Source organism: Salvelinus sp. IW2-2015, linkage group LG11, assembly GCF_002910315.2.
Source record: "Salvelinus sp. IW2-2015 linkage group LG11, ASM291031v2, whole genome shotgun sequence".
Classification (NCBI taxonomy): Eukaryota; Metazoa; Chordata; class Actinopteri; order Salmoniformes; family Salmonidae; genus Salvelinus; species Salvelinus sp. IW2-2015.
Window position 1 is genome coordinate 16,895,238 of NC_036851.1, and position 72,089 is coordinate 16,967,326.

General features: G+C 42.4%; 2 protein-coding genes across 6 annotated transcripts in view; both read left to right on the top strand.

Annotated features, from left to right (window-relative positions):
- Positions 1 to 24,225: 24,225 nt before the first annotated feature.
- On the top strand, positions 24,226 to 45,059 carry LOC111969916 (MAP kinase-activated protein kinase 2-like). 2 transcript variants are annotated; one of them, XR_011480557.1, is made up of 11 exons: positions 24,226 to 24,975; positions 38,127 to 38,266; positions 39,358 to 39,422; positions 39,557 to 39,636; positions 39,761 to 39,887; positions 41,806 to 41,881; positions 42,189 to 42,313; positions 42,991 to 43,076; positions 43,146 to 43,226; positions 43,710 to 43,934; positions 44,846 to 45,059. XR_011480557.1 is itself a non-coding variant. In XM_023996298.2 (10 exons), the coding sequence occupies exons 1-10, from the start codon at positions 24,682 to 24,684 to the stop codon at positions 43,863 to 43,865; spliced, it is 1,230 nt and encodes a 409-aa protein (XP_023852066.1). In that variant the 5' UTR covers positions 24,226 to 24,681; the 3' UTR covers positions 43,866 to 44,764. The 2 variants fall into 2 exon arrangements, 1 of the variants encoding a protein (XP_023852066.1); XM_023996298.2 differs by lacking the exon at positions 44,846 to 45,059 and having other exon boundaries at positions 43,710 to 44,764.
- Positions 45,060 to 54,091: 9,032 nt separating this feature from the next.
- LOC111969917 (6-phosphofructo-2-kinase/fructose-2,6-bisphosphatase 4) overlaps positions 54,092 to 72,089 on the top strand; it is a 42,947-nt gene continuing 24,949 nt past the window's right edge. For 2 of the 4 annotated variants that reach the window (XM_023996300.2, XM_023996299.2), the window contains exons 1-5: positions 61,694 to 61,982; positions 64,462 to 64,578; positions 64,721 to 64,817; positions 65,028 to 65,091; positions 65,294 to 65,368. In XM_023996300.2, coding sequence (XP_023852068.1) covers positions 61,838 to 61,982; positions 64,462 to 64,578; positions 64,721 to 64,817; positions 65,028 to 65,091; positions 65,294 to 65,368 — 498 coding nt within the window. In that variant the 5' untranslated portion in view covers positions 61,694 to 61,837. Of the gene's footprint in view, positions 54,272 to 54,519; positions 54,589 to 61,693; positions 61,983 to 64,461; positions 64,579 to 64,720; positions 64,818 to 65,027; positions 65,092 to 65,293; positions 65,369 to 72,089 lie in introns of those variants that run through there. The other 2 variants (XM_023996301.2, XM_070445568.1) reach the window with 2 other exon arrangements.

The following is a 72,089-nucleotide window of genomic DNA, read 5'->3' on the forward strand; positions in this document are numbered from 1 at the left end:
ACTGCACATTTTAGAGTGGCCTTTTATTGTCCCCAGCACAAGGTGCACCTGTGTAATGATCATGCTGTTGAATCAGCTTCTTGATATGCCACACCTGTCTGGTGGATGGATTATCTTGGCAAAGGAGGAATGCTCACTAACAGGGATCTAAACAAAGTTGTGCACAAAATTTGAGAGAAATAAGCTTTTTGTGCATATGGAATGAAACATGGGACCAATACTTTACATGTTGCGTTCATATTTTTTTTCAGTATATAMCCTAGCCTATGAATGAAAGTTTACAACGAGAGAAAAATTGGTTACAGACAGGGACACATTCAATACCGCCTTGGACACGTACTCTTGCCTGCATCTAGCTGATCTAGGGTGTAATCATTAGTCCAACAGTTGCAAACGAGAGTTTCTATTGGATTAATTCAGCATTGGACTAATTGGACTAATTCATCGTTTTGTTTGTTCTGTTTGCTTCCGTTTAAGAAACGTTTTTCAACAGAATCGGCAGAATGAATACCCCTGATCACACGCAAACACAGTTCACTTTCATAGCAGCCACATAGAAACAGCATGAAAATTCCTTCATGCATCTACGCGCTCTCCTCCTCTTACCTTTTACCTTCGTTTGTGGACTTCAGTGCACAACACATCAGTTGTCTGTGACTAGGCGAAAAAAAAACGTTCCAAGCCAAACCTTCATATCATAACCGCTAACCTCTACACACAGCCTACATCATTGTCACCATATTAGCTAACATCATAGTCAACATAGCTACTAGAACTAACGRGTTAGTAAACCGCTACAATCATGAAGTACAGTGTACAGTCAGCAAGCAGTTTAGCAGTTACCCCGGCGAACCCTAACATTAATTAAAACCTAAAGCTTACCTTGACTTGGAAGAGTTCCAGTGTTGGATAGCCATATCCAGCTAGCTAACGTAGCACCCCTCTCTGTTTTGAGTAGGCTAAACTAGCTAGCTGCATTCGCTAGCTAAGTGAAAGTGCAAAAATGAAATATAGCTAGCTGTCTTTCTCTTTCTTGCTTCTCCAAAATATTTTTTTTCAAAACTGTTCAACTATTTCWKTCTCTCTGAGTCAACTACTCACCACATTGTATGCACTGCAGTGCTAGCTAGCTGTACTTTGTGCCTTCAGTACTAGATTCATTGTCTGATCCTTTGATTGGGTGGACAACATGCCAGTTCATGCTGCAAGAGCTCTGATAGGRTGGAAGACGTCCTCTGTACGTTGTCTTAATTTCTGAGTAAGTCTATGGAACGGGGTGAGAACCATGAGCCTCCTASGTTTTGTATTGAAGTCAATGTACCCAAAGGAGGACGGAAACTAGCTGTCCACCGGCTACAACATGGTGCTACCCTACAGAGTACTGTTGAGGCTACTGTAGACCTTCATTGCAAATCTGTGTTTTAATRAATTATTTGGTGACGTGAATATATTTAGTGTAGTTCTATCTAAAAAAAAAATACTTTTTATTGTTTCACAATTTTTATTTYTATAAAATTCACTGAGGATGGTCACCCCTTCCTCTGAGGAGCCTAAACTGCTGTACATTAGATACATATTGACTTGTAGAAAACCTTTGTACCTGTCTCAGCTAAAGTGGGGAGGGAATACTCAGTAGGGTCTCTACTAACCAGATAGCACTTCTTTCTCCACCCCCTCCAGTGCGTGCTGGAATGCTTAGCTAGCTACCTACTAACTTTGGATGCTTATTTTGTAAGGCAGATATCTACAAATGTGTCTGAAGATGGAAGAAAAGTAAGTGCACCAAAACCATCCCCATGGGTTTGGTGTAGGCTATTTTTGCCACATACCCCAAGCAAACCTGCAGAACACAAGTTACCCCCACTGAGAACAGAGGAGCAACCCCCCCCCCCGATGTCAGAAAGTCCCCGTGGCCTCATTTATAGCCATTTCTAAGTGTAACACTAAACATCTGCATGCACACATTTCTGAAAACACACAAAATAATAGAGATTTATGAACTTGGAGCACGCCATACATACGCTTGTTTCCGGTCATGCTAGAAAGGTTCAACTTTGTCATATTAACGTCAAAGTTAAATGTTTAGCATTTTTAACCCTAACTTTTTTTCCTAACCTTAATAATTCTCTAACCTGCTGCGTAGGGTTTCCTAACCTTATACGAAAGGTCTAATCTGATGTTATTTGACAAAAACTGGATTACCCTCACCTTCTGTCAATAACAATTTTCTTTTATTCTGTATCCTGTCTCAGTAGCAACTTCTGGACTCCGTCTGACCTGCACAACCTGGTTAAGAGGGGACAAGTGTACACATGGATGTGGAAACTTCAGGAGGCCGGTCACGTGTGCTAGCAAGGCAGAGGTCCAAGTTCAAGCTAGATACGGGCCGAATCGGGAGAAAGTGGAACTTGCTAAGGAAAAGCAGCGTGATGTCCTTTACACAAACATGGATCCAGCACCAGCAAAACCTGAGTTGTCTGTCTAGGTGTGTAAATCTGTGAGGGTCACAGCTAAACACACACCAACACACACACGACACACACCACACAGTATGGCGTGTAGTTACATCTGAAATGTGTTGTTTTTTCTCTCAGGTGCAGACAGGAGTGCCTGCATCTGTACATTACCCAGTTCTGACAGAACAAGGCGTTGCTTTAAACAGCTTGGGAAATTCCAGAAAATTATGTCAGGGCTTTAGAAGCTTCTGATAGGCTAATTTGACATCATTTGAGTCAATTGGAGTGTACCTGTGGATGTTTTTTCAAGCCTACCTTCAAAACTCAGTGGCCTCTTTGCTTGACATTCATGGGAAAAATCAAAAAGAAATCAGCCAAGACCTCAGAGAAAAAAATGGAAGACCTCCCAAATGTCTGGTTCATCCTTGGGAGCAATTTCCAAACGCCTGAAGGCACACGTTCATCTGTACAAACAATATATGCAAGTATTAAACACATGGGACCACGCAGCCGTCATAACCGCTTGGAAGAGAGATGTCCACCTAGAGATGAACGTACTTTGGTGCAGAAGTGCAAAATTAAAAACAAAGCAAAGGACTCTGGAGTCTGGGAGAAAAGGTACAAAGTATTATATCCAGTAAACAGTCCTATATTGACATAAACTGAACAGGACGCTTCAGCAAGAAGAACCACTGCTCCAAACACCGCCATATAAAAAAGCCAGACTACGGTTGCAACTGCACATGGGGACAAAGATCATACTTTTTTGGGAAATGTCTTCTGGTCTGATGAAACAAAATATGAACTGTTTGGCATATATGACCATCCGTTATGTTTGGAGGAAAAAGGGGGTGTTGTGTAACGGATGTGAAATGGCTAGCTAGTTAGCGGGTACGCGCTACTAGCATTTCAATTAGTTACGTCATTGCTCTGAGACTTAAGTAGGGTTTCCCCTTGCTCTGCAAGGGCCGTGGCCTTTGTGGAGCGATGGGTAACGATGCTTCGTGGGCGACCGTTGTTGATGTGTTGCGATGGGTCCCTGGTTTGCGCCGCGTGTCGGGGCGAGGGACGCCGTAAAGTTATACTGTTACATATGACTGTTACTGCCGGATCACTGGTTGCTGCGGAAAAGGAGGAGGTTGAAAGGGGGGTGAGTGTAACGGATGGTGAAATGGCTAGCTAGTTAGCGGGTAGGCTACTAGCATTCAATCAGTTACGTCACTTGCTCTGAGACTTAAGTAGGGTTTCCCTTGTCTGCAAGGCCGCGGCTTTTTGTGGAGCGATGGTAACGACGCTTCGTGGTGGTCAGTTGTTGAATGTGTTGCAGAGGGTCCCTGGTTCGCGCCCGTGTCAGGGCGAGGGTACGGTTTTAAAGTTATACTGTTACAACTTGCAAGCCGAAACACCATCCCAACCGTGAAGCACGGGCGTGGCAGCATCATGCTGTGGGGGGTGCTTTGCCTTCAGGAGGGACTGGTGCACTTCACAAAATAGATGGCATCATGAGGCAGGAAAGTTTTGTGGATATATTGAAGAAATTTCAATACATAGTCAGGAAGTTAAAGCTTGGTTGCAAATGGGTTCTTCCCAATGGACAATGACCCCAAGCATACTCCAAAGTTGTGGCAAAATGGCTTAAGGACAACAAAGTCAAGGTATTGGAGTGCCCATCACAAAAGCCTGACTGACCTCATATCCTATAGAAAATTGTAGGCAGAGAACTGAAAAGGCATGTGGCGAGCAAGGAGCCTACAAAACCTGACTCAGTTTACACCTTCTGTCCAGGAGGATGGGCCAAATTCACCAACTTATTGTGGGAAGCCTTGTGAAAGGCTACCGAACGTTTGACCCAAGTTAAACAATTGAAAGGTCAATGCTACACAATATACTAATTGAGTGTATGTAAACTTCTGACCCACTGGGAATGTGATGAAGAAATAACAGCTCAAATAATCTATTCTCTTTACTCTTATTCTTGACATTTTACATTCTTAAATAAAGTGGTGGATGTAATACTGACCTTAAAGACGGGAAATTTTACTAGGATAAATGTCAGGAATTGTGTAAAAACTGAGTTGAAATGTTATTTGGCTAAGGTGTATGTAAACTTCCCGACTTCAACTGTTCATCTTCCTCTAATAAAACACTTACAATGTGGTCCTTTTTTTACTCACTCTTTTTTTCTTGGTTTTTACTCCCAGCTGTTTGACAGTGAGGAGTTTGACTGTCACACTCCTCAAGACTGGCTTGACCTAAGCTAGGAGAATGGATTAACTGATCGCAAATCCACACCTGGCAAAGCTCTGCTGGCCACCACTGACAAGATACCACCAGGTCGGTGCTTTGAGAATAGCTCTTAATTTGAACCGGTTGTTTACAGAGGGATGTCCCAAATATAAATTGTGGTAACCTACAGGTTGTGTTTGTTGTAATGAACAGTGTGCCAGATCATTCTTCAGAAAATAGAAAATAGTTTGAGACAGTTCTCTCATCATCTCTGGTTCTGTAGAGGACCCAAATAGCCCCAACCTGGAATACAGTTGGCAGTTTGTTGGTGTTCTTGACTACAACCAGGAGAAAGGGCTTTATCTGGTCCAGAAGGCTGACAGGAATGCCAGAATAAGGGATGCCAAGGGAAAGCCAGTCCTTAACAGAGGACAGAGAACTAAAGGRAATTCATCATTTATTACCACTTCTAGTGTGTTAATTGACCAGCATACAACATACACAAAGTCTCACTCTTGCCAAGCTCTGCAGAGAGAACACAGAGGCCCTGCTTGTGACATGGTGAGGTTGGACCCAGGTGTAGAGAAGAGACCAGACAAGGAATCAGTGGTTAAGGATAAACATAATACTTTACTTAGAAACGGTAGCCGCAGGATCACAGAAGGGCCTTGGTCAGGGAGGTGACCAAGAACCCGATGGTCACTCTGACAGAGCTCTAGAGTTCCTCTGTGGAGATGGGAGAACCTACCAGAAGGACAACCATCTCTGCAGCATTCCACCAATCAGGCCTTTATGGTGGAGTGGCCAGACGGAAGCCACTCCTCAGTAAAAGGCACATGACAGCCCACTTGGAGTTTGTCAAAAGACACCTAAAGTCTCTCAGACCATGAGAAACAAGATTCTGTGGTCTGATGAAAGCAAGATTGAACTCTTTGGCCTGAATGCCAAGCATCATGACTGGAGGAAACCTGGCACCATCCCTACAGTGAAGCATGGTGGTGGCAGCATCATGCTGTGGGGATGTTCTTCGGCGGCAGGGACTGGGAGACTAGTCAGGATCGATGGAAAGATGAACGGAGCGAAGTATAGAGAGATCCTTGATGAAAACATGCACCAGAGTGCTCAGGACCTAAGACTGGGGAAACGGTTCACCTTCCAATAGGACAGCGACCCTAAGCACACAGCCAAGACAACGCAGGAGTGGCTTCGGGACAAGTCTCTGAATGTCCTTGAGTGGCCCAGCCAGAGCCTTGACTTGAACCCGATCGAACATCTCTGGAGAGACCTGAAAATAGCTGTGCAGCAGCGCTCCGCATCCAACCTGACAGAGCTTGAGAGGATCTGCAAAAAAGAATGGAAGATACTCCCCAAATACAGGTGTGCCAAGCTTGTAGCGTCATACCCAAGAAGACTCAATGCTGTAATCGCTGTCAAAGGTGCTTCAACAAAGTACTGAGTAAAGGGTCTGAATACTTATGTAAATTTGATATTTCAGTTTTTCACATTTGAATAAATTAGCTAACATTTCTAAAAACCTGTTCTTGCTTTGTCATTATAGGGTATTGTGTGTAGATTGATGAGGACTTTTTAAATCCATTTGGAATAAATCTGTAACGTATCAAAAGGTGAAAAAAGTCAAGGGGTCTGAATACTTTGAAGGCACTGTATATCCAACCCCCGGATACACTCTTAATAACCTGCTCCTAATTGCATTGTGTTGGCCCTGTGTGTCCCTCACAGACACGGTGGAGTAGAGGTTCATCAGCAGTGACGTCTTCAACTTAAGCCTGTACAGCAAAGCGTGCCGCTCTCTGTTTGAGAAGCTCATGTTTGTCTTCCTGCTGTGCACTTGATGAACAAGAACAAGAGCGATATGGTCAGAGGAGGAACTGATGGTGTTTGGTCTGTATTGTTGTGTTTACAGTGTATCTGTGCCCATACTCTGTCTGTGTCCCACCCTGCCAGTCTGAGTGGCGATACGTGCTGGCAGGGGAAGGGCCCTAGCAGCAACTGGCCAACCCTGCAGTGAGCAATCATACATTTCTCATAGACACAATTAGGGTTGTCACGATACCAGTATTGCGAAACCCGATTTCCCTTGGCAAAAAGGAAAACACCAAGCAGACTAAACTTTATGGCCCTCTTAGAACTTGCTTTATGGAAAAGAAACAAATATAAATCTTAGTGACAAAATAAGGACTGTTTCCTCTGGAAATTTAGTCTGCTTCATGTTTTGTTTCCTTGTCACGATACTTCTGAGTATCGTGACACTGGTATCGTGACAACCCTAGACAACACATTCTAGTTTGCTGTGTGTCAATAGATGATGCACATAGCTGACGTGTGTGTGTGTGTGCGTCTGTGTGTGTGTAAGGAGCAGGTCCCAGGGGAATGAACACCCAACTGAACTCTTTCCAGAAGCTGTTGATCCTGTGCTGCCTGAGGACTGATCACATGACTCACAACCTGCAGGTCTTTGTGTCTGCTCAGCTGGGTCAGCGCTTCATAAAGCCACAGGTGCTGTACCAGCACTGTTTCACGTTTGCCTTTCCGGACAGTGGAGACATCGAAGTTGCATTTTCCTCATTGCCGCTGTCAATGCCATCCATGGTTTATATTTGGTTTGGCCTGTATCCATCTCAGTGTAAACACTTTGCTATCAGATTTATTCTAAAGCCATTTGGTTTAAATATTTACAATCACTGCAGAGCTCATCAGATTTTTTTCCCAATGTAGCTCACCTCATTGTTAATTTGATGTTTCTCAAACACCCTTCTGTACTGTACCTCTCTCATTCCTCCCTTCCTTCCTCCCTCTCTACCTCCCTCTTTCCTTCCTTCCATCTCTCCCTCAGGCTTCAGATATGTCTGCCTCTCCCCTGGTACTGACCTAGCCTCTGACCTCTTACATTTGCTGACGTCATGAAGTTCTACAAGATGAGTGGCATCTCCCTGGGCCAGGGGCAGGTCAGCAGGGCCTGGGGAATGCCTGGGAAAACTCACTATTCACACCCAAGGGACAGCCCACTATAAATCAGTCCTCCCAATGAGAACTCTCATTTGTCATGCTAAGAATAGCTTAGTCTCCCCACCTCAGTGCTAATTACCAGTCTATTTCTAGCCAGAGGACTACTTTGTTTCCTGTATCCCCTACTAAAGAAATGCTACGTGCACCATCACTAAGAGTGCAAGCCAGTCTGAGAAATAACTGAGAAAGAGCTAGGCCCAGGCTCAAAGTCATGAGGTTTGAACCTAAGCCTGGAGATCTCTATCGTATTTACCTGTCCATGTTGGTATCATCTTGAGACCGCTGTGTAACTGGTTCTGTGTGTTGTGCGTCAGGCTCCCAGGGCTGAGGCCATGATACACAGTGCCATGGAGAGAGGCAAGTGGTTCTTCTTCCAGGATTGCCACCTGGCACCCAGCTGGTTGCCCTTCGTGGAGAAACTGATTGACAACATTGACCCAGATAAGGTGGGCTCACCTAGAAGAACACAAAGCTGAAGATATACAGCACCAGTCAAAAGTTTGGACACACCTACTCATTCAAGTGTTTGTATTTATTTTATTTTTTCAATTTTCTACATTGTAGAATAATAGTGAAGACATCAAAACTATGAAATAACACATATGGAATCATGTAGTAACCAAAAAAGTGTTTAATTTTAATTTTTTTAAATTAAATTTTAGGTTATTTGAAGTAGCCACCCTTTGCCTTGATGACAGCTTTGCACACTCTTGGCATTCTCTCAACCAGCTTCATGAGATAGTAATCTGGAATGCATTTCAATTAACAGGTGTGCCTTGTTGAAAGTTAATTTGTGGAATTTCTTTCCTTCTTAATACATTAGAGCCAATCAATTGTGTTGTGACAAGGTAGCGTTGGCATACAGAAGATAGCCCTATTTGGTAAAAGACCAAGTCCATATTATGGCAAGAACAGCTCAAATAAGCAAAGAGAAACGACAGTCCATCATTACTTTAAGACATGAAGGTCAGTCAATACGGAAAAATTTCAAGAAATTTGAGAGAAAAAAAACAACATCAAGCGTTTTGATGAAACTGGCTCATGAGGACCGCCACAGGAAAGGAAGACCCAGAGTTACCTCTGCCGCAGAGGTGAAGTTCATTAGAGTTACCAGCCTCAGAAATTGTAGCCCAAATAAGTTCAAGTAAAAGACACATCTCAACATCCACTGTTCAGAGGAGACTGCGTGAATCAGGCCTTCATGGTCGAATTGGTGCAAAGAAACCACGGCTAAAGGACTCCAATAAGAAGAGACTTCCTTGGGCCAGGAAACACAAGCAATGGACATTAGACCGGTGGAAAATTGTCCTTTGGTCTAATGAGTCCAAATGTGAGATTTTTGGTTCCAACCGCTGTGTCTTTGTGAGACGCAGAGTAGGCGAACGGATGATCTCTGCATGTGTGGTTCCCACTGTGAAGCATGGAGGAGGTGTGATGGTGTGGGGGTGCTTTGCTGGTGACACTGTCTGTAACAAGGCACACTTAACCAGCAGGGCTACCACAGTATTCTGCAGCGATATGTCATACCATCTGGTTTGTGCTTAGTGGGACTCTCATTTGTTTTTCAACAGGACAATGACCCAAAACACCTCCAGGCTGTGTAAGGGCTATTTGACCAAGAAGGAGAGTGATGGAGTGCTGCATCAGATGACCTGGCCTCCACAATCACCCGACCTCAACCCAATTGAGATTGTTTGGGATGAGTTGGACCGCAGAGTGAAGGAAAAGCAACAAGTGCTCAGCATAAGTGGGAACTCCTTCAAGACAGTTGGAAAAGCATTCCAGGTGAAGCTGGTTGAGAGAATGCCAAGAATAGGCAAAGCTGTCATGAAGGCAAAGTGTTGAAGAATCTCAAATATAAAATATATTTGGATTTGATTACTACATGATTCCATATGTGTTATTTCATGGTTTTGATGTCTCCACTATCATTCTGCAATGTAGAAAATAGTAGAAATAAAGAAAAACCCTTGAATGAGTAGGTGTGTCCAAACTTCTGACTGGTACTGTGCACTGAGTGTAGCAAAACATAAAGAACATCTTCCTAATATTGAGTTGCACCCCCCCACCCCTCTTTTGCCCTCAGAATAGCCTCAAATCGTCGGGGCATGGACTCTACAAGGTGTCGAAAGCTTTCCACAGGGATGCTGGCCCATGTTGACTCCAATGCTTCCAACTATAGTGTCAAGTTGGCTAGATGGGTGGTGGACCATTCTTGATAAGCATAGGAAACTGTTGAGCGGGAAAACCCCATCAGCATTGCAACTCTTGACACAAACCAGTGCGCCTGGTTCTCTCACGTCACCCCGCTCCTCCGCTCTCTCCACTGGCTTCCAGTTGAAGCTCGCATCCGCTACACAAGACCATGGTGCTTGCCTACGAGCTGTGAGGAACGGCACCTCCGTACCTTCAGGCTCTGATCAGGCCCTAACCAAACAAGGGCACTGCGTCATCCACTCTGGCCTGCTCGCCTCCCTACCTCTGAGGAAGTACAGCTCCCGCTCAGCCCAGTCAAAACTGTTCGCTGCTCTGGCACCCCAATGGTGGACAAACTCCCCCACGACGCCAGGTCAGCGGAGTCAATCACCACCTTCCGGAAAAACCTGAAACCCACCTCTTTAAGGAATACCTAGGATAGGATAAAGTAATCCTTCTAACCCCCCCCCCCTCCCTTAAAAGAGTTAGATGCACTATTGTAAAGTGGTTGTTTCCACTGGATATCATAAGTGTAATGCACCAACTTAAGTCGCTTTAGAGGTAAGAGCGTTGCTAAATGACTAATGTATGTACTACCATACCCCCCGCTCAAAGGCACTTAATTTTGTCTTGCCCATTCACCCTGAATGGCACATACACAATCCATGTCTCAATTGTCTCAAGCTTAAAAATCCTTCTTTAAACTGTCTCTCCCCTTCATCTACACTGATTTGAAGTGGATTAACAATGACATCAATAGAGGATCATAGCTTGGCACCTGGAATTGCAAACACTGGTCGCCAGTCGTACCCAGTTGCATACCGTTGGAAACTATTCAGGTAACCCCTTGAAATTTTTCCACATTTTATGTTAACTTTACAGCCTTAATCTAAAATGGATAAAATCTTTTTTTCCCCCTATATCAACGAATTAACAATACCCCATATAATGACAAAGAAAAAAACAGGTTTCAAGGAAAAGTTTTCACATGTTATTAGCATAAAGAAACTGAAAATATCACATATCTAGTATAAGTACTTCAGACATTTTACTCAGTGCTTTCATTGAAAGCACATTATGACAGCGATTACAGCCTCAATCTTCTTGGATAACTTTTACAAGGCCTGCACAACCGTATTGGATTTCTCCAATCCGCTCTTGCAAATCTCTCAAGCTCGTCAGATTTGATGCGGGGCGTAGTGCACAAGCTATTTCAGGCTCTCCAGAGATGCTCGATTGTGGTTGACAAGTCCGGGCTGCTGGCTGGCACTACTAAAGACATTTTCAAACGACTTGCTCCCGAAGCCACTCCGATTCGTCTTGGCTGCTTGGTAAGTATGAGGTCGACAGATTTAATCAGAATGGCCGCATTAATTAGGGACCGATTTCAATTTTCCATAACAATCAGAAATCTGTAATTTCTGACGTCGATATTGGCCGAAGATTTTTTTTCTTTCTACACCATTTAACTAGGCAAGTCAGTTAAGAAACAACACTTTTATTTCAACATAGACGCCCTCAGGAACGTGAGGTTAAGCATGCCTGTTCAGGGGCAGAACGACATTATTTACCTTGTCAGCTCAGGATCAATCTTGCAACTTACGGTTAACTAGTCCAGAACGCTCTACACCTGCCTCCACTAAAGCCCCGCTGTTACGTGGAATGCAGTAAGACCATGAGTTGCTAGCTAGCATTAAACGTATCTTTATAAAAAACAATCAATCAATTCATAATCACTAGTTAACTACACATGGTGATGATATTACTAGTTATCTTAGCGTGTCTGCGTTGCATTATAACATGCAGTGCGCATTCGCGACTAAAAAAGGACTGTCGTGCTCCGTGTACCTAACCATTAAAACATTACAAATGCCTTTCTTTAAAATCAAATACACAGAAGATACTACTTTTTTAAACCTGCATATTTTAGCTCAAATAAATCCGAGTTAGCAGGGCACTATAAACCATGATTAACGAATGTCGTCTGGAGAAGGAAGAAGAGGACCAAAATGCAGCGTGGGTGTTCTGATAATACTTTAAATCAAACTGAAACACTACACAAATAGACAACGCAGGAGAAAAAAAACAGTTCTGCAAAGCGGTGACATACACTAAACAGAAAAACAACCACCACAAACAACAAGTGGGAAAACAAAGCTACCTAAAGTATGGTCTCAATGAGACAACGATAGACAGCTGCCCCTCTGATTGAGAACCCATCAACGAGGCACAAACACATAGAAACAGAAAACCTAGACCTACAACATAGAATACCAACCCACATCACACCCTGACCAAACTAAAAATAGAAACATACAAAGCAATCTACGGTCAGGGCGTGACAAACCAGGTGAAATTGTGTCACTTCTCTTGCGTTCATTGCACGCAGAGTCAGAGTATATGCAACAGTTTGGGCCGCCTGGCTCATTGCGAACTAATTTGCCAGAATTTTACGTAATTATGACTTAACATTGAAGGTTGTGCAATGTAACAGGAATATTTAGACTATGGATGCCACCCGTTAGATAAAATACGGAACGGTTCCGTATTTCACTGAAAGAATAAACGTTTTGTTTTCGAGATGATAGTTTCCGAATTCGACCATATTAACCTAAGGCTTGTATTTCTGTGTGTTATTATGTTATAATTAAGTCTATGATTTGATAGAGCAGTCTGACTGAGCGATGGTAGGCACCAGCAGACTCGTAAGCATTCATTCAAACAGCACTTTCGTGCGTTTTGCCAGCAGCTCTTCGCAATGCTTCAAACATTGCGCTGTTTATGACTTCAAACCTATCAACTCCCAAGATTAGGCTGGTGTAACCGATGTGAAATGGCTAGTAAGTTAGCGGGGTGCGCGCTAATAGCGTTTCAAACGTCACTCGCTCTGAGACTTGGAGTAGTTGTTCCCCTTGCTCTGCATGGGTAACGCTGCTTCAAGGGTGGCTGTTGTCGATGTGTTCCTGGTTCGAGCCCAGGTAGGAGCGAGGAGAGGGATGGAAGCTATACTGTTACACTGGCAATACTAAAGTGCCTATAAGAACATCCAATAGTCAAAGGTATATGAAATACAAATCGTATAGAGAGAAATAGTCCTATAATTCCTATAATAACTACAACCTAAAACTTCTTACCTGGGAATATTGAAGACTCATGTTAAAAGGAACCACCAGCTTTCATATGCTCTCATGTTCTGAGCAAGGAATTTAAACGTTAGCTTTCTTACATGGCACATATTGCACTTTTACTTTCTTCTCCAACACTTTGTTTTTGCATTATTTAAACCAAATTGAACATGTTTCATTATTTATTTGAGGCTAAATAGATTTTATTAATGTATTATATTAAGTTAAAATAAGTGTTCATTCAGTATTGTTGTAATTGTCATTATTACAAATAAATAAAAAAAATCGGCCAATTAATCGGTATCGGCTTTTTTTGGCCCTCCAATATCGGTATCTGCGTTGAAAAATCATAATCGGTTGACCTCTAGTGGTAAGGGTCGTTGTCCTGTTGGAAGGTGAACGTTCGCCCCAGTCTGAAGTCCTGAGCACTCTGGAGAAAGTTTTCATCAAGGATCTCTCTGTACATTACTCCGTTCATCTTTGCCTCGATCCTGACTAGTCTCCCATTCCCTGCTGCTGAAAAACATCCCCACAGCATGATGCTGCCACCACCATGCTTCACCATGGGCATGGTGCCAGGTTTAGTCTAGTTGTGACGCTTGGCATTCAGGCCAAAGAGTTCATCAGACCACAGAATCTTGTTTCTCATGGTCTTAGGGTATTTAGGTGCCTTTTGGAAAACTCCATGCGGGCTGTCGTGTATTTTATTGAGGAGTGGCTTCCATCTGGCCACTCTACCATAAAGGCCTGATTGGTGGAGTGCTGCAGAGATGGTTGTCCTCCTGGAAGGTTCTCCCATCCCCATAGAGGAACTGTAGAGCTCTGTCAGAGTTACCATTTGCGTTCTTGGTCACCTCCCTGACCAAGGCACTTCTCCTCCGATTGCTCAGTTTGGCCAGGTGGCCAGCTCTAGGAAGTCTTGATGGTTCCAAACTTCTTCTATTTAAGAATGATGGAGCCCACTGTGGTCTCTGGGACCTTCAATGCTGCAGAAATGTTTTGGTTCCCTTCCCCAAATTGGTGCCTCGACACAATCCTGTCTCGGAGCTCTACAGACAATTCCTTTGACCTCATGGCTTGGTTTTTGCTCTGAAATGCACTGTCAACTGTTGGACCTTACATAGACAAGTGTGTGCCTTTCCAAATCATGTCCAATCAGTTTAATTTACCACAGATGGACCTTAATCAAGTTGTAGAAACATCTCAATGATGATCAATGGAAACAGGATGCACCTAAGCTCAATTCCAAGTCTCATAGCAAAGAGTCTGAATACTTATGTAAATAAGGTATTTCTGTTTTTTCTAAATAAAAAATAAAAAATGTTTTTGCTTTGTCATTATGGGGTATTGTGTGTAGATTGCTGAGAATATTTATTTATTTAATCAATTTTATAATAAGGCTGTAACGTAACAACATGTGGAAAAAGTCAAGGGGTCTGAATACTTTCCGAAGGTACTACACTACCGGTCAAAAGTTTTAAAACACCACTCATTCAATTCTTCATTGTAGAATAATAGTGAAGACATCAAAACTATGTAATAACACATATGGAATCATGTACTAACCAAAAAAGTGTTAAACAAATCAAAATACATTGTATATTTGAGATTCTTCAAATAGCCACCCTTTGCCTTGATGACAGCTTTGCACACTCTTGGCATTCTCTCAACCAGCTTCATGAAGTAGTCACCTGAAATATATTTCAATTAACAGGTGTGTCTTCTTAAAAGTTCATTCCTTCTTACTGCTTTTGAGCCTCAGTTGTGTTGTGACAAGGGAGAGGGGGTATACAGAAAATAGCCCTATTTGGTAAAAGACCAAGTCCATATTATGTCAAGAAAAGCTCAAATAAGCAAAGAGAAACAACAGTCTATCATTACTTTAAGACATGAAGGTCAGTCAATACGGAAACTTTGAAAGTTTCTTCAAGTGCAGTCGCAAAACCATCCAGCGCTGTGATGAAAATGTCTCTCATGAGGACCGCCACAGGAATGGAAAACCCAGAGTTGCCTCTGCTGCAGAGGATAAGTTCATTATAGTTACCAGCCTCCGAAATTACAGGCCAAATAAATGCTTCACAGAGTTCAAATAAAAGACACATCTCAACATCATCTGTTCAGAGGAGACTTTGTGAATCAGGCCTTCATGGTCAAATTGCTGCAAAGAAACCACTACTAGAGGACATCAAAAAGAAGAAGAGACTTGCTTGTGCCAAGAAACATGAGCAATGGACATTAGACTGGTGAAAATTTGTCCTTTGGTCTGGAGTCCAAATTTGAGATTTTTGGTTCCAACCGCTGTCTCTTTGTGAGATGCGGTGTGGATGAACAGATGCATGGAGGAAAAGGTGTTATGGTGTGGGGGTGCTTTGCTGATGACACTGTCTGTGATTTATTTAGAATTCAAGACACACTTAACCAGCATGTGTACCACAGCATTCTGCAGCGATACGCCATCCCATCTGGTTTGGGCTTAGTGGGACTATCATTTGTTTTTCAACAGGACAATGACCCAACACACCTCCAGGCTGTGTAAGGGCTATTTTACCAAGAAGGGGAGTGAGGGAGTGCTGCATCAGATGACCTGGCCTCCACAATCACCTGACCTCAACCCAATTGAGATGGTTTTGGATGAGTCGGACCGCGGGGCAAAGGAAAAGCCTCCAACAAGTGCTCAGCATATGTGGGAACTCCTTCAAGACTGTTGGAAAAGCATTTCAGGTGAAGTTGGTTGAGAGAATGCCAAGAGTGTGCAAAGCTGTCATGAAGGCAAAGGGTGGCTATTTGAAGAATTGTAAATATAAAATATATTTTGATTTGTTTGACACTTTTTTGGTTACTACATGATTCCATATGTGTTATTTCATAGTTTTGATGTATTCACTATTATTCTATAATGTAGAAAATAGTAAAAAATAAAGAAAAACCATTGAATGAGTTGGTGTTCTAAAACTTTGTGTATTTGATGGAAAGAACATGTCCTCATAATGTTTTGTACACTCAGTAAAGCAAGATGTAAAAACCTTTTGTCACTCTTAAACCTGCCAACACCTCTTCAGGTACACCAGGATTTTCGTGTGTGGCTCACCAGCCTGCCCAGCAGCAAGTTCCCAGTGTCTATCCTCCAGAATGGCTATAAGATGACCATAGAGCCTCCCAGAGGCATCAAGGCTAACCTGTTGAAGACCTCCCTGAGCCTGAATTATGACTTCATCACTACCTGCACCAAGGTCTGGCTCCTCCCATTTCCATACTATACTGTGCACTGTATTGTGTAATTCAAGTGGAAAACATAATATCCAGACACCTCACCTAACACTGTCCCCTGCTCCTCCTCTTCTCTCCTATCTAGGCTGCAGAGCTTAAGTCCCTGCTCCTGTCTGCCTGTTCCACAGGAATGCCATTGAGCTCAGGAAGTTCGGCCCACTGGGGCCATCCCAGATGAGTTCATTGACGGTGACCTGTGCATCTGTATCAGCCAGCTCAAGATGTTCCTGGAGGAGTACCAGGACAAGGTGTTGAAGACACTCTCTCTCTCTTTTCTTCCCACTTTTCCTTTGGTATTTCTCTTTTCATCTCACCTCTCCTTCTTTCTCTTTTGTCTACTCTCATGTCCTACCCTTTTATCTCTGGTCCTTTTGTGCTAGCTATTCTCCACTGTCCACTATTCATACACTTCTCTCCTGTCTAGAGTTCTGTAACTTATCTCTCTTCTTTCCCTGTAACGCTTTACACATCCTTGTTCTCTGTCTGACACACATTGCACATATTCCAAATTGGTTCCTATTGTCATTGAAATGTCATTCTTATTACATACATTTGAACTATCAGCTGAAACAAATACCTCTAGCAAGAGTATGCATTTTTCTATGGTTCAGAGAGTCCTTATTTATGTTGTGTGTGTGTGTGTGTCCTCTCTCACTGAAACTCTACCCCAGCAAGAAACCGGTTTTGAACTTGTCTTACTTATATTTGATGCTTATATAGCTCTTACTGTAGTCTGTTTTAGATGTTATACTTTGCAAAGACCAACAGATTTGAGTTGAAGCTTAACAGAGAACATTTGTTACATTCTTCTTGTTAACAAAAGCTCATAGGAAATGCTCAGGATACCATTCTGTTGACATGCTAACATACCTCAACTCAGTTCGGTACATAACCCAAAACAAGGTCACGGCCCCACCAGCCCGCCACGGGGGGGGGGATGGGGGTGTTGAGTTATTGTGTGTTGTAAGTTTGAATGAATTAAAGCTGGGCTGGTAATGCATCTTGTTTGTCCCCTATCAGTTTTCAGGATGTGATGACTAAGTACCCAGTCCTGTATGAGGAGTCCATGAACACAGTCCTAATCCAGGAGGTCATCAGGTAACCTAGCCCTGTCATTAATCACTGCTGAAGTCCCTAACATCTTGTCAGTGCCACATCTTCTTCTCCCACCATTAACCTCAAGCCAGTTCCAGTTACCATCCTAATCCTCCGTATCAGAGAGCTCTTCTATAGTTATATTATATTTTTTCTCATGATAGCTGTAGTGAAATGTGTTGTTTTACGGGGTTAGACATAGTAGTACGGCACCCCTGGAACAAATTGGGGTTAAGTGTCTTGCTCAAGGGCACATTGACACATTTTTGCTTTTTGGCCGTTATCAAACGATAGCGACCTTTCAGTTACTGGCCCATATTCACCATTCCCTAGTATCTCTCTCTAATTCTCATCCATCCACCTTATCTCTCTCAGGTATAACCGGTTGTTAGTGGGTTGTTCCCAGAGCCTCAGTGATATAGTGAAGGCTCTAAAGTGCTTAGTGGCAAGGTCATCAGAACTGGTGCTTATGGCCAACAGCTTGTTCATCAAAAAAGTTACCTGACATGTGGCAGGCCAAGGACTCACAGGAACACATACACTACAGTGACCAGAATATGTGGACACGTGCTTGTCGAAACATCTCGTTACAAAATCATGGCATTAATATAGAGTGGTCCCCCTTTGCTGCATAACATCCTCCCACTCTTCTGGCAACTCTTCACTAGATGTTGGAACATTGCTGCGGGACTATCTTCCATTCAGCCACAAAGCAATTAGTGAGTCGGGCACTGATGTTGGCGATTAGCCTGGCTCGCAGTCGCATTCCAATTCATCCCAAGGGTGTTCGAGGGGTTTGAGTCAGTCTCTGTGCAGGCCAGTCAAGTTCTCCACACCGATCTCAACAACTATTTCTGCATGGATCTCACTTTGCACAGGGGCATTTCATGCTGAAACAGAAAGGCCTTCCCCAAAACTGTTGCCACAAATTGGAAGCACAGATAATCTAGAACAGGGGCACTCAAGTACTATTTGAGAAGTCCGGTCACACAAATTCTGACGATGGCAAAGTCCAGAGATAATATAATTATCGACGTAGTAACAAACCCCCAGCTTGCAACCCATGCGACCCCAAACTGTTCACACCCCTCTTGTTGGCATATTTTTTGCTGTTTTAAAGCTCATTTCCTTAAACTCTATGCATTCTTCCAGTCTTGTGTGTGTATATGATAGCAAGGGTCGAAGCCCGAAACATGTCAAATTGCAGGTCATAGGTGTCATCAACTTCTGCCGAAGTCGATTGCCTCTCCATTGTTTGGGCGGTGTTCGGCGGTCGACGTCCGGTCTTTCTAGCCATCGCCGATCCATTTTCATTTTCCATTTGTTTTGTCTCATTTCCACACACCTTTCTCATTTTTCCTCCATTATGTGTTGTGTATTTAACCCTCAGTTTCCCCCATGTCTTTGTGTGGTATTGTTTATCTGTTTTCATGTATGCGCACGTTAGGCTGGTTGCACTGGGTAATGTTCAACCCGTATTTGTATTTCGTGTTCATTTGTGCCATGTGCTTTTGGTTCGCCAAATAAAAGGCTCCGTTTTGCTACCAAATATCTGGTCTCCTGCGCCTGACTTCCTACAGCACTTCACGCATACCTTGACAGAATACCACACCCATTATGGAGTCAGCAGGAGCAGGTACCTATGGTAGCGGAATCGAGGAGCGCGTCCAGGAGCACACGGCGTTGATTCACTATCTCGGCACCGCCATGGACCGTGTCGTCCAGACGATGGATCGCTGGGAGAGACAGGGAGGTCCTCCATTACCTCCCCCAGCACAACAGGAGTTCTCACTACCCGTCCCTCCTGTACCCGGTTCCAGTGGGATGCGTCTCGCCCTTCCCAGGGAGTATGATGGGACGGCGGCATGGTGCCAGGGCTTCCTGCTACAGCTGGACCTCTACGTGGGCACCGTTTATCCAGCTCCCTCTGGAAGGGAGAGGGTGTCCGCCCTCGTCTCGTGCCTCTCAGGGAGAGCTCTGGAGTGAGCCAACGCCGTGTGGAGAGAAGGAGATGTGGCGTTGGAGGACTTCACGGAGTTCACGTCTGTTCCACCTGGAACGTCTGTTCCACCTGAGGTAGGGGACGAGGAGCACCCAGGAGTTCGCACTGGAATTTCAGACCTTGGCCGCCGGAGCGGGATGGAACGACAGGGCCCTCATCAACCACTACCGTTGCAGTCTGCGCGAGGATGTCCGTCGGGAGTTGGCCTGCAGGGATACCACTCTTACCTTTGACCAGCTGGTGGACATGTCCATTCGGTTGGATAACCTGCTGGTCACCCGCGGACGTCCAGAGAGGGCTCTTGTCGATTCCCGTTCCCAGCACCACCGCTCCGGTGCCTATGGAGCTGGGAGGTGCTGCGCACAGGGAGACCGGAGGGGGGGCTTTCACGTGTACCATCTGTGGCCGCAGAGGTCACACTGCTGGTCGGTGCCATGTTGGTTCCTCTAGGGTTTGAGGCAGCAGGCAGGGCACTCAGGCGTCACCCCAGGTGAGAAGGCACCATTCTCACCCAGAGCCCTCTGTTGCACACATGTTTTTGTTTGTTACTTTTCCTGAGTTTTCCCCACATTCCCAGAATAAGGCGCTCGTCGATTTAGGCGCAGCTGGGAATTTTTTTGACAGATCATTTGCCCATAATTTAGGGATCCCCATCGTTCCCGTGGATGTGCCCTTCCCCGTTCACGCCTTAGATAGTCGACCATTAGGGTCAGGGTTGATTAGGGAGGTTACCGCTCCTTTGGGCATGGTGACGCAGGGGGGTCATACGGAGAGAATTAGTCTCTTCCTTATTGACTCTCCTGAGTTTCCCGTGGTGCTGGGCCTATCCTGGTTAGCTTGTCATAACCCCACTGTTTCTTGGCCACAGAGGGCTCTCACGGGGTGGTCGTGAGAGTGCTCAGGTAGGTGTTTAGGGGTTTCCGTTGGTGCTACTACCGTGGAGAGTCCAGACCAGGTCTCCACTGTGCGCATTCCCCCTGAATATCCCGATTTGGCTCTCACCTTCTCCAAAAAGAAGGCGACTCAATTACCACCTCATCGACGGGGCGATTGTGCGATAGATCTCCTGGTAGACGCTGCACTTCCCAGGAGTCACGTGTATCCCCTCTCACAGGCGGAGACGGAGGCTATGGAAACATATGTCTACGAATCCCTGCGTCAGGGATACATTCGGTCCTACACTTCACCCGCCTCCTCGAGTTTATTTTTGCGAAGGAGGGAGGTCTGCGCCCATGTATTGACTATCGGGGTCTGAATCAGATCACTGTGAGGTATAGTTACCCGCTACCGCTCATAGCCACAGCGATAGAGTCAATGCACGGGGCGCGCTTCTTCACTAAACTAGATCTCAGGAGCGCTTATAACCTGGTGCGTATCCGGGAGGGAGATGAGTGGAAGACGGCTTTCAGTACCACCTCTGGGCACTATGAGTACCTCGTCATGCCGTACGGGTTGATGAATGCTCCATCAGTCTTCCAAGCCTTTGTAGATGAGATTTTCAGGGACCTGCACGGGCGAAACTATGACGTGGGGGACCGGGAGTTGTTGGCTGTCGTCAAGACTTTGAAGGCGTGGAGACATTGGCTTGAGGGGGCTAAACACCCTTTTCTCATCTGGACTGACCGCCGCAATCTGGAGTACATCCGGGCGGCGAGGAGACTGAACCCTCGCCAGGCAAGGTGGGCCATGTTTTTCACCTGTTTTGTTTTCACTCTTTCTTACAGACCAGGTTCCCAGAACGTGAAGGCAGACGCACTCTCCCGGCTGTATGACACAGAGGAGCGGCCCATGGATCCCACTCCCATACTCCCGGCCTCCTGCCTGGTGGCGCCGGTAGTGTGGGAGCTGGACGCGGACATTGGGCGGGCGTTGCGTGCAGAGCCCGCTCCCCTCCAGTGTCCCGCTGGGCGTCTGTACGTTCCGTCTGCTGTCCGTGAGCGGCTGATCTATTGGGCCCACACGTCACCCTCCTCTGGTCATCCAGGCATCGGTTGGACAGTGCGCTGTCTGAGCGAGAAGTACTGGTGGCCCACTTTGACTAAGGACGTGAGGGTTTATGTTTCCTCCTGCTCGGTGAACGCCCAGTGTGAGGCACCTAGGCACCTACCCAGAGGTAAGTTACACCCCTTACCCGTTCCACAGCGGCCATGGTCACACCTGTCATTCGATTTCCTGACCGATCTTCCCCCATCACAGGGAAACACCACGATCCTGGTCATTGTAGATCGTTTCTCTAAGTCCTGCCGTCTCCTCCCTCTGCCCGGTCTCCCTACAGCCCTACAGACTGCGGAGGCATTGTTTACGCACGTCTTCCAGCACTATGGGGTACCTGAGGATATAGTGTCTGATCGAGGTCCCCAGTTCACTTCGAGGGTCTGGAAGGCGTTCATGGAACGTCTGAGGGTCTCGATCAGCCTTACCTCAGGGTTTCATCCTGAGAGTAACAGGCAGGTGGAGAGAGTTAACCAGGATGTGGGTAGGTTTCTGAGGTCCTATTGCTAGGACCGGCCAGGGGAGTGGGTAGCGTTCGTGCCCTGGGCAAAGATGGCCCAGAACTCGCTCCGCCACTCCTCCAATAACCTCTCCCCCTTCCAGTGTGTATTGGGGTATCAGCCAGTTCTGGCTCCTTGGCATCAGAGTCAGACCGAGGCTCCTGCGGTGGACGACTGGTTCCGGCGCGTGGTGGAAACATGGGACGCCGCCCATGTTCACCTTCAGCACGCCGTGCTGCGCCAGAAAGTTGGCGCCACCATAGTGAGACCGGGTCTGGCTCTCGACCCGAAACCTGCCCCTCCGCCTGCCCTGCCGGATGCTGGGTCCGCGGTTTGTGGGTCCATTTAAAGTCCTGAGGAGAGTGAAAGAGGTTTGTTACAGGTTACAGCTTCCCCCCGATTACCGCATTAACCCCTTGTTCCATGTGTCTCTCCTCAGGTCGGTGGTGGCTGGCCCGCTCCAGGAGTCTGAGGTGTGGGAGGTTCCTCCGCCCCCTCTGGACATCGAGGGGGCCCCGGCGTACTCCGTTCGTTCGCTACTGGATTCGAGACGTTGGGTGAGGGGCCTTCAGTACCTCGTGGACTGGGAGAGGTATAGACCGGAGGAGAGATACTGGGTTCCGGTGGAGGACGTGTTGGATCCTTCTCTGCTGCGAGAGTTCCACCGTCTCCGTCCAGATCGCCCTGCGCCTCGCCCTCCGGGTCGTCCCCGAGGCCGGTGTTGACGCACTGCTGGAGCCGCGTGTCTGGGGGGGGGGGGTACTGTCACGACTTCTATGAAGTCGTTGCCTCTCCTTGTTCGGGCGGTGTTCGCCGGTCTTCTAGCCATCGCCGATCCATTTTTCAATTTCCATTTGTTTTGTCTCGTTTTCTCACACACCTGGTTCTCATTTCCCTCATTATGTGTTTCTCATTTCCCTCATTATGTGTTTAACCCTCAGTTTCCCCCATGTCTTTGTGTGGTATTGTTTATCTGTTTTCATGTATGCGCACGTTAGGCTGGTTGCGCTGGGTTATGTTCAACCCATATTTGTATTTTGTGTTTGTTTGTGCCGTGTGCTTTTGGTTCGCCAAATAGGCTCCGTTTTGCTACCAAATATCGGCTCTCCTGCGCCTGACTTCCTACAGCCCTTCACGCATAKCTTGACATAGGGTCCTGTGGTCTAGAATGTAATTGTATGCTGTAGCGTTAACATTTCCTTTCACTGGAACTAAGGGGCCTAGCCCGAACCATGAAAAACAGACCCAGACCATTATTCCTCCTCCACCAAACTTTACAGTTGGCACTATGCATTCAGGCAGGTAGCATTCTCCTGGCATCCGCCAAACCCAGATTGGACTGCCAGATGGTGAAGCATGATACGTCACTCCAGCCCACGCTTGGCATTGCGCATGGTGCTCTTAGGCTTGTGTGCGGCTGGTTGGCCAGGGAAACCCATTTCCTGAAGCTCCAGACAAATAGTTATTGTGCTGTCGTTGCTATCAGAGTCAGTTTGGAACTCGGTAGTGAGTGTTGCAACCGAGGACAGATGATTTTTACSTGCTATGTGCTTCAGCAGTCGGCGGTCKCATTCTTTGAGCTTGTGAGCTGATGAAGACAGCTTGTCTATCGAAATGTTGGATATTAGGTAATTCAATTATTGCATCTGAGCTCCTATAGAGCTCTCCTTTTCTTGTTCAAGTCTTCTACTCCGCTAGCCAGCACTTCGCCTAAACAGGTATGCATTTCTTTCACCTCCAGATTAGCTTGTGCGGCCTACCACTTTGCTACTGAGCCGTTGTTGCTCCTAGACATTTCCACTTCACAATAGCAGCAATTGCAGTTGACAGGGGCAGCTCCAGCAGGGCAGAAATTTGGCGAATTGACGGTGCCACGTTGAAAGTCAGTGAGCTCTTCAGTAAGGCCATTCTACTGCCAATGTTTGTYTATGGAGATTGCATGGCTGTGTGRTTGATTTTATACACCTTCCAGCAATGGGTGTGGCTGAAATAGCCGAATCCCCTCATTTGAATGGGTGTCCATATACTTTTGGTCATGTAGTGTATATAGAGGGATGGATATCCTTGAAAACTGAAGCAGGCATCACCTGCTTAGGTAACACTGGCAGTCATTTCAAACACGTAATCTAACATATACAGTAATCTGACATTTGAGTATAGTAWTTATTGCATAGAAACCATCCTACTTGTTGTTAGTCTTCAGGGGATTTTTTTTTATTTGATTCCATTCAACTCAACCCTACCCTGACAACCAGTTATTTGTCAACTGTACTGCTCCTTTAAAAGACAGCCGCTGGAGAAATATGACTTGGGTAGAGGAGTAATGCTTATGCAAGCTCCTCAGTCAGTAGCCCATGTGAATGTAACGAAAGGACGTTGGAAAGTGACGAGGCCAGTTTAACCGAAGTCATTCTACTATAGCCTACTCAGATGTGGACATGTTTTAGTGAAAAAAATGTTACACCGTGGATATACAGGATTATTGAATTGAACTTGAATTGAATAATTGGTTGAAGAATATCAATATTTTTCCATTTCATTTTTAAGTTATAGAAAACTTTTTGTATCAAACTTTTTTAATAGTGGGACTATTGTTTTAAACATCCCAAGGCACACAGGAACTGGCCAAGAGAAAGTGACTACCGAATGCGTGCCATTTTCAGTGTCTGGGAGTCATTTCTGCTTGGCGTAAATTACGGACAAGCGCGTCATTTCACTTGCGAATCATATTAGCCTATTGAGGTCGTTTTTTCATCCTGGGGGACCACTCACAGAGACACAGCATCTGTSGGACCATGCTACAAAATGGTATTGGTAAGGAGAAACCTTCGGAACTGCCGAAGGCTGAGCAAGAACCAGACTTCCCATCAGAACCMCCAACCCAGCCAGCCCCCACTGACAGCGCAGTGCGTACGGCACAGGACACGGATTCCACGCACTTCCCCTTGCCCGTGTTCCCCAAATTGGAGATAAAGCGTAACGCGGTGACAGACGATTATAAGATATCTAGTCAGGTCCTTGGGTTTGGGATCAATGGGAAGGTTCTGGAATGCACAAATAAGAAGACGGGGGAGAAGTGCGCACTGAAGGTAATATCACCTACCAATGGAAATAGGCTGTTGCTCACTCGGAGTGTGAGTCCTGATGCCATTTGGTCGTATTGGGATCTTGCATATTCCCTAGTGAAGATCAAATCAACTAGAAAAACTAACTTAGGAACTTTGATCGGAGTTTCTTATCAGATGTCTTTCTGCTTATACACTTAGAAAAAAAGATGATATCTATAAAAGGGTTATTCGACTGTCCCCATAGGAGAACCCTTTAAATAACACTTGTTGGTTCATGGTAGAAGCCTTTTTGGGTTATACATGGCACCCAAAAGGGTTATACCTGGAACTAAAACAGGTTCACCTATGGGGACAGCTGAAAACCATTGGAACCATGTTTTCTAACAGTATACAAACTCATTCACCATGTGCCAAGTACTAGCATGACATTGTAAATMAGTATTATATTGAGGAAAAGCAAGGAAAAGCCATGGTGGTGTAATAACACAGTAATTAACATGGGCAACTAGTGTGTACCGGTATCCATGTGTGTGTAATGCATATTCTATGTGTGTGTGTGCTGGCTGGCAGGGGCATCACCAGAGGTTCATAACATTCAGGGCTCAACTCATAGTGGATACGCTATGAGTTGGAATTATAGCCCACCAACTTTACAGTGGCACTCACTCATCTTTGTATTTATATTGCGAAAGGCCTTTTAGCTACTGCCTACTGTTCATTGACAGCCACATCGACAGCCACAACTCAACAATCAGCTGAGTTCCGGTAGCCTAGGCCTATGCGCTCCTGATGTGACAAAAAATWATCGACAACGATTTTTTTTAAAGAAGCTACTGATCCTATGTGGCTAAATTATYCTCTCTGGTGTAGTATTTTCAATTATTTAATTAATTTCTTTACAGACAACAGTAGGCTAATTATATAATTTGGAAAATGTATTTACATTTCTCTGCAGCACTTCCAGCACCCCTTCCATGTACTGTGCTCTCCCCAAGGCCATATAATTAACACTTCTTATTATTAATTCAATGGATTGTAGTCAGTAACCCCATATGAGGTTATTGCATAGTTAGGCCTACTGTTACAATAATATTTAAAGTAATATATCATGCAGTAGCCTGTAGAATAATTTCATTAAGTCAATGAACAAGTGTTTCAATCTAATCACGTATTTTCTCATGTTTACCCAATTTAGTTAACATTTCCCAGCCTAATTGTAATCTAATATCCAAACTGAGATTCAGTGAAAACAAAAAGACAATGTACCATGCTTGGCCCTTTGTAGCGCAGGCGTTCGACTAGCGGAACCCCTTGACAACATTCCGCTGAAAAGGCAGCGCGGGAAATTCAAAAATATTTTMMMGAAATATGTAACTTTCACACATTAACAGCAAATGAAAGATAAACATCTTGTTAATCTACCCATCGTGTCCGATTTCAAAAAGGCTTTACAGCGAAAGCACAACATGATTATGTTAGTTCAGAGCCAAGTTTAAAAAAAACACACAGCCATTTRCCAGCCAAAGATAGGAGTCACAAAAAGCTGAAATATAGATAAAATTAATCACTAACCTTTGATGATCTTCATCAGATGACACTCATAGGACATCATGTTACACAATACATGTATGTTTTGTTCGATAATGTGCATATTTATATCCAAAAATCTCAGTTTACATTGGTGCGTTACGTGCAGTAATGTTTTGATTCCAAAACATCCGGTGATCTTGCAGATAGCCACAGAAATCCCAGAAATCCTCATAATAAACATCTATAAAAGATACAAGTGTTATTCACAGAATTAAAGATAGACTTCTCCTTAATGCAACCGCTGTGTCAGATTTCAAAAATCTTTACGGAAAAAGCATAATCTGAGTACGGCGCTCAGAGCCCAATCCAGCCAAAGAAATTTCCGCCATGTTGGAGTCAACAGAAGTTAGAAATAACATGATAAATATTCACTTACCTTTGARCTTCATCAGAATGCACTCCCAGGAATACCAGTTCGACAATAAATGACTGATTTGTTCCATAAAGTCCATAATRTATGTCCAAATAATCCATTTTCATGAGCACTAGGTCCAGACAAAAACTCAAAGTTCCGTTACAGGTCGTAGAAACATATCAAACGATGTATCAATCTTTAGGATGTTTTTAACATAAATCATCAATAATGTTCCAACCGGAGAATTCCATTGTCTGTAGCAAAGGACTGGAACGAGAGGTAACTCTGTCGGGAGCGCGCGTCACGAGCCTGAGACACTCTGCCAGACCACTGACTCAAACAGGTCTCATGAGCCCCTCCTTTATAGCAGAAGCCTGAAACAAGTTTCTAAAGACGGTTGACATCTAGTGGAAGTCTTAGGAAGTGCAACTTAACCCCATAGACACTGTATTCGGTAGGCCAAGCTTTGAAAAACTACAAACCTCAGATTTCCCACTTCCTGGTTGGATTTTTCTCAGGTTTTGACCTGCCATATGAGTTCTGTTATACTCACAGACATCATTCAAACAGTTTTAGAAACTTCAGAGTGTTTTTTTTATCCAATACTACTAATAATATGCATATATTAGCATCTGGGACAGAGTAGCAGGCAGTTTACTCTGGGAACGCATTTCATGCAAAAGTGAAAATGCTGCCCCTATCCCAAACAGGTTTTAAAGAAGCTCGTTGGTGTTACATTTATTATAGGCAAACCAGTGGTGTCGTGATATATTTTGCCTAACGGAGCACAATTTAAAAAATTATTATTACATATTATTTTCTGATTTAAAGTTGGTAGACTACCTACATGTAGCTCGATTTGTACAATATAATTTTAGAATATACGCCTACATACAATGCCTCATCCAAGTTGCACGATTGCATATGCCTACACATAGGCCTAGTGGCTCAAAGAAAATGTTCTATTTTTTTCATCCTAAAACAAAAAATGAGMRCTACCTTATTATAAATTAGGCCATCATTGTCAATCGTGAATGAAAATGATTAACGTTTTACTGGATCAGCATCTGCATGCTAGTCATTTGCATGCCAACAACCTGCATGACAATAATTTGATCCCAATCCCTTTGGGAATATACATTTTGATCTTGTTAAATGATTTAAGTAGCCTAACTAATGTTTAATCAAATGTTAGAGCAGATGGAGTTAAACAGAGCCACCTGTATATTGTTTCAGTCAAAGCATATTTAGCCTATGGCGCGCGCTGTTGAGTTWWWAAAAAWAYWAWTCWGCACAATCATCCTAAATTGTCATAAGAAATGACGTGGTGTTTTTGGTCTAACAGTAGCCTAYCATCATATATGCTATTATATTCGCTTTGTTATCTAGAGAACGAATGAATCATTAACTGATTGTGTGAGACACAGCACCATACTGAGAAGTGGCGAAGCATCGCTCCGCTGCCCAACAGCAGCACTATACCGCTGATTATAAAGTGTGGATGACTTCAGGAGTTTCAAGTAACCAGCTCTATGAACTAAGCGGCATATTCAGTTGATCATTTTGTTTTACACCATCCCAGCAGCTCTACATATTCAGGGATGACCCAAAATCATTCMGGGCTAAAGCTAAAGCCCTGAAAGCCAGGTCCTGGTGACGTCCCTGCTGGCTGGCTGGCGGTGGCATTGACCTTCAACTAGCCTATCAGTTAAAGGAAAATTCCACCCCAAAACYTTATTTTGGTATTTGTTTCATTAGTCCATTGTTGAGATAATCTCAAAATGTTTTTCATGGCAGCAATCAAGTTTTCAAGATATATAACTTCCAAAATACAGAAATACAACCAACATGATACATTTTGTTTAATTACACAGTACCAGTCAAAAGTTTGGACACACCTATTAATCAAGGGTTTTTCGTTATTTTTACTATTTTCTACATTATAGAATAATAGTGAACACATCAATACTATGAAATGACACATATTGAATCAAGTAGCAACCAAAACAATGTTAAACAAATCAAAATATATTTTATAATTTAGATTCTTCAAATAGCCACCCTTTGCCTTGATGACAGCTTTGCACACTTTTGMCATTCTCTCAASCAGCTTCATGAAGTAGTCACCTGAAATGTATTTCAATTAACAGGTGTGTCTTCTTAAAAGTTCATTTATGGAATTTCTTTCCTTCTTAATGCTTTTGAGCCTCAGTTGTGTTGTGAAAAGGGAGAAGGGTGTATACAGAAAATAGCCCTATTTGGTAAAAGACCAAGTCCATAGTATGGCAAGAACAGCTCAAATAAGCAAAGAGAAACGACAGTCCATCATTACTTTAAGACATGAAAGTCAGTCAAWATGGAACATTTCTTCAAGTGCAGTRGCAAAAACCATCAASCGCTATGATGAAACTGGCTCTCATGAGGACTGTCACAGGAAAGGAAGATCCACAGTTACCTCTGCTSCAGAGGATAAGTTCATTAGAGTTACCAGCCTCCGAAATTGCAGCCCAAATAAATGCTTCACAGAGTTCAAGTAACAGACACATCTCAACCACAAGTGTTCKYAGGAGACTGCGTGAATCAGGCCTTCATGGCTGAATTGCTGCAAAGAGACGTACTTGGGCAAAGAAACACGAGCAATGGACATTAGACTGGTGGAAATCTGTCCTTTGGTCTAATGAGTCCAAATGTGAGATTTTGGTTCCAACCACTGTGTCTTTGTGAGACACAGAGTAGGTGAACGGATGATCTCCGCATGTGTGGTTCCCACCGTGAAGTATGGAGGAGGAGGTGTGATGGTGTGGGGGTGCTTTGCTGGTGACACTTAGTGGGTTTGCACTTAGTGGGACTATCATTTGTTTTTCAACAGGACATTGACCCAACACACCTCCAGGCTGTGTAAGGGCTATTTTACCAAGAAGGAGAGTCATGGAGTGCTGCATCAGATGACCTGGCCTCCACAATCACCCGACCTCAACCTAATTGAGATGAGTTGGATTTGGGATGAGTTGGACCGCAGAGTGAAGGAAAAGCCTCCAACTAGTGCTCAGCATATGTTGGAACTCTTTCAAGACTGTTGGAAAAGCATTCCTCATGAAGCTGGTTGAGAATGCCAAGAGTGTGCAAAGCTGTCATCAAGGCAAAGGGTGGCTACTTTGAAGAATGTCAGATATAAAATATATTTGGATTTATTTAACACTTGGTTGATGACTACATGATCCCATATGTGTTATTTCATAGTTCTGATGTCTTCACTATTATTCTACAATGTAGAAAATAGTAAAAATAAAGAAAAACCCTTGAATGAGTAGCTGTCCAAACTTTTGACTGGTACTMTATATCTTGAAAACTTGATTGCTGACATAGAAAACATTTTAGGACTATATCAACAATGGACGTAGGAAACAAATACCAAAAGACAGTTTTTTGGTGGAGTTTTCCTTTAAGGTTTGTAAGTCGCTCTGGATAAGAGCGTCTGCTAAATGACTTAAATGTAATGTAAATGTAAGGTGCTGACTCTGCTCCTGGAGTTGGGTTCCTGGAAGACAGGCAGGGGGGATCATGGGATGGGCTGAGGCTCAGAACAAATGTGTTACTCTAGTTTTGATTTACACGTGTGCAGGGGTTGGAACCAAAATTATTTTCCAATCGTTTAATTCTGAACAGAACCATTATTTTTTTTGTGTCMTTCCACTGTTCCGACCAGCAAAATAAAGTTCTGAACCGGTTCGAACAAAAWAAAGTAATGGTTTATATCATTCCTTTRTGTTCCTTTTTAAACCTTTGAAATATATATTATTTTTACATTTAGCTCGACATTAAATTACTTCACCAATGGATAGAGCAGCTTGCTATGGTGCGGGCAAGCTATGCACATGCATTGGGCAGACAAGTGGGCATCTTGTTGTTACGACATGCATTATCTGAATTAGGCCCACAGAATTATACCTACGGAGGAGCAGCTTCTATGAAAGAACTTTGAATGTCTTTGAACTTCAGAGAGTTGGTTTAACTAACATTGGACCAGAGATAGCCCTTGATCATGAATCTCCGTTCCATTACATTACACATAATGCCGCCTAGAGTTTAAGAGCTAGACCAGCTAGCTAGCTAACAAGCTTGTGTGTGCAGAGTGGCATCAGAATTAAAATAAAAACATGTCTTACCTTTTTGTAGTTAATAACGTAATAACCATAGTATCCTTAATTAGCGTTGAAAAAGTGAATCCATTGTTCTCTAATGAAAAAGAGAAATTTCTGAATCACGCTTGTAAATTTCTGAATCACGCTTGTAACGTCTGTAGCTACAGCAGACTATGCATGCTTCGGCGGGAGGGGGAGAGGCAGGCAGTCTACACACACACTGGGAAAGATGATCAGCTGGCAGGCAGGCAGACACTGGAATACGTTTTTGAGTGAGTGAGGGCTTTGCATACGGTAGGTGCTTTGTTTAGGTTTTTGTGGGACTGGAAAAAAATGCACAGAACGTTAAATAACGTTATTAACCAGTTACCATGCTTTTAAAATAATGGTTCTGTTCCGGAACAGTATAGATCACTTTTGTTCTCGGTTCTGATTCTGGTTCTGTTCCTTGAAAAATGTAATCATTTTTGGTTCTGTTCTCTGAACTGGTTCCAACCCCTGCACTTGTGTGCTTTGCATGTTACTATTCTGGTTGAGCGGCAACAACCTTGTGTGTGATCTGACCATATAGTATTTAGCACATTGGCATGATGCAAGACACTGTTAACCTACTGAGCTAAAGCATAAGTTTTCTTATCACACACCACACACACACACACGACACACAACTRACGTTGTTCTGGCCAATGGAAAGCTGTCACCTGTCAGTACAGGGCTACAGAGGCAGCGATTTACTGCCTACAGCAGGGGTACTCAAATACTATTTGAAAAGGTCTGGTTAGGGACATTTCCTCGGTGGCAAAGGTCCAGATGTATAATGTTATTTATCGGCGTAGTGACAAACCCCCACCTGCGCAACCCTTTTAAACCCAAACTGTTCACATCCATCTTGTTGGCAGAGGAAAAAAATGCAGTTTTTAAGCTAATTTCCTGCAATTCTACACTTTTGCCATGGAAGGAAGGGAAAATGTAGCACTATTGTAAATTCTACACATTTTCTATGTTTATGTGTGTTCATATGATACCAGGAGTTGAATTCCGACTGAATTCGTAATAAATAAATATATATATTTTGTTTTTATAGTCTGGACCCGTGGTCCGTATTGACCCTGTTCTGGGTCCGGATCCTTCTTTTTACATATGGCTGTCCTACAGTAATCCAGCCGGATCAGAATCTCCTAACCAGGAGCATATAGTCAAACACAAAGGACAAGAGGGGGGCGTGGGTCAGGATAAAAGGATTGGATACAGTACAGAATCGGAGAAAAGAGAGATAGGAGAAGGGAAGAGAGCAGGTCATTTTACAGGGGATGGCAGAAAAAAGAGTACTATGTGTTTGGAATTGTCCTGAATTCAAATCTATCTTGTCATTCACATTCAATTATTAGAGGTTATTTAAACTAGTTTTTCAATTTAAATTACTATAAAAAATTATTGCAACCAATAGAATGGTTATATATATATATATATATATATATATATATATAAAGAATCATTAAATCATTTGTTTCGGTATTGTCCATTTGTAGCTTGTTTTTGGTCACAGGTTCAGGAATGGCTGAAGAATTGCACCATTTGCCTGGAGCTAACTCTGCAGATAGCACTGCTGGGTGATTTTGAAAATCATAGTCAATCGATCAATAATATAATAATACTCTTAGCAAAAATGTTTATCTTTAATTTACAATCTGTAGAAACTATTAGAATAGAAAGGTTGGATGGTCTTCAGAGATAGATGGGAGGGGTTGTGTGTAGCTGAAGGATGAGACTAAAAACAAACAAAAGATAACTATTGTAAAATATACCATGTCCCTAAAATGTATATAGTATGTATAAGCTGGAAGTAGAAGTCTAAGTGTTGTTGTRCATTAGTTTACTCCAATTAGGGGAGGGGTGGTAGGGTTAGGGGAAAATAATAAAGAAAAATCAATTTAAAAAAGATTTATATATATATTTACAAAAAAAGATATAGGGGATTGGAAATGATGCAGACAATTACATTGATGGAAGCCACAATCTATCTGCACTATTAAAGCTGATCTACCCTCCAAATAAATGTTTTTACAATAATAATWATTATTAGAGGTTATTTTCAGTGTTTGGGACAACATACAGCAGAGTGCAATCAGTCAGGAAAACATCATTTGGCAAACGGATGCTGTGGATAATTAGGGTACAAGTACTGACGGATGCTGTGGATAAGTAATGAGCATTTTAAATTGGAGGACTGAAAGTTGGCCTGCTGACTGACATTGTCTGGTATAGTTGCCTATTACAGGTAAGAAGCTGTGTTAAGCATTTTAATTGCAATCACAACTGGGTGTCTCACCAGGTGCCTGCTCATAACTCCCACTGTCAGAGAGGACCCAGAGCAGGTCACAGCAAAGATCATCTATTATATTGACAAGATGGTCGACTGACCGCTCTACTAATGGAAATACATGTCTGCAAAGGCGAAAGACAGGCTGGAGGAGGCGAGATCAGGTGGGAATGTTCTAGCTAGCCATRGATCTTTTGTAGAAAACATATCAATATACTCGTAGAAAATGTAAGCATTATGGAACTTCTGTTTGCTCAAATAAGCCTCACCTATCAAAAGAGCAATTCACTTTTATCTTTACCAAATTCGACACTCTCTCATTGCCCCCATACAAAAACTCCTCACTTGGTCTGCTTAACCCTATAATCGTTAAGCAGACCAAGTCTGCTTAATCTGTGAGGACATATTTTGGGCGGAGTCGACCCTCTCGCTTCGCCTCATCCTCTCTGGTCACAGTGACCAGGAACTACCCATGGAGCCACAGGGCAAAGCTGTCCTATAAGGGCTCTCACTCAGATCCAATTTAAGAGCTTGGAGAATGTGACCAATGGAAAGCATTTCAATATTGACTGCAGGGAATGGACACCACCCACTGTATGCCAAATAAAATACAAGTGTGAAATGTGGATTGGAAAATATTCTGTCAGGGGTGGGGTGGTGTTTCAGAGTTTGCTTTTGTGTTTTTGTGATCGTACAGAAGCCAGCCTCTGTTTGTATAAGCCTGGGTGAGCCTTGTGCATAAAGTATAAAATTGGCACATTTACGACTAGATTTTTCCTTTGTTTTTAACTACAAGACAAACAGCCATAGACAGAACAAGTCATTGGGATGAACAGCTGTCCAGCTCAGTCACTTTTTAATTAAGTCCACTCCTAAACGCTAAGTGTAATGGATGGGTATAGTTTTAATCCACTCTACTAGACCTGAAGAGAAGCCATCCTTTTAATCTGATTCAATTACAGCGATCAGGGTTATCTCGTCTTAGACTTGCCTGGCTGCAAGCTCTAAGAGTCTGTGTCTAGCCTAAAAAGACCCAGTGTTCTTCCATGAAGGAAATCCTGAGATTCCATTCACTGTATGTTCCATTAGAACCTTTATTTGGCTGGGGAATGTTTCATTCTGGAACTCTAATTCACTCTCTTCATAGTCAAGCTCTTCTTCTTTCAAAGAGTTTTTGATTAATCTAATTTCATGGATTTGCATCTATGTGGTTTTAGCTCACTGTTCAGCTTCCTCAGCTTCTGTTTATGTTTGTGGTTGTTGTTATTATATTATAAACCACTGGCATGGCTTATACAACTTTTTGGCATGGTTGGCAGGATTGTGGTCCATCTGTGCTTCRGTTGAGGCCCACTTAAAATACTATGGTTTCGTTTCACATGAAAGTGATTTGAGAGACTGTAGTGGCAGGTAGCCTAGAGGCAGGTAGCCTAGTGGTTAAGAGCATTGGGCCAGTAACCGCAAAAGTTGCTGGTTCGAATCCCCGTGCCGACTAGGTGAAAAATCTGTCAATGTGTGTCTGGCTAAAAATGTAGTGTGTAGCAGAGTTAACCTGAACTCTGAWCCCCAGAAAAGTTGGTTATGAGAATTAAAACAGTTAATCAGTCAGAGGGATGGTGTGATGATAAGCATTATAGTAAAAACATGTTCTGTTCAGGTTAATATATATTTCAGGATTATACCTGGTTACATACCACAAATTGGTATTACTACTATATTAGTACAATGTCTMCCTGTGTAGCCTATATGTAAATACTATAGATTTAGCTACATTTAGTTTCAAGTGGAATCTTATTATCTATTGAGCATCAGATAAGGTTCCTAATCTAATATCAGTAGTATCTCTTAACGTTCTCTCCAGTTTCATCTGTTCTTCCATAACTACTTACTACAGCATTATATATCCTGCACTCTCACACCTATCTCTCAGCTCTATTTACTCAATTTTATGACCTCCGCTTTATTGGCTGGAAACAATTATAAAGGGAAAGGTAGGGTAAACAAGCTCTGTTACTGAGACACACACATCAATATCCAGACTGCCCTCAACCTTGAACAGTCTCTAAACTTCCTCATTTGCAGCAGTGTGTAAAGCTATTGATGCTGCATGTGCCAGTGTGCGTGAGAAGGTCTATGGAGCTATATGAAGGAAAATATGAGATTTTCTCTGTGGCTACCAGGACACAATGCTATGTTAGGAGGGGCTGAGAAGGATCTGATTGGTTTCGAGGAAGATGGGGGGGGACTGTTGATTTTCTCACCTATGTGGTTGCTAGATGGATTGGCTGCATTCAAAGGATCAGAGTGTCTGCTAAATGTCCAATTCTTTTTGTCTGTAGCAGAGTTAACCTACTAACCTGAACTCTGGAAAGTTGGTTATGAGAATGTGTGTCGTGCGTGCGTGTGTGTGTGTGTGTGTTGTGTGTGTGTGTGTGTGTGTGTGTGTGTGTGTGTGTGTGTGTGTGTGTGTGTGTGTGTGTGTGTGTGTGTGTGTGTGTGTGTGTGTGTGTGTGTGTGTGTGTGTGTGTGTGTGTGGGTGTTGTTGGTGTGTGTGTGTGTGTGTGTGTGTGACCATGCGTGTGTGTGTTTCTGCGTCTATGTGTTTGCCCACATTGAATTTCTCAGAATTTCTACCCTATGTGGAAGCTAGATGGATTGCAACAGTACTAGACTGCATTCAAAGCAAGTCTCCCGCCTCCACCACATCCCATTTCCCTGTAACATAGTGTAGACTCACGCTTGAGCCTTTTACTTTCGGGCAGTGGTGTAAAGTACTTAAGTACTATTTAAGTTGTTTTTTGGGGGGTATCAATACTTTACTTCACTACTTATATTTTTGACAACTTCTACTTTTACTTCACTACATTCCTAAAGAAAATAATGTACTTTTGACTCATTTTCCCTGACACCCAAAAGTACTAGTGAAAAGCTAGTTAGATGTAACAATAATTTCCTACACTATTCAGTGCAGAAATTGAGCAAACAGTATAGAATTCTAGCAAGCAGGAAATGACAGAGAGATTTCTACATTGGCCGCTTGCCCCGGTTTCCACCAGATAWCACAGCCACAAAGTCAAAACAGCTATACCATTTTGACAACAGAAGCCGACCCAGCGGTAGAAATCAAGAGGTGAATATCACGGCAAATCAACACATCATTCCACTATTACTGCAGATATATTATGGACATTTTCTAAAATTACAGAAATGTCTTTTTTTTTCTTTTTCTCAAAAAATCCCATGTGTAGCACCTTAGTTCCTCCAGGAACAAAGGGGATTTTAGGGCTTGTACTAAAGTTTTCCAACGTTTCCAGTTTTGCTTACATTACATTTACATTTGAATCATTTAGCYGACGCTCTTATCCARTGGACAGGAAATGAAGCGCACGGGGCCCTAAGCTATCTGTATCTTCATATGAGAACCCATAAAACACAATAAAGTAGCCAAGACTCTTTCTCACATGCTCTCCAGATACTGGACAGAAATGAAGACCACTCTTTTATAGTGACCCTGGGTACTGTGGGTTGTGAGATGAAGTTTAAACACACATCAGTTAAAGAGGCCAACGGAAGTCCTTCGCTTCGCTTCCACTTTCAACACACATCCATCAAAGGGGAAGTCCTTCCTCTTTAGAGAAAGACTATCACTATAGGCATAGATATAAAAATAAACTCACACACTAATTCATGCCAAAGAAAACACAACTAAGCACATGTGTACGATAAACACACACATAAAAACACACTCATTCACAATATAAATACCCAAAGATGAAMAATCCCTCATTATTTTGTGTGAAGTTGATATGAAACCTAGTTCCTATAGTAACATTGTAAATGTTAAAAAAGGGTTTATGATTGTTCTGGTTGAAGTTTCACCTGTGTCTTTTATTAGCTGCTCTTTACAACATGTGCCTTGGCCATAAGCTATTCAGTTTGGATGAATGATGCAACGAGGATATGATGAGAGCAAGTCTCTTAGGGCCAAATCCAAACTTTTGCATACTTTCCCTGTGTTCAAGAAACTATCTCATTCATTGTTAAGTGAGGGAGTCAGGTTCTCCAGTTATGACTTCTATTATCGAATGAGACCATAAAAGTCTGTTTATTGCCAGTCATTCTAAAACCACAACTTTCTAGATGAAACTCCTTCTCCAAGTGCAAGTGTATGTACAGTAACTTCCACATTTCTCACCATCCACYTTGTCATATAATTGAAGCTGTAAAAAAGTGAGGTAAAGCATGTGTAAGGTTGTGGCAAAAGGAMGAGTGGTGGCCAGACTGTCTGTGTTGTGTTCTGTTCTCAGCTGCAGCTCTGTGACTGGGCTGGCATGGTATCCAGCAGGAGCCCACTCTGTAACTGTCAGCACCCAAAAATACCCTCTGATGGAATGGAAGACGGGTGCTATGTCAAGGCCTGCCAGCTATCTGTGTGTGTGTTCGTGTGTGTGTGTGAAATGACTTAACAGGCCCACTGTGGTAGGGAACTGAAAGAGGGAAAAGATAACATTGAAGTCCTGTTACGGACAGGTCAGGCAGATCAGGGGAGTTGTTAAGTGTCATCATGATTAATACGTTGACATTTAAATGGATCAGGTTTGGCTGCGTGGCCAACCAGCCTCTTTTGTCATGATTGATCAATTCCCTTCAGGACAGAACGAGTGCCTGGTTGGAATGCCAATTGTTTCACTTAAATGAAGTAATTCAATCTCACTCTCTGCCCTTCCCGTACTCCACTCCTTCCCCACACTTCACTCCAACACAGATCCTCTATGACAGTCCCAAGGCGAGGCAGGAGGTTGAGCTTCACTGGCGGGTGTCGGGGGGACCTTACATCGTTGGTATTCTCAGTCTGTACGAGAACATGAATCATGGGAAGAAGTGCCTGCTCATCATCATGGAATGGTAGGATCTTGTCCTGTCAGCTCTTTGACTACATTACCCAGAATCCTCTGCTATGTGGGAATACAAGTCCCATTTCTCTGTCTTCAGCAACTAGCCGTAAACTATTGACATAGTGCCAATCCCTCATAGCTTCTCTCTGATACCATTAGGCTTGATGGAAAGGTCAGTCACTTGGCCTTGGTATGTCTATGCAGGCCAAGTATGTGGGCAGGCCTGGGCCACGGCTGGGGCTCCACCTGTGCCTCACAGATCACCACAGGTTCTCCTCCGTACTCAGAGATGACACAGACGCTCTTGATATACTGTAGTATTCTCTCGTAGTCTAGACCACCCAAGTTTTAAGGAAATAAAGAACACATGGTTGGAGCAGTGAGAATGCATTAACTCAAGTGTGTATGTGGAATTTTAGATACTGACATTGATTTCCAATGAGCTGCATTTCTAAAGAAATGGGAGTATAGTGTACTGGCAAGTCATAGACAGTGAGTGTGATGATTCAGAGCAGGGGYTGTATGTGACGTGTTTTGCTCGCTGTAAAGTAATCTGTCTTTGTGGTCAGCTCTTTCCTGTCTCAGAGAGGTTGAGAGGAGGGCAGCTAAGCTCAGCTAGTTTAATGAAGGAGAATATTCTATAACTGAGTTTGACTCGGATTACTCTCTCTTACTCACTTCCTCCTCTATCTCTCACGTGCATACACACACGCACACTCAATAGAGCATACAAACAATTATTTTCACATAACAGAAAGTGATTCACCGTGTTTTTCGAAAGACGAAGATCATTGAGGAGGATAGAGGAGTCCCTGTCTGTATGGATGTTTATGTGTATAATGACAAAATGGAAAGACAGAGGGCCAGATGAAGTGCATAGCAGACTGTTCTGTCCCCAGTCTAACGTTATCCCACGAAACATCAACCTCATCTAAATGGTTCCTGTTTTCACTATTATTTTAGGSCTTTTTATTCAAGTAGCAGAGTTTATCTTTTTGAAACATGTCTCGTGTGAGAGTTATAGGCAGTGTTATGTTTCGAATGATAACTCCATGACAGCATCTCAATATTAACTCAATGTATGTGTTTCTCTTGTTCCAGTATGCAAGGGGGAGAACTGTTCAGCCGGATCCAGGCCAGAGGAGACCAAGCTTTCACTGAGAGAGGTGAAGGGGCATAGAGTGGAGGGGGCCAATGAAAAAGGATTGAGTCTGTTTCTGGGAATGGACATACTATACTGTATATGTGTAATGTTACAGACAGTGTTGTCCTGAGACTGTGTAACTCTGCTCTCATCTAGAGGGCTCAGAGATCATGCGGGATATTGGCACAGCCATCGAGTTTCTCCACAACATGGACATCGCACACAGAGACATCAAGGTGAGCAATGTGACACTGACACACAGATGAAGATAACAGCAGCAGATAATGACAGAGTTGCCATACATTTAGTAATACTATGTGCACAGTTAATGACAGATACATTTCACTTCCCCTCCCTCAGCCTGAGAACCTGCTGTACACTCATCAGAAGAGCAACGGTACTCTCAAACTGACAGACTTTGGCTTCGCTAAGGAGACCACTCTACACAACCTCCTGCAGACCCCCTGCTACACCCCTTACTATGTGGGTAAGTTCCCAGCTAACATATTTGATTCCTTGGAAGTTGTGGGAACGTACATCTTTGGTTTTCCATTGGTTCTGGGAATGAAGCCATACGTTTTTTTTTAAACGTTTTAGGTGAACGGAAGTGAACATTTCGCCTGTTCTGGGAACGTTCCTTTTTAGGTTGCAAGGAAATTCTGAGAACGTCTGTATGATGCAAAATGCATCATACAGGCCAGATTACTGTATTTTGYAAGTTACATATCTTGAAAAGTTGATTGCTGACATACAAAACATTTTMGGACAATATCAACAATGCACTAATGAAACAAATAACAAAAAATAGTTTTGGGGTAGAGTTTTCCTTTAATGTTCTTTGTAATATTTGAGAACATTCCCAATGTCAAACCAATTGGAGAACATTCCTAGAACATTACCAACACTTAAATTACATTTAACCATGATTGAACTTTTAGGAAACGTTCTGTTAAATTAATGAAATACCAAGAAAATAATGTTATTTTGTCAAGTTCCTTAAATGTGCGTAGAATGTTCCAAAGCCAAGCAACTGTCCTGCACCATTCCCAGAATGTTGTGGGAAGGTTGTATGCAAAGTGAACATAGGACAACCACACTCTCACCAAGCTCTAAGAAACATATGGTTCTCAGAACGTCATGTGCGAGCTGGGTGACAATACTAAACTACTGTAGGAATATGTGTAACAATCAGATTTACAGAGCCTTCAGAAAGTATTCAGACCCCTTGACTTTTTCAACATTTTGTTACATTACAGCCTTGTTCTAAAATTGATTAAATAAAAAATGTTACTCAGCAATCTACACACAATACTCCATAATGACAAAGCGAAAACAGGTTTTTAGAAATACCTTATCTACATAAGTATTCAGACTGTTTGCTATAAGACTCGAAATTGAGCTCAGGTGCATCCTGTTTCCATMAATCATACTTGAGATGTTTCTACAACTTGGAGTCCACCTGTGGTAAATTCTATTGATTGGAAATGTTTTGGAAAGGCACACACTTGTCTATAMAAGGTCCCATGGTTGTCAGAGCAAAAACCAAGCCATGAGGTCAAAGGAATTGTCCGTAGAGCTCCGAGACAGGATTGTGTCGAAGCACCGATCTGTGGAAGGGTACAAAAACATTTCCCAGCATTGAAGGTCCACAAGACCACAGTGGCATCCAACATTCTTAAATGGAAGAAATTTGGAACCACCAAGACTCTTCCTAGAGCTGGTCGCCCGGCCAAATTGAGCAATCGGGGGAGACGGACCTTGGTCAGGGAGGTAAACAAGAACACGATGGTCACTCTGACAGAGCTCCAGAGTTACTCTGTGGAACCTTCCTGGATGGACAACCATCTCTGCAGCACTCCACAATTTRTTTTGAATAAGGCTGTAAATTTCACATTTGAGGTAAGACCTAGCTGCAGACAACGTCGAATTAACAACAGTATATTAATACAACTGGGGCAGGCAAAAGACAGGTCAAGGGCAGGCAGGGGTCAGTAATCCAGATAGGTGGGGCAAAGGTACAGGATGGCAGGCAGGCTCAGGGTCAGGGCAGGCAGAAAAAGTCAAAATCGGGAAAACTAGAAAACAGGAACAATCAAGAGACAGGAACAGACAGAAAAACGCTGGTAGGCTTGACGAAACAAAACGAACTGTGTATAAATAGTATAGTATAAAACGAATAGTATAAATACACAGGGGATAATGAGGAAGATGGTCGACACCTGGAAGGGGGTGGAGACAATCACAAAGACAGGTGAAACAGATCAGGGTGTGACAGTAACGTAACAAAATGTGGGAAAAGTCAAGGGGTCTGAATACTTTCCGAATGCACTGTATGTCACTATATTCTGCGTATAATATTGGACAAGTAATTGTATTTTCCATCTGTCTGTTTTCCTGTTTATAAGCTCCTGAGGTTTTGGGCCCGGAGAAATATGACAAGTCATGTGACATGTGGTCTCTGGGCGTCATCATGTATATCCTGTGAGTAGTGTGTGTGTGAGTAGTGTGTGTGTGTGTGTGTGTGTGTGTGTGTGTGTGTGTGTGTGTGTGTGTGTGTGTGTGTAGTGTGTGGGGTGTGGATGTGTGAGTAGTGTGTGTGTAGTGTACTATAGTAACATACAGTGTGTGTAGCTGTCTCTTATACACATCTAGATGTGTATAAGAGACAGGTGTGTGTGTGTGTGTGTGTGTGTGTGTGTGCATATACAGTGCATGCATACTATATAATCGTTTGATAGTCAGTGCAACCTAATAACTATCAACCTCTATGCATTTGTCTCCTGTTTAGGCTGTGTGGTTTCCCACCGTTCTACTCTAACACGGGCCAGGCCATCTCTCCAGGGATGAAACGGAGGATCAGGATGGGCCAGTACGAGTTCCCCAAACCTGAGTGGGCTGAGGTGTCAGAGGAAGGTGAGACTGGGTCGGGTCACCCTTCCACTAGACAAAGGTTCCCCAATTGGTGGCCTGCGGGTGTTTTTATTTGGCCCCCCAAGTTTTCTAATCAAAAAAATTATGCATTTTCCTTGTTGGACATAAAATACGGTAAAAATACCAGAAAATCAGCTGCAAGTTATTTTAATTTTGGAAATCTGTTCCCATGTATTCCCGGACATAATAGAGAMATGTGGTTGTATACAAATGTAAGCAAGGTGTTTTAGTCAAATATGTTATCTGTTTGGGCTTCTTGCGGTCAATTTGCAATCTGCAAATTATTTGTAATTATGTTCCGGCCCCCCTACCATCCGCTCAAGAAAAAAATTGGTCTGCGGGGGAATCTAGTTGATGATCCCTGCACTAGACTATTAGACCTGGCTTTTGTTTATTTGTTAGTATAGCTCTGCATTCCCTCCAATGTTGTCACTCCCAGAAATCCCTTTCATTCAGACAAACCTTTGCAAACTTCTAAATAGTGTGTTTTATAGCACAACACTCATCCACAAGCACACCCAAACATAGACAATTCACACTCGTAGGGCTTCCTGCTCATGTGGACCAACTGGCGCCTTATTCCAAAACAAAGCCTTGGCTGGGGCCTGGTGTGTGTCTGTGTGTGTTTTGACCTCGATCCTCTTATTGATTTCTCTCAGCCAAACAGTTGATCCATCAGCTGCTGAAGACAGACCCCAACGACAGAATGACCATCACACAGTTTATGAACCACCCCTGGATCAATGTGTGTGTGTGTGTGTATATATACAGTGCATGCATACTATATAATCGTGTCTGTGTTTTGTCATTGCAGCGGTCCATGGTTGTTCCCTCCACACCGCTCCACACCACACGGGTCCTGACTGAGGACAGAGAGATGTGGGACGACGTGAAGGTCAGAATCAGACTAACACTGACACCCTCTGGTCATCCAGGAACTTCCCAGGATCAGCAGAATCATAGAATGCATTGACTTTACATCCAGACAATATTTTAAATACAGTTGAAACAATGAAAATTACACGTTTTCCCATTTAGATATCTTAAAATGTGAGCAGAATTTCAGTGCTTTTGTGGTGTGAAAATATTTAAATGGAATTGCTCCCAGACCAGATGACCCTGGAGTGGTTGACCTTCCACAAGGGGGAGGCAAACATCACAGTCTGGTCTGAAGCTATTTTTAGAAACAGAGGGCTTATTGCCTCCTCTCATATTTATTATGCTGTAGGCTATATTCAGAGCAGAGCTTTATCTTCTGTCTATCTACCTTATTCTATCTATCATTAAATAAACCTGCCCTCACTTTGATTCTTCTTCTCTCTCTTCTTTATTTCCCACCCTCTTTTCTCCCTAACCCTTTCCTCTCTGTGTGCTGTAGGAGGAGATGACCAGTGCTCTGGCCAACATGCGTGTGGACTACGACCAGGTGAAGATCAAAGACCTGGACACCTCCAGCAACCCACTGCTCAACAAGAGACGCAAGAAGGCCGCTGCCGGGGGGAAATTGGGAGGCAGCGTCTGCAACAGCCAGTGAAAGACTGGAGGTGGGAGGGAAGCCACAGCCAGAACAGGAAATGAAGTCCAGAGGACACACCTGGAACAGCTGGGAGGAAAAAAGGCTGTGGGAGGTCTGGGCAGAAGAGATTTATCAGGGGGAGTGTGTTCATACTTAAATCAGCCGAGGGAGAAGAGGGGAGGCATAAAGGAGGGAGGGGGTACTGTTAGGAAACAGCAGGGAAATGTGATTTGGAGATTCTCAGCAATCAGTCGAATTGAAGGACACATGAAGTGATGACAATGTATGAAACCCTTATCAGCCAAGATCAGCAGGCCTTCATACTGTAGGCCTTCCATCAGTTTTTAATTTGATTGTGTGTTAGTGTGTGTGTTATTTTGAAAGGTCATTCAGAATCTGCTCTTTATAAGTTAATGTATGTTTGTTGTGTGTGTGCCTGTGTGTTTACGTGTGTTGTAACCAATGTTCCCTCTAAAAAATTTCAGCACTGAGCAAATTTCAGGTCTGCTGAACACAAACTTGAACATTGTGAAAATTCTGTGCAACTTCCAGCGCACTTTTACTGTGAACACTGAGGCTGTACCCGCTTTAAGTTAGTTTTAACAGTGGCCAAGTCATCTACTGTGGCTATTTGATCATAATGTAGGCCTACCAGAGTGGCCTACCATCAAAAACAATGGAGAAAATGCATCCCATAACATGTTAACATGGAAATAGCTGTTCTATCATTCAGCCTGCAGTAGCAGCCAATGTGTGGTGTTCAATGTAGGCCAACATTCCATGAGACTTTTGAAAAAAACATGCAGGGCTTGACATTAACCTGTTTATCCACTTGTTCTTCAGAGGAGGTGACTGAAAATGTTGTTGTGTGATGCAAGAAACCACTTTACAAAATAAAATGCATTATTATTCCCATACCATTATTACAGAGAATCAGACAAATTATACTACCCTCTGCCTATTGGCTACTTAGCTTATTCAAGCCTGTCTCAAAATACAACACTGCTCCTTTAAGACAACAAAAGCTCTTTACCTGACTCGCTTTTCAAAGATGTCTCGAAATGTACACGATTTGTGCTCTTGTAGGAAGCAATCACTCCCCTATGGCTTACTACAAAGTATCTATAACTGGGCTAATAATCGAGCTAACTTGCAAAGGATATTAATAAAATGTGCACGTGTCTACATGCAGCTCTCACTTTGATCTCAAAACATGGGCATCTGCTCAGAACCACTCATGCTGTAAACACAGTCCAGTTCAAAGTAAATGGCACAGATCCATATATGGCAATGTTCTATTTGCATATAGGCCTACTGCAGCTCTGATTGGTTAAGACTCACCGGTCTGTGTAGAGCAAGGGCTGAGTGGTACATGTCAATGCAATAGAATCCTACTCCGATGCATTCTGCCTACAAGAAAATCTCTTGCATAGTTKATTTRGTTTTGATATGTTGCATTGAAAGTGGCTAATATTGCGTTGATTCGATCAAATTTGCCACAGTAAAGGCAAAACATTGACAGTGTTAACAGGGAAAACTCTAGAACAGTGGTCACCAACCTGTTCTGAGTTAAGATCACTTTGAGTCAAAATGCAAGCAGAGATCTATCGCTTAGACTTTTTTTTTTTTTACATAAAAAACATAAGCCTATGCAACATTAACCAATTAAAAACAGTACTGTAGCAATGAGGTTTGTTCAGTAAGCTATAGGCCCAATACATTTATCGCATATAGGCTTTTCTTGAATTGCCCTGCCAATYCATTGTTGTTTAGGAATTTGAGGTAGGATACTGTATATGATCACACCGGTAATAGATCAGTTGTTGTATTACTTATGCGGCACAGCTGAGTGAGAATACATTTAAATAATTWGCTTTTTATTTTACTGGGTCGATGGTGCCTGAATCTATGGTCAGTCTCAGCGGAGGGAGAGAGCAGCAGACTGAGGGTCCGCCTCTCAACATCCCTCCGCTCTCCCTTTCCTCCACTGACACAGACCAAAAAGGGAAACCGTCTTCCAGCTGATGGCGAAAACTCGAGTCGCACCGCATTATTTCTGCCTCATGTACAAATTCATGTTGTTCCTCCTATGAACAGAGAAAGTGAAATATTCCTCTATATTAAAAAAGACTCAAGCCTCTAATAATAACAAAGCAAGAGTCCCCTCTCCTACCGTAGCTACCACCACCCACTACTTATCTATTCTTAACACCACCTGGCGCGCTAACCAAAATACAGGGGGTGGTCCGCCCAGGTCTTACCTAGTGTGCATAGACAGAGTACATATTACGGGTATATGTATGCCCGCAGGCCTCTTGCCTAAGCGCTCCCAAGGTGCCTTCCCCTTCCCCCCTGGGAACAAAAACAGAATAATTACTAATGTAAAGTGAACCATTTCAATCATCAAAAACACAGTCCTTTTGACATACACATATGTCTGCAGGACCGGCTCCAAAATACTTCACAACAATTTTACACACCAAAAACAAAACACAGGACAAACCAATAAGCTTTCTCTCCTAACAAAGGAACACTGGCTTTTAAAGCTGCAGCAGGAGTCGGTAATTGCAGACCGCTGTATCCCCTGATGAGAGGCCGGGATCAGAGCTCCAATCTGCTGGGGCCGACCAATCAGCTGCTTGGGGGAATCCAGGAAGCCATTTCCTGAAATGCACACATACATATGCACAAACAAACCCAAAACAACACAAACAAACCCAAAACACAGAAACGTAACATCAAGCCTATCGATACACTTTCCTACTCAATCATTACTGCTGCAGTGCTTGTTGTAGCGCTCAGTGGAAATAGGAAGAACGCACATTTTATGGCTTATAAAAGTGTTGAATACAAAGAGTAAGAACTTAAACATGAACTCACTCATAAAAACAGCATACCTTTTCTGTATTCGTCTCTCTCATGGTTTTAAACGTTTTGAAATCTCACAGTATCAACTTTGCTGTAGCTTTCTTTTATGCCTGCTACGTTACTGCAGACACGGTAATCTGAGCCATCTGATTGGCCAGTGGTAGGCCTATAGTGCACTTGATTTGCTCTCCGGGCCAGCGGGAAGGCAGAGTTTGTACCTTCAGACAAATGAAATAGTTCAAAATGGCAACAGTTCGCCTACCCGCCACACAGGGTAGCTGAATCGGGTGCATTGGGCGCACACAGCCCGAGATGAATAAAACAAATAGGAACACAAGGCTTTATCGTTGGGTTTTTTACAGAAGTGTTTGGCGACCGACTTGGAATGCGATTGCGATCGACCGGTTGGTGACTACTGCTCTAGAAAGTTGAGTGAAGTTCAATCTCGTGCTTCTCGCTGTGGGCTGATATTCCTTCTGTGTGGCAGTCCTTGGGGAACTGCGCAGGAGTCTCGGGCCTACTGCGTGCCTGCGCATATCACAGATCATACACCTTCTCAACATTTTGGTGCATGGTGGAAATGATGAGGAAACTAGACAGACCAACCATGGACTGTCTGAAACCAGCACACTCTGGTGGTGAATTTCTACCTGAGACTTACCTCAGGAAGAAACTTACCTCATGCTCAAACTTTTGTTTTTTACTTCCAAGGCCCGGCTCCAGTGTCTCACTGGACCATGGCTTCAGCGGACCTGCTCTGACTTGGGGCCAAGGTCAGGCCATTGGTACTTTTCAGCCTGCATTTACAGAAATGGGTTAACTCCTTCTATGGTTAACACCTGCTTACTAAGCAACTGTCTTGATAACACAGACTTTGATTCTGCTTGCTCCAAGTCTTTAGTGTCACACTCCTGATGYCAACACAGTTCCCTAAAAATAACTCTAGAGCTTAAATACTGGCAACACACTGGTGTGGGGTAAGTCTCAGGTGGAAATGCCCCATAAGTTATCCGTGCTGTTTTATTACAACGTCTTAGTCCTTTATTCAGGGATTAAAACAACCTTTGAAAGACTTTGTCCTGTTAATTACTTAGGACTAAAATAGATGAATTCTAATGTACACAAAATCAGAGTCATGGCAGTCTCATTAACACAGAATTGGCTCAAAGGCATCAAACTCAACACAGGCAACTCCAATTGTCTGACAAGTTTCCTCAAATAAGTCTTCTTCCCAACTAACCGAATGTCATTAAATGCTGGCTAGGAATTATAGTTTAAAATGGGTACTTCTACAGGCTTGCTTGCACACTTTACTACAATGTCTGTTTTTATCAAGGTCCTTCATGCGGACCAGGGTAATCTCTGGGTAATATTACCCTGATAGATACTGTAGAACAACAGTCACTGTCCTGTTTGTGAGATCAGGGCAGCCTTATGTAACCGGATGGTGGCTCAAGGTTGTGATGTGGAAAGCTGACTTGTGTCAGCCTTGAGAAATGACTTCTTTGTTTTTGTTTGGGTTTAGTGGGTTTAGGACTACTTCAGTAGAGCCTAGAGCCTTCGGCGCCTCTCTACTCTATCTTTTTTGTTATGTTTAATTTTCTACCCTTTAAAATTGAACCTTTATTTAACTAGGCATCCATATAAGGTTGCTGAAAGGTGCTTGGGACTGTCTACAGATTTGATCAAATGTGTATTTTTAGGTTATGGAGAGAATATAGTCTACTTGGTGTCAACCAAGAAATAAGACATTGTCCTTTATTGGTCTCCAAACTGTAAAACCAGAGTAATGATCATACCAAGGACATAACTAACTGTTCCTTGTGAACAAGGATTCTTAATGAAGAAGGATTCTTTGTGAGGTAGTTATAAATAGGAGAAATGGAGCTGTTATTTGGAACATAGCCATTTGACTCTCAGAGTTCTTCTCTGGAAGGTCATCCTTGTATGTTTAGAATATACCACAATAAAGCACCTTTCCCCTACATCCAGCTCACACGGTTGTTGCCCTCTGGTGTTTYGGGAATGGAATGGGAAAGTTAGTTGTTAAAATAGTTTTGGGCTTTACTGTTGTTAATATGGGATATCGGCCATGCTGATATGTGGCTCAAACAGATCATGACCTCACAACTGTTGTTTTGTTCTAATTGATATATTCACAGACAGATCCTCAGATATGGCTTTCTACACCAGAGGAATTAGGGCATAAAAGGATAAAAGGTTTTGAGTGACAGTTCACAGAAAGTATGCCACTTAATTTAGCACTACTACAAAGCCTGTGTTTTACCCTTTACATTTTGTTGGATGAAACTAAAAWACTTTTTTTTTTTAAGAAAAAAAGGGGACAAGATGTATTTTTCCTCTCTGAGAGTCATTTCCTCCTCAGGTGTGACATGGAGGTCTTTCATAATCACTACTGCAAATGTACTCTGTCACAATGGATGATGAAACCTGGGACTTTCTCTTTCAAAACAGTTGTGGGTAAAAGATGGTGTCTGGCATGATGACTATCAACTCCTTAACAGCATGTGTGTGACCAGAATAACTTAGCCTAACTAACCCTAAACCAAACTCTTTTATAAAGCATTTGTTAGTTGTTATTTCACTTCAAAGCAGCTCCTCCACAACTCCCCCACAAACACTCTCTAGCATACTCCATACAGTCATGGCAGCAGATACATGAGAGCAGGAGGCTGGTATGGATGGTATTTGTGGTGCCTCCAGCAGTGATTGGATTGGACAAAGCGTGTTAAGCCAGACCTGGACACAACATGCTGCCAGAGGCTAGAGTTTGGGAGGGGGTTAGAGGGGATACAGTCCCTGGAACGGAGTAAGAGGGGGACCGATGAGGGGGAAAAGGGATGCTTATCACTATGGTCTTTAGGAAAGAATGTGGTGAGGAACAGGAGTCAAGCCATTCTCATGCACAGTGATCTTTATTCCTCTCTCTCTCTGTCTGTTGTTCTTTCCTCTTCTAACTTGCTCACTCTTTTCCTATCGGCCTTTTACTCTAGGGTTCTTTACCTCTCTGCCATTATGATGACATCCCTAATTTATCCACCCCTCTATCTTGTGCTCACAAACCAGCCATAGACTAGGCATAAAATAGTAAACGTAAATCCGGGGCACTCAAATTAGTATGGTATGTTACGTTTGGTATGGTTACGTGAGACTAGGGCTGTCGCCGACTAAAAATAATCTTGGTCGACCGAGAGTCGCCTGTTCTTTCGACCAATCTATTGGTCGAAATTTTAAAAGGTGTATTTTTCACAACAGTATATAGACACACCCTATGCATTATAATAAAATCAACTAGCCTATACTGTATGTAGGTTAATTAGATTGTTTTATGCTTTAAGCACACTGTGATTAATATCAATATTATGACACACAAATGACTCAAGAGAGAGCCAGAGATCAACATAGCCTTATACTCTAACCTGAAGAAAAAAACTGTTCCCTATCCTTCCCCTTGCTGATGACCTTAGCTCCTGAAGTTGCCGGTAATAGTCTACACCACTGGTCGGCAACCTTTTCAATTTGGAGTGTCAATTTATCTTACCATTTCTACCAATCTGCATGCCAGTTATGATTTTCAAATGTGGAACAGTTTAATTTAATTTATAATAAACTCTTTGCATCTCAAAATCATTATCGCGCGGTTAATCAAAATTCTAAAGTAACTTCTATTGCCATTGCCAACTATGTAGACTAAAAATAGCTTACATAAAGTCAACAAATAAAAACATTACATCCTGCATGTAGAAAATGTCTTGATAAAAATAAATATCCTATAAATCACATTAGCTACACATGGCCTGTCTGCAAGGAACTTGAAACATTGTAACAACTTGGTTAGGCCTGAAGCTCACTCTAGCAAACTTGCAACATTGTATAAAATATTCTGGGCCATCAGAGTTTCCTGCACCAGTGAGCTCAGGACAGACACAGCTGTAGACTATTTGCACAAGGGGTAAGAAGTAATCAGGTAGGCCTATTTCACAACTTTTGAAAGAGAGCTGGAAATATTTCACAAATAGGCTACATTGAGGAACTATTGTCATTCTCAACGGATGTAAAAACAGACTTTGTTTACTTGCTGTTTGAGGTGAAGAAAAAATTACTTTGAGATGCTCCACAGTGGTGGTGAGTTAAGACAATCAGAAATACTATCAGGTCCTCCTATGGGCACATTTATAGGTCTATATTTGTGTGCAAGCCAGGTAGCCTAGGCCTACTTCTGTGCATAATCAGGCGCATGTCCTTAATCAACATTGACAGGAGCGTTACAAACAAAAGACAACTCTGTAAATGGAATTAAATAAACCAAGACTTGTTCCTCACAAGCGTAGCTTATGTTGTGCGGTCCGCAAACAACGTATRCACTCCGACAATGAGAACTGTAAAAGACTGTAATAATAATACATTGAATGCATTAACAGAAATGACCTTAACCAAACAAATATTGTAGATTAGAATGGTAAATGTACTACTGGTGATACTGGTGAGCCATCCCCGCAGTCTCCGCATTGGATTAGTCCACTGAGGCCAGCATGAATCATACGGGTGTCTCGTGTGCCATAAAAAAAAATATATATTTGCGGTTGCTCGACTAAAAAAATCTTGGTCGACCAACAGCCTATCGACCAAACAATCAACCAGTTGACTAAATGGGGTGAGACAGCAGGTTACTGAAGGCAAAAATGTAATTAGGGTGGGTGGGTGGACATACAATGCGAACGTCTAGCAACCCAAAGGTTGGTGCGCATATAATGTGAACATCTAGCTTTAGCATTTTAGCTAATTAGCAACTTTGCAACTACTTACTACGCTTTASCTACTTTGCAACTACTTAGCATGTTAGCTAACCCTAACCTTAACCCTTAGACCTAACTCCTAATCTTAACCCTACCCTTAACCCCTAGCCTAACTAATGTTAACCATCTAGCTAATGTTGGCATTAGCCACCTAGCTAACGTTAGCCACAACAAATTGGAATTCGTAAAATATCATACATATTGTACGAATTGGAATTTGTAACATTTTACGAATTGCAATTTGTAACATATCATACGAATTGTAATTCATAACATATGATACAAAATGGATGATGGACATCCACAAATTAATACATCCCATACTAAACGTAACATATGATACTATTTGGAGTGTCACACATTTACATTTACACATCTACCCCTGAGTCCAGGTTGCACATACATCACCAGCAATTCTGTCTCTCTCGCTCTTACTCTTTCTCATCACATTTTCCTCCCCAACACTGGTTTCATTTAACTGTCTTTATCTTTCCCTCATCCCTTTCTCTTCATTTGTCACAATGCATTTACTCCAATATTATTGTTGAGTAGGGAGAAGACACAACATCCTGTGCTTGACAATTAGTGCCATTATCAAGGCAATGCTGATAAGGGTATCATTAGAGCAACTGAAATAGCCTTCAATCCACATAGACGGGTCACATGCTGCACTGTTATCTCTGCTGGGCTGCTGGGTCACATTGTTAGGTGTGTGTGTGTGTGTGTGTGTGTGTGTGTGTGTGTGTGTGTGTGTGTGTGGTTGCTGTGTGCTCGTGTTGTTGCTGTGTGTTGTGCGTGGTTGTGTGCTGTGTGGTGTCACCTTTTAACTCCATTATTAGCTTCGTTTTCACTGGGCTTCGCTATCTCATACTTCAGCTTTGGGCCATTCGTTTAATATCACAAAGCAGTTCAGATTAGGTTTACCTCAAGCATGTTCAATCTCTTCTAGTTTTTTAATTCGCAGCTGGACACTATTTTATTCAAATCTCCTACCTCTAATGGTATAACATAAAACTCTCCTCCTCCCAGGGGGAAACTTCAATAAATGTGTTCTTGGACTCCTTTGAAGTCCTTAGCCTACATCTCAGTCTTTAATGTCTTGCAACATGTACACAATTATACAGAAGTATGTGGACTCCGTTTAAAATGAGTGGGTTTGGTTATTTAAGCCACACCCGTTACCGACAGGTGTATAAACTTGAGTACACAGCCATGCCATCTCCATAGACAAATATTGGCGGTAGAATTTCAGTGAATTTCAACTTGGCACCGTCATAGGATGCCACTTTTCCAACAAGTCAGTTTGTGAAATTTCTGCCGTGCTATAGCTGCTCTAGTCAACTGTAAGTGCTGTTATTGTGAAGTGGAAATGTCTAGGAGCAACAACGGCTCAGCCGCGAAGTGGTAGGCCACACAAGCTCACAGAATGGGACTGCCGAGTGCTGAAGCACGTAGCACGTAAAAATCGTCGGTCCTTGGTTGCAACACTCACTACGAGTTACAAACTGCCTCTGAAAGAAATGTTCATCAGGTSCTTCATGAAATGGGTTTCAATGGCCGAGCAGCCGCACACAAGCCTAAGATTACCATGCGCAATGCCAACCATCGGCTGGAGTGCTGTAAAGCTCACCGCCATTGGACTCTGGAGCAGTGGAAATGCGTAATCTGGAGTGATGAATCACGCTTCACCATCTGGCAGTCCGACTGATGAATCTGGTTTTGGCGGATGCCAGGAGAACGCTACCTGCCCCAATGCATAGTGCCAACTGTAAAGTTTGGTGGAGAAAGAATAATGGTCTGGGGCTATTTTTCCTGGTTTGGGTTAGGTCCCTTAGTTCCAGTGAAGGGAAGTCTTAACGCTACAGCATACAATGGCATTCTAGACGATTTTGTGCTTCTAACTTTGTGGCAACAGTTTGGGGAAGGTCCTTTCCTGTTTCAGCATGACATTGGCCCCGTTCACAAAGCGAGTTCTATACCGAAATGGTTTGTCGAGATAAGTGTGGAAGAACTTGACTGCCTGCACAGAGCCCTGACCTCAACCCCATCGAACACCTTTGGGATGAATTGGAAAGCCGATTGCGAGCCAGGCCTAATCGCCCAACATCAGTGCCCGATCTCACTAATGCTCTTGTGGCTGAATGGAAGCAAGTCCCTGCAGCACTGTTCCAACATCTAGTGAAAAGCCTTCCCAGAAAAGTGGAGGCTGTTATAGCAGCAAAGGGGGGACCAACTCCATATTAACGCCCATGATTTTGGAATGAGATGTTCGGCAAGCAGGTGTCCACATACTTTTGGTCATGTAGTGTATGTTGAGTAGGCTACARAGCATGAGTGACCTGTCTTAGACTCATACCTGACTGTCTGTGATCTCATTTGAAATCGTGGCCMAAACTGAAACACAATAGTGAAAAATAAGTATCAACATGTTAGTTATCTTTCTTGAGAAACTGAATAGTCAGCCTGAGCCTCTTACAGAGGTATCGCAATCACCCAGAAGTAATTCAGCAGAAGTGGGTGTGTGCATAAATAGTCAACATGCATCTCAGCAATTTCATCACACAGCTCTAGACCTCAACTGGCTGCACCATGATTCGTTCAGTGTGAATGCCCCGCACTCATCAGACGCACACACACCACAACCAACCTCTGAGCTTCAACGTAGGCTACATCAGAACTAAACACGGATGATGAGAGGCTGCAGTCGTTCCAAAAGCACGCAGAATCTGGATCAGACGGGTAAGGAATTTGGACTTTAGATATTAACGTTCAAAATACGAATGCATCCGTTCGACCAAAACTGGGCTGTGAATAACGAAGTATCGGCTCTGCGGAAGACGTAAACAAGTGCCGATGTCACAGGCGGTGTGTTGTTTTGACGCTGAAGAAATACCTTAGAGTGARGATGATACAATCTATCTGTTTTGAAGACAGACATCCACGTGAGATTACCACACTGACAAATGTTATTTATTGCCCATAAGCAGCTATTTAATTRGAAGCTGACCTACAACAGATGCGTAGCCTACAAGTCCATGCATTCAACACAAAAAGCGGTAGGTTCATAGGATGCAGTGTAAATGTAGCTTGCAATATATGGTCAAAGCTTGACAATTCATTTCTATAGCCTATCTGGGGCTAACAGGATTAGGCTACTGGTGGTTCCCTGAGGAAAGGTATAATGTAATATCATGCATGAGGTTATTGTGGCCGATTTGAATTGACAGTGCTGAATTTATGCTAAATAGTTTATACATTTTAACCACACACTTTGGAATCTGTTTCATGAAAACTAATGCTAACTGAATTTTGAGGAACGGCTATGATCAATATATTCTATGGCAAKGATAGACATGCTAGGATACTGATACCCATTGGCATTTGTAGGCTAGTGAGTTTCCCCATGTTATTACGTCATGTGGCTTCTACACTGAGTGTACAACATTAAGGACACCTGCTCTTTCCATGACATTGACTGACCAGGTGAAAGCTATGATCCCTGATATACGCCACCTGTTAATTCCACTTCAATCCGTGGAGATGACGGAGAGGACACAGGTTAAAGAAGGATTGTTAAACTTTGAGACTATTGAGCCATGGATTGTGTATGTGTGCTATTCAGAGGGTGAATGGGCTAGACAAAATATGTAAGTACCTTTGAACAGGGTAGGTGCCAGGCGCACTGGTTTGTGTTAAGAACTGCAATGCTACTGGGTTTTTCCATGGGGGTTGTTACTCAATATTAGGAAGATGTTCCTAATGTTTGGTATACTCTGTGTGTATCACAGCTGAGATGTGGGAAGTGTTGTGTTAGACCCACTTTCTGTTCATGAGACAATGTAGTGTAGAAGGTCCTGGAAAATTGCCTCACTGTGGAGTTACAACTGCACCAAATGAAAGACTGTCAACTTGGTATGACTTGTGTTTTCACTGCTTCAGTTTCTCATAGGGCACTGCTAAGCCAATGGTTTGACTCTGATTATGAATGACAGGTGGGCTTGCCAGGAAGCCTACCTGGCAGGTTGAGAAATCAAGGAGTTTACATAGTGGCTAAACTTACTGTTGGAAGTCTAAACCTGTTCCAAACCAGATTGATGCTGACAAATAAGATGTATATCAGGTTGGACTGGTTAGATAATGTGAATACAACTACAGCATGCACACATAATCATTCTAAAATGTCAAAAGTCTTTCAGGGYCAGGTTTGAATGTCATTTGCTCAACAATGGTAGCAGAGCTGCATTTAGTGTGTGTAAGGCGCATGCAGTATCCATAGGAAGGCCATGGAAAAACTTCCACAGTATTTACTGTGTGTTTATTTGTTGTCATAGTGGACAGTCTGCATAGCAACCTGTCTCATGCTTTGACATGGCAAGTTAGTTGTTTACATGGATGCCGTAGTCTTGTTTTTTTTATGACAGTCATTCTTTTGAAGTCTGAAATGCTTCCTCTTCCTTCCCACTAACCAAGGTCTATTGCATAATCAGAAGGCATGTATTATAAACTTATACTGTACCTATCACAGCCAGTTAGGCAGGGCATTTGAGAGAAGATGCCTGTAATGCTTAGACACAACATTTGAGTGAATGTGTTCACCTAAAAGGAGCAACAACTTGCTTTGCTCAAAATAGATTTATCTTAGACTTAGAAATATATAATTGGCTAATGTAAATTGTTATTTACAGCCAAATTCAATGTGGCTTGTATCACAGTAAGTAATATGTTTACAGCAGCCATCGCTCCAAAACGTTTAACTCCGTGGTCAGTTGTGCTTTAAAACATTTTTTTTAAACCAACACTGGTGTTCTTCCAAGGGGTTGCAATGGCATTTGTAAACATGGTTACCATGGCACAAGACAAGGTCATTGCAATATCAGAGAATAATGTGGTCAGAAAATGCAACATGAGCTGGTTTAAATGGAAAAGGAACATGACATTTTTYAAATTGAAGAAGTGTGAACTTTTAGAGAAGTTGCTTGATCTTGCGGTTTGCTGTTGTGGCACTGCCTACCTCAATCATATTCARCACCGTTATGACCCTTAGGTGCCAATTATAATCACTATGAGGTGTATCCACTATGTGTCCACTTCTGAACATTGTGCATGCATCAGTTGTTGTGTATTATTATCACCAAGTTTTCTGATCCACCATCCAGTTTAATGTATTATTAATGCTTCAAAGGCTTAAGCCTAGCTAGCCCAATGCTGCCATCTTATGAACATAAAAAACACTACCTGTATTGTAGAGGGGTGCCACAGATGAAAGGGTATACTAATCTTTGGGTCCACCCTTTTTGTTTGGACCTGAGATCAAAGTTCTTCACAAACACTGAATCTGTTGGTYTCCTGAGGTCATGCAAGCATTACAATTTAATTTTGGCATTTACATATCAGCGTATTAATAATTCTCTCCATTGTGATTTGAACAGTGTTTTGYGAAAAAATCTAAGTGTTTTTATATCTCTTTCTGACCAACATAGTGCCCCCAAATTTGTTTTGCACCCTAATAGCTATGTATTTTGGAGCGCTTGTATATCTTGGTGGCATCTCAACCTTTCTTTACTGTGTCTGTAGTAGCCTACAGTCTCTCATAGACCACCCAAATAGAATCCATGGATTCTATCTGTGTTTCTTAATCCTGGTCTTGGGGAACAAAGGGGTGCACATTTTTGCCATAGCACTACACACCTGCTTCAACCCCTCTCTGCAGACCGAGGTAAAGACAGTTTCAAGTTGGGTATTCACGCTTTCAAACCGCTTGCGCCACAGACTCCAAATAAYTGTCATGATGTTGGAAAAATTGTGCACAACATTGCACATGTCTTATTTTCAGGATTTGGACATTAATTTGCTTTCCAAAGCTAATAAACATGGAAATGTGAGCTGCGTTTTTGTATTCCTAGTTGAATTAGTTAGGGAGCGTAAACAAAGTACAAACTTTTTTACATTTTAATTTCAATAGCTCTTTGGTCATGTGACCTACTTGACTCAAACAAGGTTCAGAATGTACACTGACTACCCTTATCATATTGCACAAACTTTAGTTTGTCCATTTTCATCTCACTCGATTTTACATGAATTTTTCAGAATTTAAAACTTCAATAGCTCCTTGGTCATGTGACCTACTGGACTCAAACAAACTTCAGAATGTCCAGACTAGCCTTATATATTGCACACTCTTGTGTACTGTAAAATCACGCAGTGTAACGTACATTTTTCATAGTTTTCAATTTCAATAGCTCCTTAGTCATGTAAATTYCACACCTAAGAAGRGTYCAGTGGATATACACCCATATTGCATAARCTCTAGTCATGTATCTTCTATATTGTTGTACATTAATATTTGTTTGACAATTAGGGGGTTCAGTCCAGTGTRTAAATATTAWAGYAAAGGGTTATCTATAATAATTGGTAGTTCTGAGTACATAGTTTCCCATTTTTATTTTGGCATAATATTTAAGTGGMACACAATAGGAGAGAGACAGATAATATCTCCTTTCATCGTTAATATCAACCATAAAGGAGAAGTACAAGAGTCATGTTTTATTAATTGTCCAAAGCAGGGATGGAGAGTGAGGTGGMWTTGCTGGTCAATACATGTAACCACAGTAATGGTGGCCAGAAAATCAATGAATAAAAATGGAATATTGACAAATTATACAGAAATTGTAGACTTTTAATCTTTTCCAACATGTCAACAGACACTTTACTTAAAATAAGTACAAAACATTTCAGTGTTCACTTTCTCCTTATCCCTGGTTGATGTACATTTCAGAGCCTCTTCAGTGTGGATGGGGTATAGCATACATTTTCAACAAAGACCGCACTTCCAGTTTGTGTTCTTCACTCTGAACTCTTGTCTTCATTCCTAGGCACAGCACATGGAACCACCGTTGGCATGCAAAATATTCAACCGAAAACAAAACACGTTATAAATAATATCAATGCAGTATGACGAATTGGCCATCCTTTGTGTTAWATCATAAATTGTCTTACATGCCGTCACTGTTGTAAAAGATTATAAACATGTTAAATAAAGTTACTAACCCAGTCAGTCTTTGGGCCACATCCAGGTTCTTTATCAGTGGCACACATGAAGCAGTTGTTGGCTTTGTTGAACTCTGAGATCATAGGTATGAACTGAACATATGGCTGTCCTACACAACTACATAAAAATAAAGAATTTACTTTGAATTAAATGTCATTACATACCAGACATTTTTTGTATTTTTTCTTGGATCCCCCTCTATGCAGACAACACCATTCTGTATACCTCTGGCCTTCTTTGGACACTGTGTTAACTAACCTCCAGACACGCTTCAATGCCATACAACTCTCCTTCTGTAGCCTCCAACTGCTCTTAAATGCGAGTAAAACTAAATGCATGCTGCCTGCACATCCAGCATCACTACTCTGGATGGTTCTGACTTAGAATATTGTGGACAACTACAAATACCTAGGTGTCTGGTTAGACTAAACTCTCCTTCCAGACTCACATTAAACATCTCCAATCCAAAATTAAATCTAGAATCGGCTTCCTATTTCGCAACAAAGCATCCTTCACTCACACTGCCAAAACATACCCTCGTAAAACTGACCATCCTACCGATCCTCGACTTCGGCGATGTCATTTACAAAATAGCCTCCAACACTACTCAACAATTGGATGCAGTCTATCAGTGCCATCCGTTTTGTCACCAAGCCCCATATACTACCACCATTGCGACCTGTACGCTCTCGTTGGCTGGCCCTTGCTTCGTACTCGTTGCCAAACCTACTGGCTCCAGGTCATCAACAAGTCTCTACTAGGTAATGCCCCCCTTCTCAGCTCACTGGTCACCATAGCAGCACCCACCCGTAGCACACGCTCTAGCAGGTATATCTATCTCACTGGTCACCCCCAAAGCCAATTCTTCCTTTGGCTGCCTTTCCTTCCAGTTCTCTGCTGCCAATGACTGGAACGAACTGCAAAAATCACTGAAGCTGGAGACGCATATCTCCCTCACTAGTTTTAAGCACCAGCTGTCAGAGCAGCTCACCGATCACTGCACCTGTACATAGCCCATCTGTAAAATAGCCCATCCAACTACCTCATCCCCATACTTTATTTATCTTGCTCCTTTGTACCCCAGTATCTCTACTTGCACATTCATCTTCTGCACTCTACCATTCCAGTGTTTAATTGCTATATTGTAATTACTTTGCCGCCATGGCCTATTTATTGCCTTACCTCCCTTATCCTATCTCATTTGCACATACTGTATATAGACTTTTTCTACTGTGTTATTGACTGTGTTTTTTTTTTTTTCATGTTAACTCTGTGTTGTATGTGTCGAACTGCTTTGATTTATTGTGGCCAGGTCGCAGTTGCAAATGAGAACTTGTTCTCAACTAGCCTACCTGGTTAAATAAAAAAACATTGGGAGGGGATGTTGGAAGTTCTGTGCAACTTCTTGGCCATCTACACCAAAAAAATAAAATTGTTTTTGACCAAATTGTCACAACAGCTAACCATTCATTATTGAAAATATAACTATCAAACCTGCATTACAAAGACCCTGCAGCTGAAGGTGTCCTGCTGCACGGTGTGAGTTATTTCCCCTCCTTTCCACTTTGTCCACCCAGTTGTCTTRTCCATGGCAGGATCTTCTCATTTTGAAGTATTCTCTTTTTATATAAACCTAATGGAATTCTGATTAGTTATAGGCAAATGAATATATAGGCCAAAACTGTATGCTGATTTCCTTATCACTATAATCTAGTAGAGGTAATTTACTTTTATGCCCCATTCTACACACAGCCTAAATTATAGGCACTGAACAATTTACAGGAGAATAATACAAGTAGCATATAGGATCCAACCCTATCACAGAGTGAATACATGTAGAGTGTTTGTTATATAAAATATGTGTTCCCATAAATACAAAGGAGGATGTCTCTCCTCATACTTCTGGCACTTTAGTCAGACTGTGTAAACTTTATGATGGGGCAGGCAACAGAGTTCCCATTGACTAAGCACCATGGAGACCAATCAGGAGAGAATACATACAGGTCAAGGGTGCCAGTTGAAAGTCAAGGGGTGTGTCTGCCTTTTGGATTTCTCTTTACAGAGAACCCCTGTGGTTCAAGTCAAGAGCTACCCTTCCCCTTTCAGTCTGCTCTGCGCATGTCTGAAAGTGACAGAGCCAGCAGCCAAGAGTTTTTCACAGTATGTCATAAAAAATGATTACACTTATGAATGTAAAATGCTAATATGTATTAGATCCAGTACAATGGAATAACTATAGTCCACTGACTATATAAGGGTAGTCAGGACATTCTGAACCTTGTTTGAAGTCAATAGGTCATATGAGCAAAGAGCTATTACAATTCAAAAATGTAAATAATTTAAAATAGTGCGAGATGTAAATCGACAAAAAAAGTGTGCAATGTGTGTTTATGCCATTGGGTTAGCTACAACCAGTTTTAGGAGTCATGATTTAAAGAGCTATTGACATTTGAAAAATTAGATTTGTTACTATGTTGACGGTCCCTGACTGCTGTTGGCGGATGTAAGGAAAACTACAGGCGAATATTCGTCGAATATCCAACCTGAAGCTCAGTTCTCCGCGGGGACCWCGACGTTGCACCGTTTTGTTTTCGTGCTAAACTGGCACACCTGATTCAATTAGTCAAGGGGTTGATGACAATGATGGGTTACTCTAAACGGGATATTATGTTTTATGCGTCAACTCAAAAACGGAATWCTTGAGTAGGCCGAATAATAACGGGATATTGGTGTGCATGTAAATGTGAAACGTCTGGTGGTCCCSGAGGAGAGGGTTGGGGTATTTAAGGTCYCGTTACGTTGTATTCTGTTTACCGTAATAACTACATATCAGTTTATCAACAACAACAAAAATATATTTATAAACATAGGCCTACATGGATAGGTTGTTTTTACAGGCTCAATTAATTATTAATTGTCCGTGCTTGTAGCTTGATACAATKATACCATCGATGCATAGGGGAATAATGACGTCAAGTAGTGCGCCATTAATCCCAGTATAAACTTGGAAGTAGAAAATTGTCATTTCATTTTGTAAATGGCAACTCGGATGCTTACTGCAACAGCGTTACTTRATTATTTCAGAGCAAATATATGCGCGTATTTTTGAGAGATTATGGTAGGCACATACCATAATGGTTCCTCAGTCCATTAGTACTACCACCAGCAGACTTCATCAAACAGCACTGATGCGAGACAGATCTCCTGAAACGCTCCAATAGAAGAAAAGGCTCCGCGCCACAGTAGRAGAGGCCACCATGTCCTCCGTGGAAGTCAGAATGGAAGCAAGACCATCAAACTCTGCGACGCCGCGGGAACTAACTCAAAACCCGCTGAAGAAAATCTGGATGCCGTTGCCTTGTAAAAATGGCCTTCCTGATAAACGCATTTGTCAAAGAATGGGTGCGTATAACGATTACCGACGTGTTTAGACAGCAAGCCGGTTGACTCGCGCATTCTAATATTCGAGCAGTGTATATTGTGAAATTGCATTTTATTAATCGCTAGCTAAATCCTCTTATGTCATTGTGTCGTAATCAACTTCCGTGCTTTCTGAAAGATGTGGAGAAAATGTATTTATGGCGTGACCTTAAGTCTAGGCAATCGATTATTGATGATCGTTGATGCCTGCGTCTGATTACTGACTGGTCATGGCTAGAAGGTATTCGGTTTTTGTCAAATTAAGGTCATTTTACTTTTCGTAGCAGGTTAGGAGAATTTACGCAGGAAGTTATGAGAATTAACGTAACAGGTTAGGTGAATTATGTTAAGTTCCATGACCCTACTGACTGTTCTGACAGCCCCTTGGACCATAGAGCTATAAAATAACATACTGGCTCCCCTTTCCAGACCAGAGCATCTTTCTTTGCTTCTCAACTTAACTAAAATACTGTAATCCAGATTTCTCCCAACTTGTAAAAGAAACAGATCCCACAACATCAACCCGAGGTTTTGAACAAGTATGGTTATTTCAAGAGGGTGGGGGGGGAGACACAAGGTCACATCATGACATAAGTGATCATCTGGTTGGAAAGAGAACAGTTCTAGAAAGATGCCCAAGTTTCCGAGTTAGATTTTTTGCAGTTGGAGCTCGTTTTTTCCCAAGTTCCCAGTTGTTTTAAACGTACTGAAGTCTGAGATTTCCAAGTTCCCACTTGTTTTGAAAGAGGCATTTAGTGGCAAASTAGGTCACTTGTTGTCTGATTAATCATGCTGTAATACACAATTAAATACAGCCTGAAGCATTTGTGTGTGAATGTTCCTTACAACCCAGAATGTTGACTAAAAATACATTTGAATTTACTCTACCGGATTGTCCTTAAYCTGCTCGAAATTTGAGACAAAATATCCACTGGTTTGGTTAGGCACCAAGGTAAAGTCAGTTTATTTTATTCTGGATAGTATTATCTCGTGAATAGCTAGGCTATTGAACCAAGCATGCCATTACAATGAAAATGATATATTCTGAATCGGGAGGATGGAGAACAATCCACTTGTTTTGTTTGAAGATTTGAAATCCCCCCCCCCCAAAAAAGTGGATTGTTCTCCATCCTCCATCCTCCATCCAGCTATTGACGAGAGAACTGAAATATAGAACTTTACCTTGGTACTGAACCATATACTGTACCTACCAGCTCTCTAAAAAGTTGGTAAGCAATAATTTCCTGTGGATATTGTCTCAAATTGTAAGCAGCTGAAGGACAAGCCGCACAGACAACCGATAGAGTATGTTCAAATTTCATTTTATTCAACATTCTGGCTTGTAAGGAAAATGTACACAATTTTGCCACATGTTTCAGGCTGTATATAGCCTACCAATTAATAGTTTTACAGCCTGACTCAATCAGACTAGTTCACTTGCAGGACACTAGCTATGTTTCCATTAACGTTTCCATTAACGTTTCCATTAACTGTTTCCATTAACTTTCCATTAACTGATTTTAGTCTATTTAGAAAGGTCACACAGAAAATAAATGTGAAAATTGCCAGCTATGCTGCATTTCCATTACACTGTCAATAAAAACAGCAAGTAAAATAAAACTTTCACTAAAACCTAGTGTTGAATAAAAATCAAGTGGTTGAAGTGTTTCCATTAACCATTTGGGAAAATTGCTTATAATAAATTGGCGAGAGTCTATGCCCTCCTAGCTATCTGTTTCATGTAGCCCACAAAAGCCAGCATGGATAGAATGCAATAATTTACTATTTGCCATATCCTAATACTTCTCATGTGCCAACATATCGCAACAATCCGTGCCATGGTGTGACTTGCGCGCCTGTAGATATGAAATAATTGGGGATGGTGAAACTTTTGCATTCAGCCAAACAGAAAAGCAAGGCGGAACAATCCAGGCATTCTTGAAAGTCAAGGCAATTCTTGTCTTGCAAATTAAAAAAATCTAGTTGAAAAAAATGTGGTATAGAGCTTTATAGTTAGGCTATATGATATCACACGCACGCGTACCTTCAAAGTTATTTGGAAATCATKATTTATTCGAAAAACAATTTCGGCATCATTTGTCGCAATAAAGATAAATCCACCTGTCAGTTGAATTAAAATGTGGATCTTTAGAAAATGTCTCCAATATCTGCRGTTTCGGTTACACGTGTCGCTAAGATTTTATTTTGCCACATTGCTTTTGTAGAATAAAGCTTGTTCAGTGGACACCTGCCTAGTGTCACTCTGTTACAGTGGAATTGCCCAGGTACTCCAAATGGTCCTAAAAGTATTTAGGAAAAAAGTAATCAAAGCCCTTCCCTGCCACAGCCTGCACTGTTTGTTCATGCTTATGTTTCAGTGGCAGTCTCTGTCCAAGTAGAATAATTATAATAACCTGTAAAATAATTGTATTCTTTCKTGTCTCCTCTCTTCCATGTGCAGTATGTATGACCAACTGTCCCACCCTGATAGTGACGGTGGGCCTCCCAGCCAGAGGAAAGACCTACATCTCCAAGAAGCTCACCCGCTATCTCAACTGGATCGGCGTGCCAACCAAAGGTACCAACTTTCAGCCCTTATACCTGAAATTACATTTCCGTAATCCAATCCACACACACACTGACTTGTAAGAATGCCCCTGAACAGTAAATAGTATCTAGAATAGTAAAGCATGCAACTATCTCTTTCTTCCCCCATTTAGAATTCAATGTTGGGCAGTACCGTCGTGAGTGTCTGAAGATCTACAAGTCCTTTGAGTTCTTCCGTCCAGACAATGAGGAGGGCCTGAAAATCAGACAGTAAGAAACATTTTCAGTGCTTTGATCCTCCGCTGTGGAAACACTGATCAGATCCTCTTGTCCTTGAATGCCCCAAATTGCCTAACAATATCATGATATTATATTGTTATGTACCTGTTTTTAACCAGCGTCTGTGAGTTGTCTTTGCTAACCCATTAGTGGCTCTTGTCACTGCCGCCTCTGACTCAGTTTCCCCACTCTCCTTTGCAGGCAGTGTGCGTCAGCAGCACTGAATGATGTCAGACAGTACCTCACTGATGGAGGCCAAGTTGCTGTGCGTACAATCACTTTTTGAAGAAAAATATGACATTTGAAAATCTCCAATGTAGCCAGATTATGTGCACATTAACATTGGGATGGGATATCCCGTCATGAAGTTCTTTGACATCGCACTGCGTATTTGAATATGGATTACAGTGCAGGTTCTCAGTCTGTGAACTGTGAGTGATGGTGTGTGTGTTCTGTTCTTTCTCCAGGTGTTTGATGCGACTAACACCACTAGAGAGAGGAGAGAGACAATCACTGCGTTTGCTGAGCAGAATGGCTTCAAGGTAATGTTGGTGTCTTTGGTGGTGATGATCATGCTTGTGGGTTGACGATGTCACAACAAAAATGTGGGCGTAACTCATAGGTAAAAGGCTGTGTTTCCATCATGATCGGTCAGATGTTTAGCAACAATGACTAGAAGCTGCTGTGTGGTGAATCATAGATGGCTTGTTTCAGCTAGTTGTATTTTGTTCTTGATGCCATCTCTTGTTTTGACTCTTGTCACGCCTATGCTAACATGGCTAGGGTAATCAACAACTGTAACAATGTATTTGAAAGGGAACAAATGCTTATTGGGCAAATGTATGCATATTTCTAATAAACATTTTGCAGATGAAATATAGGGTTTCGGAAAGTATTCACACCTCTTGACTTTTTTCAAATGTTGTACCTAAATCATTTTTTTTATTGGATTTCAACATGAGGCCAATGGTGACTTTAAAATAGGTGGAGTTTAATGGCTGTGATGGGTGAAAATTCAGGATGGATCAACAATGTTGTAGTTACTCCACAATACTAACCTAAATAAAACAGTGAAAAGAAGGAAGCCTGTACAGAATAAAAATATTCCAAAACATGCATCCTGTTTGCAAATCAAATTGTATTGGTCACATGCGTGTTTAGCAGATGCTAATGCGGGTGTAGCGAAATGCTGGGCTTCTAGCGCCGACAGTGCAGTAATATCTAACAATTTCACACATATACACACAAATCTAAGGAATGGAATTAAGAATATATACATATATGGACGAGCGACGTCAGAGCGGCATGGACTAAGATACAGTAGAATAGTATAGAGTACAGTGTATATACATATGAGATGAGTAATGCAAGATATGTAAACATTAGTCAAGTGACTAGTGGTAAGCAACTTACCAACTTGTAAGTCGCTCTGGATAAGAGCGTCTGCTAAATGACTTAAATGTAAATGTAAATGTAGTGTTTAATTTCTTAATGTAGCCAGTGATTTCTAGTCTGTTTATAGGCAGAAGCCTCAAATGTGCTAGTGATGGCTGTTTAACAGTCTGATTGCCTTTAGATTGAAAAACAGCTTCTATCTCTCGATCCTGGCTTTGATGCACCTGTACTGACCTCGCCTTCTGGATGATAGCGGGGTGAACAGGCAGTGGCTCAGGTGGTTGATGTCCTTGATGATCTTTTTGGCCTTCCTGTGACATCGGGTACTGTAGGTGTCCTGGAGGGTGGGTAGTTTGCCCCCGGTAATGCGTTGGGCAGATCGCACCACCCTCTAGAGAGCCTTGCGGTTGCGGGCGGTGCAGTTGCCGTACCAGGCGGTGATACAGCCCGACAGGATGCTCTCAATTGTGTATCTGTAAAAGCCAAATTTGCCAAGCTAAATTTATTCAGCCTCCTGAGGTTGAAGAGGCTCTGTTGTGCCTTCACCACACTGTCTATGTGGGTGGTCCATTTCAGTTTGTGACGTGTACTCCAAGGAACTTGAAGCTTTCCACCAACAAGTCACAAAACTAATACTGCAAAAAATGTGGCAAAGAACTGAACATTTTGACCTGAATACAAATGTTTGAGGCAAATACAACACATTACTGWGTACCACTTTCCATATTTTCAAGCATAGTGGTGGCTGCATCATGTTATGGGTATGCTTGTAATTGTTAAGGTCTGGGGAGTTTTTCAAGATAAAAAAAGAAACGGAATGGAGCTAAGCACAGGCAAAATGCTAGWWAACCTGGTTGTCTGCTTTCCACCAGACACTGGGAGATGAATTCCCCTTTCAGCAAGACAATAACCTAAAACACAATGCCAAATCTACAGTGGAGTTGCTTACCAAGAAGACAGTGAATATTCCTGAGTGGCCGAGTTAAAGTTTTGACTTACATCTGCTTGAACATATATGGCAAGACTTAAAGGGTTGTRTAGCAATGATCCGCAACCAATTTGACAGAGCTTGTAGAATTTTTAAAAGAATAATGGGCAAATGTTGTACAATCCAGGTGTGGAAAGCTCTTAGAGACTTACCCCAAAAGACTCACAGCTGTAATTGCTGCCGAAGGTGATTCTAACATGTATTGACTCAGTGGGTTGAATACTTACCTAATCAAGATATAATTTTTCATCAACATTTTTTATTATTGTTAGTATTTTATCTAGGTCATTGACAAAGCTACAATGTGTAACTTTGGGCTACCTGACCAAATAGAAATGTGAGTTATAGATCTTGCTTTCTCATTGAAAGCAAGTCTAAGAAGCAGTAGATCTGTTCTATGTGCGCTATTTCTATGCCTCCTGTTCTTAAGTTGAGTTTTTACGTCTTACTTTCGGTTTTGTACACCAGCATCAAACAGCTCAAAATACAATATTTTTGGTTATTGAAAATGTATTTCAGTGGTTTAGATGGTACAARGATTCTCTACACTGAGTGCTWGMTTTTTTCACAAGCTGAAATTAGGCAAACTTAGAATTTTAGCAACCAGGAAATAGCAGAGCGATTGTGTATTGAATTTTTTTTTAGATCCACTTTGTAACACAACAAAATGTGGAAAAAGTCAAGGTGTGTGAATACTTTCTGAAGGCACTCAAGCTCGTTTCAGGAAACTAGGCGTATGTCGCCCGTCACTACTTCACAGGAGAGGCATTTGAARGTAAACATTCATTTTTATCAAATGTGTTTTTTTGCAGAACGTGAACTTTAATTTGTCTTAATAACAAGCTTGTATGCCATCTGTAAATTCAAATAAAATTGTTACATTTACGAGCCTAGTTGGTTTAGCCACAAAAAAAGACAGGAATCTTRCCGCTAGCCTTGATTGGCTGAGATAATGGATGGGCTGGACATGCCGAGAGATGAGTTCGGATTGGTCTGCCATGTAGTACGCGTCTGTCAATAACATGAGCTGCTCAGTATGTGTAGGTAATCCTTTGTAACGCAGATAAAACTTTTTTTATATATATCACGAAGAACTGCATAAGTGTTACTAATGCGCTCCAATTTCTGGAGGTCCAAGTTTTGAAATCGGAGGAATGCCGGTGGAAGCATAGTATGATTGCTAAGGAGATGGAGGAAATMCTGGCATTTGATTGCAATTAATGCGGAGGGAGTCAAAGAACACACACAAGGCTGTTGTGTAAAACACCTGTCTCCGGAGATTACATCTTCAAACTAAGGGTAACCATGGCATAGAGGGAGAAGCGTTCATCCATGTATACGGGTAAGCGAGTCTAGCCAGCTACATTTTTCAGATATTATATGTTTCTAATTTTATGAAAGTCGCTTTCTTTGCCAATTTTAAAGCGTGCTGTTAGTTAGCTAGCTAACATTAGCTGMCTGGCTCGCTAGCTAATGTTACGTGTATGAATAATATTCCTACATAATCATATCTCAGAGCAGTTTCCATTGCTAGTTATAGCCTAATYTTAGATAGCTAACGTTGAACCTAGCTAGTTGGTTAGCTTTAGCTACCTGCAGATTCATGCAGGGTAGTAACACTGAGTTGGGATTCTGGTTCATTATTTAGCTAGCTACGTGTCTAAACAAGACTCCACTATGCAATTAACCATTTCACTGTACCATTTACACATTGTGTCCTGTGCATGTGTCAGAAACTTTTTATTGAATTTTATTGAATATAGTGTGTGTTTACTAGACTGTAATGTGAAGAACCACATGACCTGCACCAAGTCAAATTAGGATATAACGTTAGGTCAATGAGACAGCATTTTAGAACTTGGACACTATGGTAGCATGCTCTGCTTTAATTTTGTCCCTCACAACTGTAAGCTATTTTCTGCAATTAGCTCGCCAMTTAACTTGTAAATAAGGATTTTGTTGTGAGTTTATTTCTCTGTAATAACGAATACAAATTAGCTAAAGTTAAGATGTTAGCTATATGATATGGTCATTATTTGAACTGGCTAACAAGCTAGAAACTAACAAAAACATTGYTTAGGAAGTTGCTTTTAGTTGCCTGGTTTGCTAGATTGACATACTAATTTGATGTAGAGGTTAATCCAGGTCCTGCAGTGCCTAGCCCCACTCCCACTCTCCAGGTGCTCTCATTTGTTGACTTCTGTAACCGTAAAAAGCCTTGGTTTCATGCATGTTAACATTAGAAGCCTCCTCRCTAAGTTTGTTTTACTCACTGCTTTAGCACACTCTGCCAACCTGGATGTCTTAGCCGTGTCTGAATCCTGGCTTAGGAAAACCACCAAAAACCCTGAAATCTCCATCGCAAACTATAACATTTCCCGCCAAGATAGAACTGCCAAAGGGGGCGGTGTTGCAATCTACTGCAAAGATAGCCTGCAGAGTTCTGTATTACTATCCAAGTCTGTACCCAAACAATTRGAGCTTCTACTTCTAAAAATTCACCTTTACAGAAACAATGGGTATGTCACTGTTGCCGCTTGCTATAGACCTCCCTCTGCCCCCAGCTGTGCCCTCGATACCATATGTGAATTGATTTCCCCCCCATCTATCTTCTGAGCTCGTGCTACTAGGTGACCTAAACTGGGACATGCTTAACACCCCGGCCATCCTACAATCTAAGCTAGATGCCCTCAATATCACACAAATMATCAATTAACCTACCAGGTACGACTCCAAATCCGTAAACACGGGCACCCTCATAGATGTCATCCTAACTAACTCGCCCTCCAAATACACCTCTGCTGTTTTCAATCAAGATCTCAGCGATCATTGCCTGCATCCGTAATGGGTCTGTGACCAAACGACCACCCCTCATCACTGTCAAACACTCCCTAAAACACGTCTGCGAGCKGGCCTTTCTAATCGACCTGGCCAGGGTATCCTGGAATGACATRGACCTCATCCAGTCAGTAGATGATGCCTGGCTATTCTTTAAAAGTGCCTTCCTCACCATCTTAAATAAGCATGCCCCATTCAAAACATTTAGAACTAGGAATAGATAGGTCTGGAGTGAACCAAGGACTGTCTGCCCTTGACCAGCACAAAACATRKTGTGGTGTTCTGCTTTAGCATCGAATAGCCCCCGTGATATGCAACTTTTCAGGGAAGTTAGGAACAAATATACACAGGCAGTTAGGAAAGCTAAGGCTAGCTTTTTCAAACAGAAATTTGCATCCTGTAGTACTAACTCCAAAAAGTTCTGGGACACTAAAGTCCATGGAGAATAAGAGCACCTCCTCCCAGCTGCCCACTGCTCTGAGGCTAGGAAACACTGTCACCACCGACAAATCCACTATAATTGAGAATTTCAATAAGCATTTCTCTACGGCTGGCCATGCTTTCCACCTGGCTTACCCTACCCCGGTCAACTGCCCGGCACCCTCCACAGCAACCCGCCAAAGCCCCCACCATTTCTCCTTCACCCAAATCCAGATAGCTGATGTTCTGAAAGAGCTGCAAAATCTGGACCCCTACAAATCAGCCGGGCTAGACAATCTGGACCCTCTCTGGTGTGCATGTAAATGTGAAACGTCTGGTTGGTCCCCGGAGGAGAGGGTTGGGGTATTTAAGTCGCGTTACGTTTGTATTCTGTTTACCTAAATAACTACATATCAGTTTATCAACAACAACAAAAATTATTTATTAAACCATAGGCCTACATGGATAGGTTGTTTTTACAGCTTCAATTAATTATTAATTGTCCGTGCTGTAGCTGATACAATAATACCATCGATGCATTAGGGGAATTTAATGACGTCGAGGTAGGGCGCCATTTAAAATCCCAGTATAAACTTGGAGTAGGAAAATTGTTCATTTCATTTGTAAATGGGCAACTCGGATGCTTACTGCAACAGCGTTACTTTATTATTTCAGAGCAAATATTGCGGGCGTATTTTGAGAGATTATGGGTTAAGCACATACCGATAATGGTTCCCTTTCAGCATAGTACGTACCACCAGCAGACTTTCTCAACAGCACTGATGCGAAGACACAGATCTCCTGAAAGCGCTCCAATAGAAGAAAAAGGCTCCGCGCCACAGTGTAGAGGGCCACCATGTCCTCCGTGGAAGTCAGAAATGGGAAGCAAGACCCATCAAACTCTGCGGACGCCGCGAGAAACTAACTCAAAACCGCTGAAGAAAATCTGGATGCCGGTTGCCTGTGAAAAATTGGGCCTCCTGAATAAAACGCATTGTGTCAAAAGAATGGGGCGTATAACGATTACCGACGTGTTTAGACAAGCAAGGCCGGTTGACATCGCGCATTCTAATATTCGAGGCAGTTGTATATCATGTGATGGAAATTGCATTTATTAATCGCTAGCTAAAATCCTCAGGCATTGTGTCGTAATCAACTTCCGTGCTTTTCTGGAAAAGATGTGGAGAAAATGTATTGATGGCGTGACCTTAAAGTCTAGGCAATCGATTATTGACTGATCGTTGATGCCTGCGTCTGATTACTGGACTGGTCATGTGGCTAGAGGTATTCGGGTTTTTGTCATTAAGGGCATTTTACTTTCGTAGCAGGTGAGGAGGGAATTTTACGCAGGAAGTTATTGAGAAATTAAACGTAACAGGTTAGGTGAATTATGTTAAGTTCCATGACCCTACTGACTGTTCTGACAGCCCCTTGGACCATAGGCTATAAAATAACATACTGGGCTCCCCTTTCCAGACCAGAGCAATTCGTTCTTTGCTTCTCCAATCTGAACTAAAAATACTGTAATCAAGATTTCTCCCAAACTTGTAAAGAAAACAGATCCCACAACATCAACCCGAGGTTTTGAACAAGTATGGTTTATTTCCCAAGAGGGTGGGGGG